This window comes from Hyaena hyaena, unplaced genomic scaffold, assembly GCF_003009895.1.
Source record: "Hyaena hyaena isolate Hyena2069 unplaced genomic scaffold, ASM300989v1 scaffold_836, whole genome shotgun sequence".
NCBI lineage: Eukaryota > Metazoa > Chordata > Mammalia > Carnivora > Hyaenidae > Hyaena > Hyaena hyaena.
The window spans coordinates 373,209-434,156 of record NW_024081464.1 but is presented as its reverse complement, the minus strand read 5'-3'; the positions used below and the strand labels follow the sequence as shown (position 1 = coordinate 434,156).

At 46.6% G+C, this 60,948-nt stretch overlaps 1 protein-coding gene across 2 annotated transcripts; it reads right to left on the bottom strand.

Moving 5' to 3' along the window:
• Window positions 1-558: 558 nt before the first annotated feature.
• Window positions 559-51,896, bottom strand: GATA4 (GATA binding protein 4). Of its 2 annotated transcripts, none has more exons than XM_039219718.1 (7): window positions 51,828-51,896; window positions 47,050-48,157; window positions 8,936-9,105; window positions 7,117-7,242; window positions 3,963-4,050; window positions 2,028-2,176; window positions 559-831 (listed from the first exon to the last, which is right to left on the bottom strand). In XM_039219718.1, the coding sequence occupies exons 2-7, from the start codon at window positions 47,663-47,665 to the stop codon at window positions 649-651; spliced, it is 1,332 nt and encodes a 443-aa protein (XP_039075649.1). In that variant the 5' UTR covers window positions 47,666-48,157; window positions 51,828-51,896; the 3' UTR covers window positions 559-648. The 2 variants fall into 2 exon arrangements, with proteins under 2 accessions (XP_039075649.1, XP_039075650.1); XM_039219719.1 differs by having other exon boundaries at window positions 8,936-9,102.
• Window positions 51,897-60,948: the final 9,052 nt, after the last annotated feature.

Below are 60,948 nucleotides of genomic sequence, written 5' to 3'. Positions count from 1 at the left end.
TTGCCAAGTTGCAATTTGGCCAAAGCCACACCTTGCAGTGGGTGAGGTGGCCCTCTCCTCCATCTCCCTGCAAAGCATTCAGTAACACGGGCATTACACCCAACGTTTCAGGAGCCATGATTTGGTATTGAGGAATGCAGGGGCATGCCAAACCTGAAGGGGGAGGGGTGGGCAAGGGCAGCAGCTGCCCAGAGGGCTTGTCGCATCCAAATCCCAGCACCTTGTCCCCTCCACCCACCCTCAGAGCCCCAGTGCTAGGAACACCATGGAAAAGCAGCCATCTTAGGCCACAGTGGTGGAAAGGCAGAGGAGAAAGATATCTCATCTCTTGTAGGGGAGGGGTGGGTGGAAAACAAGAAAGAAATCTCTTACTCCACAGAAGGGACTTAAATGTGCTCGTAGTGAAGGGTGGGCTCTTCCAGATCAGAGTCTGGGCTCTTTCCAGTCGCCTACCCTTGAAAAGGCATCTGATAAAATCCAATACCCACTTCCCCTAAACCAAATTGTCAGCTTCAAGTTTCTTCCCAGTTGTTCTTCTGGAGTTATTCCCCGACAGAGCAGGCCGGGCCCTGGGAGCCCAGAGCCTCATCTCTGCTGTCCTCCAAATCCCAAGTCCGTGCCGAAATCTGAGGAGGGAAGGAGGTGACATTATGCAGTGATTATGTCCCCATGACTGTCAGCCAAGGCCAGGCTGTTCCAAGGGTCCTGCTTGGAGCTGGCCTGCGGTGACTGGCTGACAGAAGACGCGTAGCCTGGTGGGGAAAGCTTCAGGGCCGAGAGGACCGGGTGGATGGAGGGCCCGTGGCCAGACATCGCACTGACTGAGAACGTCTGAAAGCAAAAAGTGCAAGATGAGCTCAATAGAATCACTCCTGAGGGCTCAGGAGAGGAGGTGTGGGCTGGAGAGGGGAGCCCCGGTGCACAGGTGTCCCCCAGCTGGCTCCCACCCCTAGGAAAAGGAGGAGGGGAGAGGGCCCCAGGACAAGGGCAGGTCAAGACAGCAAGCAGCATTTCCCTGTTTTTCCTAACCCCCATGCTGTGGGACCCAAGGGGTCTGGGTGATGCATTAGCTTGTGAGCACTGTGGCCCGGTAGAGGCTTGTGGATATTCTGGTTTCTCAGATGGCTTGTGTAGTTACATGAGCCATCTTCCATGATCTTATCCCCATCAGATCTCCACACCCGAAAGAGGCTCCTGGCTCCCCCGGTTCGATGGGACCTGCTTCTTTACCCTGACAGTGAAAAGCTCTTTAGGATACAGCCTCCCTCAAGCGTGTGCAGAGGATAGGTCAGAGTTCACGGTAACCAAGCTGTAACCAAGCTTGGGAAGCAGTCGCCAAGCTTAGGACTCTCCTAGTCCCAAATAGGGGAACCAAAGAGGGAAGGGGTTGGGGAGGAGGAATGCCATCATATTTGGTTGCAGGAAAGGACAGGACTGCTGACTCATCTTCTAGACACACGCGTGAAGCTGGACCTGTAGCCAACCCTCATTAAACAGCAGCCTGCCTGTGACCTCCTCACCAACCTCCTGCCTGCCCACCCTACACCCCACAGTTTCCACACCTCTGCCCACGCCAGGAGGGTCCTCCTCCATCCCCTCCTCCTGCTAAAACCTACAAAACCTTCAAGGCGAAGGTCACACCACCTCTCACTTAGAAGAGAGACTTGCTGAGAAAGCCCATGCACCACCTTCTAGAACCTTCTACAGTTGTAGAAGCATGCAGTCTGATTCAGGTTGTGGCTGTGCCCTAATGAGTCCTTCCCCTGGTCTCTGAAGGCCCTGGCACATTGGTGTGTTGTAGCTGTGTGTCCAAATCAATGTAATGTGATCAGATGTGCTGAAATAGATTCTTGTGCAGATAGCCCCTAGCCCCAGCCTTTCAGGTGGGACCCCAAGGGCACCCGGCGGCTCCTGCTGCCACCTGCTGGGGCCCTGCTAAAGTGCGTGTTCTGGTGCTAACCTGGCCACCTGGGGCTCTGAGGTGTACTACCCCACGGGCAGCCCCGTCTCCCCACCCAGGGATGTACCTGGGCCATGGAGCTGCTGTGGCCATGGTAGGCCGACAGCCCGGGCTCTGTCTTGATGGGGCGCATCTCTTCACTGCTGCTGGTAGCTGCGTTGCTGGAGTTGCTAGAGGCACTGGTGGCGGGAGGAAGGCTCTCACTACCTGAGGGACCTAAAATAAGGCAGAGTCAGGATACCCAGGCCAGGAACACAGCGAATGGATGGCAGTTCTTTGAGACAGCCAGGGGAAGTCTATGCCAACAGCTGTATTCCTATGTCCTGGGGAATGAAGCAGGGTCCTTCATCAGGGCAGGGTGACAATTCTCAAAATGGGACAAATGAAAATATCAGAATTCCAAGGGAAAGTTTTCAAGTGACAGGCTCACCACCCCTTATTCCAAATTCTTGAGACCACCTGTTTCAGGATTCAGAAGTGTTTGGATTTTAATACGGTATATTACAGAATACTCGCAGTGGAGTCTGAGATGACACCTTATAACTAAAGATATTAATTGTTCTACAGCAAAATGTGAATATTCACACATGGGGTAAATAAAGACTATGACAGCCTGAATCTGTTCAGTTTTTGCTGCCCAATCTAGCTCCCTGCATTGGGAATTTCGGATAGGGGCTGCTCACCAGAACCAAATGCTTGCTCTCTCTACCACTGCAACATGTAAGGAGGTGAGGTTACCAAGGGGAACGTGCTGTGCTTCTAAAACAGTGTGGACATAGGGAGAAAGGCTGAAGACCACTGGTGTGAGACACAGAAAATTAGATGTAATAATAAATAAGATCTAAGATAAAATACCTAATCAGATATACTGCCAGAAGGGGTAAGCCATTGTTGAATTTGGGAAAGGAAGACTTGGGTCATGTTCTCAGTAGTGGAAAAGGAAAATTTATCTGTTTTTGTTTTTGTTTTATGTTTATTTTTGAGAGAGACAGAGTATGAGCAGGGGAGGGGCAGAGAGAGGGAGACACAGAATCCAAAGCAGGCTCCAGGCTCTGAGCTGTCAGCACAGAGCCCGATGCGGGGCTCTAACCCACGAACTGTGAGATCATGACCTGAGCCAAAGTCAGATGCTTAACTAACTGAGCCACGCAGGCACCCCAGGAAATGTATCTGTTTGTTGTGCCTTAGATTAGAAGATAAACTTTCCACTGGATTAGCTGATTTATTTTCTCTGCAACTGCAGCATTTCCCAGTGAAATCTTTGATTTGGTAGCAGTACTGAGGAGGGAGTGCTCTTGATAGGAACATAAGTAGTCCTCATTCTTCATCTAGAAACTGAGAAGACAAAGTGGCATATTGGACAGACCATGGACCTTGAAGTGTAAAAACTTGGGTTTTAATTCCAAGTCTACCCACTCACAGCTGTGTGACTGGTTAAGTCACTGCCCTCTCTGAGCCTCAGTTTGCTCGTTAGTAAAATGTAGATAATGGGTCTCAAGGGGGTCTTTAAGGACCAATGAGATACTAATTGTAGAGCAGCTTTCTAGAATGCTAAGTACTACATGATGTTAACTATACATTGGCTTACAAATCAATCTGTGGTGAGCATGACTAATGGAATCCTGTCATCCTAGATACCCCATTATCTCAAAGGGAACAGAATTGAGCTGAGTTCTTGAGAGACTGCAGTCCCAAAGATAAGAGGGACTGGTAATGTTCTTTTTTCTCTCTGGCCCTCAACCAGTCCAGCTGGCCCACTGCAGCCTTTGGTGCTGGCAAGAATCATGCAGCTTGACTTGAGCCTGCTTCAAAAGCTCCCAATATCTTGCATGGTAATGTTACTTTTCACTGTGTTATCATTCTCTCCTGAATGGCTGCAGATGGACAGGCTATCATTACGCCTGGTAGCCTGGACTGACCCACTAACTAAGAGTACATGAGTTTCACATATTCCAAGGGCCATTGAGTTCTTCATATAATTACACACAATTCTTTTCCTTACCTGCTGGTGTCTTAGATTTATTAAGGTTCTTGGGCTTCCGTTTTCTGGTTTGAATCCCCTCTTTCCGCATTGCAAGAGGCCTGGGGACCTAGAGAGAGTTACAAATCAATATATATGGTTTTCTACTTGTATGTGATCTGCTACCATATTTAAACATGCATTCACACTATGAGAAGGCAACATCTAAGTAGTTCCTCTACAAACCTGGGGGCTGGGACTAAGTGAATCAGCCCCTGGAGTTCCTGCTGAGAAAGAAACCAATGCTATTCAAGTATGTATTAAGCACCTACACTATATGCTGTGTATTACACCAGCGCAGGAGAAACGGAAGCTTAAAGACACTATTCCTTTCTTCCAGAGCTCCATAGTTTACTGGAAAGACAGACAAGTAGGAACCAACCAGACTCATAGGTGATGTGGGGAAACAGAGAGGAAACACTAAGCTCTGTCCTCGGTCAAGGAGGAGGGGAAGAGGCACATGACCTCATAAAGGAAGCCTTCACTGGGGAAGTGATGCCTAAGTTGTGGGAGGCTGTCAACTATACAAGGGGCAGGCATTTCAGGCAGCAGGAGCAGTGTGTGCAAAAGCCTTTAGTTTATCAGCAGCATCAGGATGCTGCAAAAGTGAAAAGGGTGCTGTTAATAATTATGCTAAGAAATAGGCAGAAACTGGTGCAGCCCAGTGAACTGAGATGTGAAGTCATTCTACACAGAGTGGCTCTGCACTGCATTAAGTCTGGTTGGAGCAAATCATGGTGTTCCATGGGTGGTGGGGAGAAACCAGAGATTATGTTGGGGAGACTGCCCTGGGGCCAGGTCCTGAGATAAACTATCCATGTGCAACACTTTCATGGCACTAACTTCTCATACACAAGCAGTGACTGTCAGGCATCATGCTCTTGAAATTCACAGATGCCTAAACAAGTGTCTGGGGACCAGGCTTGCTGGCTCATCTTTCGAGTACTTTTAAACATGTGCCCTCCTCACAGCTGGTTTCTCTCAGTCCAGGCCAACCAAATCTTCTAGTTACTGGTCTGTGCTTTTCTCCTGTATGGAACTAATAAAGGCCATATTTGAAATACTGAAAGAAAAGAAATTGCCACTTGAGAGACTAAACATGGAATGCTTAAGAGAGAAGGGTATCATTGTGTCAAGTTGAACCTGCCTTCTAGTCAACTGAGAAGTCAAACAGTGTTCCCATCTTTGGAGGGAAATAGCCTCTCTTCCCTCCAGCCTCCAACCCCACACTTTGATCCACTTGAAGCCCATTCTGGTCTCAGAAAAATAGAGCCCTTGTGTTTACCCCCACCGACCTCAGTACTTTTTAAAAAAATTATGGTAAAATACACATACCATAAAATTTACCATCTCAACCATTTCCAGCTGTGCTAATTACATTCACATTGTTGTGCGCATCACCACCTTCCACCTCCAGAACACTTCTCATCTGGCAAAACTAAAACTCTGTACCCAATAAACACTAACTCCCTATTATCCCCTCCCTTTGGCTCCTGGCAAACACCATTCTACTTCCTGTCTCTGTGAGTTTGATTGCTTTCAGCACCTCATGTAAGTAGAATCATACAAGATTTGTCCTTTTGTGACTGGCTTCTTTCACTTAGCAAAATGACTTCAAGGTTCATTCATCTGGTACTATGTGTCGGAATTTACTTCCTTTTAAAGGATGAATCATAGTCCCTTTTATGGACAGACCACATTTTACTTATCCATCCATGGACCCTTGGGTTGCTTTCACATTTGGCTCTTGTGACTACTGCCACTGTGGACATGAGGGTACAGATATCTGTTCAAGACTCTGCTCTCACTTCTTTTGGGATATACACCTAGAAGTGGGATTGCCGGGTCATACGGTAATTCTGTTTTTAATTTTTTGAGGACACAATCATTTTAACACCTGCATAGTATTCCTTTATCAGTTTCTTTTACAATTCCCCTATTGAAGAACAAGAATTTCTTTAACCATTTTCCTCCAGAAGGTTTTTTCCCTTCATTTGCACTATTACAGTGATTCAACAAACATCTTTGATATGTTTCTTTGCAGAAGGAAGTGTATTTTCTTATGAATGTTCTTGACTATATTTTCTACTATTTTTTCTCACTGTAATAAGAAAACATGGTAGACTTCTCATGATGATGAGCAGTAAATAATAGAAAGAATTGCTTAATCATTATATCGTACACCTAAGCTGAATATAACACTGTATCTTACCTATACAGGAATTCAAACAAAAAACCTAGTTTAAAAAAAGAAATAAAACATGAGACTAAGTTAGTAACAACCCCTCCCACTCCATTACCATCAATGCTGTCCCCCTGGGGCAACTGGAATACCAGTCTGTTAGTTTCTTTCATTTTAAAGCATTCTCAAACATGTGTGCACATGTACATATCTGTACACGTATTTACGTGTGTATTCATCCATCTTTATCTGTGTGTGTGTTTAACATACCCTTACCCCCATAGTACGGGGTCATACTATGTATATTACTTTGCAAATGTGTCTTTGTTACTCCAGGTCAAGATACATGGCTCTGACTTGACTAGTTTTAAGCTTCTGCACATTTCACACTATAGTTTGTGCCATAGATTAATCAACCATTCCTTTATGAGGGTTTATGACTGTTTCTTGTTTTGGCCACTACAAATACTGCAGCAATAAACAGTTCAAACATCATTCTGTACTGATTCTTTTATTGTTTTATAGGCTAGTTTCCCCAAAGCAGAGCTGGTAAATCAAAAGATTTGTATGTTTCTTATCCTTAGTAAGAACTACTAAGTTAATTTCCTAATGAATACTTGCAGTAATTCACAAGCAGATCAATGACATAGAAGAGTATTTCCCCAAATCCATACCAGCCTTTGACTATGCTGGCACCTGATCTTGGACTTCCGGCCTCTAGGAATGTAGAAATAAATTTCCGTTGTGTATAAGCCACCAGTCTGGTGTTTTCTAACAGCAGGCCACACGGACTAATGCCGCCTGTAAGGGCCCTTCTAAATCTAGGTACCTTTGCTAAGAAGGGAAAAATGAATTACGGCCTGAAGTTGGAAGACAAGAGAGAAGTGAATAACGGGAACGAACGTGTGGCCGCTGGTCGGGGCGCGCACCCTGCCTGGCAGTGGGGTCACTTACGCCATGGAGCTTCATGTAGAGGCCGCAGGCATTGCACACGGGCTCACCCTCGGCATTGCGGCGCCACAGTGTGGTGGTGGTGGTCTGGCAGTTGGCACAGGAGAGGCCCACTCGGCGGGAGGCGGACTGCAACAGAGAAGGCAAACCCTTCAAGTCCAAGTAAAAGGCTTGTGGTTGCTGCTTCTACTTCGCAGGGAGCGCTAAGGGGCTGGCACTAAGTGGGTAGCAGGGTCAGCCACAGTGGCACAGGGCGCCTGGGTGGCTCAGTTGGTTAAGCATCCAACTTCAGATCAGGTCATGCTCTTGTGGTTTGTGGGTTCAAGCCCTGCATCGGGCTCTGTGCTGACAGCTCAGAGCCTGGAGCCTGCTTTGGATTCTGTGTGTGTATATATGTATATATGTATGTATGTATGTGCATGTGTGTCTGCCTCTCCCCTGCTCACACTCTAATTCTCTATCTCTCTAGAAAAAAAAAAAATAAACATTAAAAAAAGTCTCAGAGCAGCCACAGAGCCAGATTCTCCCTTCACCTAAGCCACTCCTGGGGGTGCATGAGAACAAGGACTTCAGCTGCAGGAGAAGTAGAGTGAATTCTTTTCCTAACTGTAGCATTAGTGGCATTATCAGTCATTCATCAAAGAGCCCAGCAAACACTGGGCACTGGAGGCAGAAAAGCTTTTCTCAAAAGTAGAAAAAATGAGGGCTTCCAGTACCAGGCATGGGTGGTGGGTAAAGAATTACTATATTCAAGCATCATCGAAGACTGGATGGGCCTTGGGACTTCAAGAAAGGGAAACATCAGGACTCAACCCCTCCATTCCTCCCTTCCTAATATACATGAAAGCTAGTTTGTGTGGGTCAAAATCAAATTATACTAGAAAAGACCACGGACCCATGAGTCAAAAACCCTGTTACAAACTCTTTCCCAGCCATAGGCCCCAATACACCCTGTTTAATCTCCCTGGGCTCTGGGTTTTATAAGGTGAGGCTGGACTGAGAACCAGGAAGCCTGCGCTCAGGTTCCAGATAGGAGACTCAGTAGCCATGTGACTGTAAGGCTGAGGCTGTTAGCTTTTCTGAGCCTCCCTTTTCACTTCTGCAGAATCAGGTGTTAAAGCAGACGGTCTGGAACATCCTTGTAGCTCAAGCTCACTCTAAAGGTATAAGAAATTATGATGTTGCCAACCACCCACCCAACTCCTCAACCCACACTTTCTTTTAAAGATGACTTGAGGGGGTGCCTGGGTGGCTCAGTCAGTTAAGTGTCCAACTTCAGCTCAGGTCATGATCTCATGGTTCGTAGGTTCGAGCCCTGCGTTGGGCTCTGTGCTGACAGCTAGCTTAGAGCCTGGAGCCTGCTTCAGATTCTGTATCTCCCTTTCTCTCCCTGACCCTCCCCTACTCACAGTCTCTCTCTCTCTCTCTCTCTCTCTCTCAGAAATAAATAAAACATTTAAAAAAAAAGATGACTTGAAGAGGGTGACTGGGGGACTCAGTTGGTTGAGCGCCTGACTCCTGGTTTCAGCTCAGGTCACGGCCTCTCCATTACGTGAGTTCGAACCCTGCATCGGCTCTGTGCTGACAGTGCAGAGCCTGCTTGGTATTCTCTTTCTCCCATTTTCTCTCTCTCTGCCCCTCTCCCACTCACGCTGTCTCTGTCTCTCTCAAAAATAAATAAATAAACTTAAACAAACAAACAAATATGACATGAAGTCCAAAATTCAAAACCTAGGAATTTCCCACCAAAGTGTGAGCCCTACAGCCAGGTGCCGAGAGGAGGAGAGGAGGGCAGACTTTAGCAATCCGGGCACTTGCTTACCAGCCGGCGCTGAGGCTTGATGAGGGGCCGGTTGATACCATTCATCTTGTGGTAGAGGCCGCAGGCGTTGCACAGGTAATGCCCTGTCCCGTCGCGCCTCCAGAGCGGGGTGGACATGGCCCCACAGTTGACACACTCTCTGCCTTCTGAGAAGTCATCAAACATATCTACTGGGTGGAAAATAATACAGAGGATTAATTCTTTGTTTGGGCCCAGAAATCTTACACTGGAAAATCTAGAAGCCAAAGGAATAATGTCTTTTCCTTGCAAGGTGTAAAAAACGATGGATCACCTCAGGCTGCCTCCCTGTTCCAGACTCTGGCCTCAACCTCTGGAACAGACAGTTTTACTCCTGGGCCTCCCAGACACCGCAAGGCTCTCCCCAGTCATGAGAAAAAGAAAGTCTGGCAGCAACCACCAGCGGCCTGGATTTTAGTCCCTATCTCTGCTTCAGAGCCTACATCCCCGAGGATCTCACCTAACACTGAATTCTGCCCAGACCTTCTTCCTCTTTCCCTTTCAAAATGGAGATCCTTTTCCATTTCAATTAAAAAAAAAAAAATAAATAAGATTTACTCTGGGAAATCAGACAATAAAATGTGTAAAGAAAATACAAATCAAATGTAATCCTATGACTGCAAGATCACCAGTGTTATTAACATTTTGTTCTATTATATCTTTTGCAGTACTTTATATATTGACATACATTTGTGCCTAGTCAAGGTCAAACTACTTAATTTTGAGCCAACTTTTTTCACTTAATACCAAGGCATTTCCCCACATTAGACATTCTTCATAAACTCAGGGTGCCTGGGGTGGCTCAGTCAGTTGAGCGTCCAACTCTTGATTTCAGCTCAGGTCATGATCCCAGGGTCATGGAATTGAGACCCTTGATGGGCTCTGTGCAAGGCATAAGCCTGCTTGGGATTCTCTCTCTCTCTCTCTCTCTCCTCCCCCACCCCATTCCTCTCCCCTGCTCTTGTTCTCTCAAATAAAATAAAATACATGAAAAATTAAAAGAAATTCTTCATAAATGCATTTTAGCATAGTATATATCATCCCATCATATATATGTGCCATCCTTTATTATTATTATTAAACTTTTACTCAATCACTATCTAGCTTCTGATTTTTGTTTGGTAAACACAGCTCATTTGGTGCACAAATCTTAGCATTTCTGCGTATTCCTTATGGTACTCTCCTAGAAGTAGAATTACTGCTCCAAAGGGACTACATATTTTTTAAAGATTTTAAAACTTTCAAACTGCCCTGCAAAAAGGGCTATAATTCACTTTTGTCATTTCAATATATCTGTTTGATATGCTGTATCTTAATTTGACATTTTTCCTGCCTTCTGTATAAAATGAAGGCCCACATTGCAAGCAACTGTGACTCAGCGTCACTCGCACTTCCAGGGGCATGTTGCCATGATGGTCAGTCTCATACACTCATTGACAAACCCCCTCCATCAGCACCTTTACCATCCAGGTCTACAGAATTTTATAACTGATAAATTTCACTCCCGCCCATTTCAGTTGCCCTGGTGAGACAGGCTGGGACCCCTTTCTAATTCCCAATGATCTGTATAAAGCCTGGCTCAGAACTTCCAGAAACCTCTCTGACTCCATGTACCCTGCTTCCTATTTTGAAAAATATTTTACATCCCATCCAGATTTTCCATCCCTAAGTACAGCTACCCTGCTGTTCAGGTGGTCCTTGTCCTACCACCAGAGGCAAGACTGGGTTCTTCTCTACTAAGGCAGGATATTTAGAAGGGAGGGTTTTAAAGAGCTCTCCCTCCACCAGGACCTAGCAATGGGGTTCAGCTAGTTCTCTGGCCCAGCTATTTGCTCCAAGGGAACGTGGGCTGAATAAGAGCATGGTGGGGGGCCCTCCCCTCAAGTCTGGGTACACAAACAGTCATTTGCACCTGCAAACAAGTAGCTGTGTGTCCACATTGAGTCAACAATGTGCAGGTGTGAGGGGCTATTTGCTCAGGCCAGGGAGCTGAGCACACACGGTCACAAGAGAGGCTATTTTTGCACCTGGGTCACACTGAGAACTCTCCAGCAAGGTCACCGGCTTTCAGAGCCACATACCAAATGGCAACGCCTGCCCACAGTTTGCTTCCCCACGACGGGCTGGCAAGGAACAAACCCGCACGCCACCCTCACCACCCTCACCACCATCACAGCCACCTGCAAACTGGCATGTGCTGTCCTTGCCCCGAGCCAGTAAACCCTGTTTCCTTGGCCCAGGCCTTCCCATGAGGGAACTGGAAAGGCCAAGGGAGTTCAAAGAAGGACCTTCGAACCAGGAGGGGCCCTGGCAATGTCATCCTTTTGGGGAGTGTCTGCTGTAAACACTAGATGGCACTACAGCCTCACAATTGAACCAAGACACATGAGCCTAAATCATGCTTGGGAATGGAGGACTTTTCTTGATCAATCATTTTTCCAGTCCAGACCTAAGGCAACCCTCTTATTCTATTTGTTTGTTTGTTTGTTTGTTTTATCATGGAAAGCTCTAAACACACTCAAAAGTGGACAGAATGAACTCTTATTTAATCATCATCCAGTTACTGACAAGTTGGGGCCAGTAGCTCTCTACTGACTTTCCTCTGTCCTGTATAATTGAAGAAAATCCCAGACATTCTACCATTTCATTCATAAATATTCCAGCATGCAGCTCTCACACATAAAGATGCATACTCTCCTCCTTTTAAAGACAGGCAAACTGGCTTCTTTCCTATGTTCTAGCTTATCTAAAAAAGCCTCTACAGACAAAAATCTCATAATCTGTTCTGTTTTGGAGGGGAGATGCCCTCTTCTCTTCACACTTATGGTTTTATATGCAGCGGTAGAATCTCATCGAAGGTGCCATCCTGGCAATTACAGCTCTCTTGGCTGGGTACTGGGCCTTAGTGGCACTGAGACCCCAAAACAAAGGTTTGCCTTAGAAACTCCTTCACATTTGTCTCACAGAATTGGTTACACACTCCAGCAACTATTTTACTGGCCAGGGAAAGGCACTGGAGGTTGGCAAATACGTATTTATCACCAACAAATGTTTACTGAGCATTGGCTCTTTAAGCCCTCTGATAGATGTCACAGATGCTAAAAGGGAACCTTATTCTCAGAATGCTAATAACTGAGTTGGGCAAATTGAGCCAAAATATCAATAATGAGTAACAATATTACTCAACTTGTATTCAGAACATACCTTAACCTAATTGGGGATTTGGATGGCAAATACTTTTGGTCTAGGGTAGGAAATGCAGAAGTCAGACCCAGATTAAAGGGTCAGGTGTTAACAACAGTAGCCAAAGGAAGAGAATGGGTAGGAGGTAAAGCCCATGCTTCCTAAAGGCATATGTCTATATGTCTCTCTACAATCTACTACACCTCCAAATCTACAGAGATTTCCATATTTTCTACCAGAAAGACTTGCACCATCCAACCTACTCAATAAAATGTTACACAATTTTACATGATTATTACAAAGACAATTTAACAATAAAGGAAAAGGCTTACGCTGCATGTTAAATGAAAAATGCAGTACACAAAATGCCATAGCCACTGTGGTAGCAGCTAAGGCCACCAGCAAGGAAGGAGTTTTTGTTAGGCTAGTTATTACGATGTGGGCTTTTCTTTCTTGAAAATGCCATTCTGGGGACGCCTGGAGGGCTCATTTGGTTAAGTGTCCAACTCTTGGATTCAGTTCAGGTCCTGATCTCATGGTTTCGTGAGTTCGAACCCTGCACTGGGCTCTGCGTTGACAGCATGGAGCCTGCTTGGGATTCTCTCTCTCCCTCTCTCTCTGCCCCTCCCCTACTCATACTTTTTGTCTCTAAGTGAATAAACTTAAAAAGTAAAAAAATCATCACTCTGTAATGTCATATTTGCCTATTTTTAAAAATCTAATAAAACAACAACAAAAACTGGGGCACCTGGGTGGCTCAGTTGGTTAAGTCTCTGAATCTGGCTTAGGTCATGACCTCATAGTTCGTGAGTTTGAGCCCCGTGTGGGGCTCTGTGCTGACAGCTCAGAGCCTGGAGCCTGCTTCAGATTTTGTGTCCCCAATTACATTCTGTCTGTCTCTCTCTCTAAAAAAATAAACATTAAAAACAAAAAACAAAAACAGAAAAACTTTTGATCATGTTAAGCAGCTCCAGTCCACTACGGGGGGGAGGGGGGGTTACTATTCTACTCTCTTGCATCACACACACATACCCTACCTGAGACTGCAGAAAGGAGAGAATGAAGTTCAAACCCTGCTGCTTAGCAGCCACTCTGCCAGAAGTAGGAGGTACTAGGCAGTGAGTGAGCCCCACATCAGCATGAACATCTGGCAGTATGAACCCTGGTAACAACCAGCTCTTACTCCTTCATTAGAAGTACCCTGAGGGCTGGGGTGCCTGGCTGGCTCAGGCAGCAGAGCCTGCAACTCTTGATCTCAGGGTTGTGAGTTCAAGCCCTGTGTTGAGTGGAGAGATCACTTAAAGATAAAAAATCTTAAAAAAAATTTTAAGAAATGCACTGGGTGGAACTTCCCAAAGGGCCAGCAGGCGGTGGTCTAAAGCCAGTTTATAAGCCAGATTTCTAAGGGCACAGCCAATACCTTTACTTATGAAAGCCCCACCTACTCAGGGCTGAGCATCACGGGAATGGGTCCAATCACTTAGAGGTCAACAGGAATTCAACTCTCTCGGAAGTGGGTCAGCATTACCTCACATTGGAGAAAAGACTTGTAATAATAGTTGTAAAGTACTTTGCAAATAAGAGGGAAAAATCACAACAATGGCTGTAAAGTGCTTTGTAAACACCAAATGAGATAACATTGATGGATGATTGTTAGGTTTGGAGGGGTGGAGAAGGAGGGGGAAGGCCTGGGACAAATCTTTGAGAGGGATTTTTGCAGAAGGGAGAGGATAGATAAAAGAGCTAGGAGATTTGGGAATCTGACCTTTTCTCAAACCACTGGGGCACGTTGGGAATTGTAAATTGTGTATCAGTATCACTCTCAGACTTGGCCAAGCTGGGGACTTTTGGGCAGGGAAGGAACTGGAAGCATGGTTGACAGTGTATACTTATGAGGTCACCAGGCTGCTGCTCACAGGGCCATAGTAATTCATGACTATTTTAGCAATCAGAAACACAAAACGGGTGCGCCTAGGTGGCTTAGTCGGTTAAGCGTCCGACTTTCGCTTTGGTCATGATCTCGCGGTTCTTGGGTTCGAGCCCCTCGTTGGGCTCTGTGCTGACTGCCAGCTCAGAGCCTGGACCCTGTTTCAGAGTCTGTGACTCCCTCTCTCTCTGACCCTCCCCTGCTCACGCTGTTTCTCTCTCTCTCTCCTAGGAATAAATAAAAACATTAAAAAATTAAAAAAAAAAAAAGAAACACAAAACGAATTGGGTCTTGACCCCAAGAATGGGGATCCATCTCCTCGCCTCCATCCATGACCCACTTCGGAAAACGTTATCTTTAAAGAAGGAAACCAACTCAGCCTGATTTCGTAGGCATCCAATTTAGTATGGGTATTCCTAGGAATTACTTCTCCTCAAGTGCCTGAAAGAAAAATGTGGGCCAGGAGGTTGAAGGATCCCACCCCTGACTTCCCCACAGAGAACTGACACAATCAAAGGCAAAGGCTTCGACCTCTCCCCTGACCTGCTCCATCCATCTTGGGGAACCCACCCACAGGCAGTGCTAAGCAAGTCAGGGCTGGCGAGAGAGGGCTTTGGCTCCTCTATTTTGACCTCAGACTTTTTTGTTGGGTTCTTCTTTCTAGCTTGTCCCTGGACTCAGGCAGAAGACCCTGAGGGTAAAGCATCCCCTGCAGGGAACCCAAAAGGCCCCCTCATCATGGTCTACCCTCAGCCAGCAGGACTCTGCCCAGGACTGACTCCAAGACAGTGATCTGACTTTCACTGCCCACCTGCACAGACCCGCGGACCTTTGCCCCACATGTTCCTTAAATAGACCTGGAAGTATTTTCAGCACTCTGGAGACCGCCTTTGAGCCATGGGCTGCTGTCTTCCCGGGGTTGGCCTCACTGACAGAAATTCCTTTCTGGTTTTGCCACCATTGGTCTCTCTGCCTCTGGATTTTGTCAGCGGGGAGTGGCCAAACCTGGTCTGTTTGGGGACCCCAGAGTCGGGTGAACTGTGCCCCAGCTGCGCTGGGAGAAGGAAAGGAGGAAGAGGGAGAGGAGCAGAGTAGGAGGAACAAGGGAAAGATATCAGAGGTCGGGGACATGGTTGGCAGCACCTGTTGGGCACTGCCCAAAAGCTGGATTTGCCCCCCAACTGCCAGAGGGCAAGCTCAGGCAGGTGGGCGCTGCTGCGTGAACTGGCCAGCCTACCAAATTGGTGCCACAGAGCCTGGTTCTGCTCTGCTAGAGAGATGTCCCTTAGGCTTCCATTTTTTGGGGGGAGTTTCCTTGCTAGAGAAAGCTGGGCCAGACCCCATGTAGAGCCCCTCCTTCATCCTCAGATGCTGAGACTATCTGACCGCAGTCCCTCTACTCTTTCTGTGGGGGGCACTGAAGCCCCAAACATTTGCCATGTGTCTACTCTACTGGCCCCTGCAGCAAGTGCTGGCCATAGAGATCTAGCAGAAAAAACTGGGGCAAGATGGCCGCCTAAAGTTGTTCTGGTCTGGCTGGGGATACACAACTCAAAACAAGGAATTCTATTAAATGTGACAAACTGCAATGGCGCCTGGGCTTTTTTGCTCACCCCCATCCCTCCGCCCTCCAATTACACATCTTCAGCTGTCCCTGATCACTCAGCAATCTGTTTGGGGACAGAAGACACATGGACACAATGGAAACTGCCAGTGCTCAGGGCGGCTATTCAATGCTACAAAACTGTGACCAGAGGGGATCCAAGGCCTGGGTGATATCCGAGGAGGTACCTGCCCAGTGACTTCCCCCAGAGCCAAAGGGGCTTCAGGAACAAAGTCCCTAGCCCCACCCATATGTCCCTTGTTGAACCCCAGCCCTGCTATCCCATCCAAAGTTCACCAGAGATTGTGCATGGATTTCCTGACAGGCCTGGGTCTGTCCCCGGGGCTGGCGCCTAGGTCTGGGGCACAAGGAGCAAATAAATCCTGAGGTTTTTCTGGCAGCCTCGGCCTTTGGTCTTCTGGGCTTCGTCAGGCTTGGCCTGTGACAGGAGGCTGCCAAGGGGAAGGCGGACATGGCTCCAGCAGCGTCCAGGCTGGCAGGGATTAGGGCACCCATTCTGAAAGCGGAACAGAAGCAGATCCTGCCAGGCCCAGCCAGAGCGGCCCAGGGGCGTCTGCGGCCTCTGCTTCAGAGTACTGAAGGACGAGGACCCTGCGATTCACAGCTTCTCCAACCTCGGCGATTCTGACCTCGGTTTCAGGAGATGTGTGACATTTTTGGAATTTTCCAAACAAGGAAATGGAGACTAATCTATAGGAAACATTGAGCATGCTACATTTCTTCACAGTTGCTGAATAACAGGAGAGACCTTTAAACTTTTCTCCAGGTGAATATTGCGATTGTGTTGGAAATAAACTTTCACCTTTACACGCACACACACAAACCAAAAACACTTGTGTTCATCTAGGAGCCTGGCTTCAGGTTGAGAAGGAAAGTTAAAGAATGTGACTCAGGTTAGAAAAAAAAAAAAAAGGAGAAAGAACATTCTGAGAGGAAGGAAAAAGTATCAAAAGCAAGACAGGAGGAAGAGAGAGAGAAAGAGAAAGGAAAAGGAAGGGGCTGAAGAACAAATGAGCCTGGAGAAAAGTAGTTATAGCATGTTGCCAAGAGTTAATACCTCCCTCATACGCTAAGAGAAATTGCAAATTACAAACAGAAAGATGAGATGAAGTCTCCATTAGGTAACTGGTCATCACTGAAGGGACTGTATGGAAAGAGTCAACCATTTGTGTTCCTTTGTGTGACCAATTAGCCCCACCCCACCCCCAGGGATCTACAAGCCCCCAAATACCCACCTCCAGGTCTACCTGGTGTGTGTTCCTAGTAGAGGCAGAGTGGGAGGTTGGCCTAGGCAGTCAGGCAATAGAATGTTAATGTGGTTCACGTGGTTCAGAAAAGATCTTGCCGAATAAATAGCAGAGCTAATTGGAAACGCACGCGGATTGACCAATCTCTTATTGACCAGCCTAGAATCCCATGAGCTCCTTCTCCTGACTCACCCTCCTGCTGGGGACCCAATCCTTCCCCCAGTAGCAGACAGCGTCAACGTAAACAGTTCAAAAATCAGTATATGAAAGATCGTTTAGGGTCACAATATAACATGTCAGCAGCAAGGGCTGTAAGAGGTCCAGGACCCACACATGCTCTGTTTTCCGGACTTATCTGAACACAGAAGCATCTGAAGACACGTCTGTTCAATGCTCTTTGGCTACCAGCTGAGAAATGCTCCCTAGCCTTCATCTCTGTGAAGATGAGATTTTAGACCTTCACGAATGCCCACATGGGAGAATATAATTACAGTATTAAAGATATCACCATGAAATGCAGGGTCACTCACTAGCTCCAGGAGAAATTTCTTAGTACATTACAATTCTAACTTAATCCTCAGTGATGACTAACTAGGTCCTGGGCCTTCAGCATGGTACAAAGTTAAGTCCATTAATGATGTAGATCGCCGTACTGCTAGGAAAAGTTCTACAGTGTTAGGTACTGAGAATATGACTTCCTTTGCCACATCTGGAAATTAAACACATGTAGACTCCCAAGAGAGGGTCCTCACAGCCCCTTCCGACCTGTGATCCAGGAGCTGGGTGGGACACCATCTTTAAAGTAGGCAAATGGGGCACCTGGGGGTCTCAGTCAGTCAAGCATCCAACTCTTGATTTCAGCTCCGATCATGATCTCACTCATGGTTTGTGCACTGACACCACAGAGCCTGCTTGGGATTTTGTCTCCCTTTCTCTTCCTGCCCCTTCCCGCTGGTGCTTTCTCTTTCTCTCAAAAATAAATAAACATTAGAAAAAAGAAAAAAGCAGGCAAATGGACAGAGCAAAGAAGGGAATGCTCCAAAGGCTGTGTTGTGTTATCATTTCTATTTATAAAACTTAACCAAATGTTGATATTTTGTCCTACTAACAGTAAATGTTTTTACAAACACTGTTTTGCCTAGTTGTCTCCTCATGCGGTCTGGGCTTCCCTCTCCCTGCCTCCTGTCTGTTAACCACTCAGTGAAGAAGTCTAGGCTCTTCCTGTGGGTCCTCAGAAAGAAGCCCGCGGAGAATGAGCTAACGCTACTTAGCGTGCAGAAGCCTCAGTCTACAGACTGCCGTGTCCCATGGACACCCTGGCCTGAAGCCCACCCCCCACACCGACCCTCTTAAACCTGGAACTACTGGTCCTCCTCTCTTCTGCCAGGTCTGACCAGGATGCCACATAATTCATCCTCTAGGACGGGACACTTCTAAGGGAAAAGAGCTTATCACTAATTACTCTGGAACAGCAGAGTTGAAATCAGGATATGTGGCCACTCTGGGCAGAACTCTGGCTGTGAGACCTGCATTCCTGACACTTACTCCCTCTGCAGTCCCCTACGGTCATCTCTCTCCAGTGTCTCCAGTGTCCAGGGCTGCATGAAGATTGCAAAGGGAGGAGCATGTAAAATCACTCTAAGACTGGGCTCTCCAGCTGACCACTGCTACTTCACAGCTCCCTGGATTCAGCCTTAAGCTCAGAGACGGCCACAGGAGCCCTGAGCGGGCACCAACAATTGAAAATGTTTGCCACTTTCTGGACTCTGGGTACTGAGCCCAAACTGTACCCTTGCTGCTCTGGACCCTGCTTTGTATAGTGACTGTGGCCACTGCTTAGCTCTGGACATTCCCCAATCACGGGTCCCCCCTGTGCCAACTTGTGTGCTGACTTGTCTCTATTAAGACTCTAAGTCTCCTGGAGGGTGGGGGGCACACAGTCTTAAAAACTAGAAGCGATGTTTGGGTGATTGCATGAACATTCAGGAGAAGAAATCAAGGTCCAGGGAAGATGAGTGACTCACGTAAGATTCCAGAACATTCTGTGACTTGATCCTTGCCCTCCCCAGCACCGCACTGCTCCGAGGCTGAATCACTCTATCCGCAGTGCTCGACATACAACAGAACTCAATGCACATTCACGATCGGATTTCAACAAAATCCAGAGCCCTAAAGTGTCTAACAAGGCAGCAATAGTGCCCGTAGAATGGTGTAAATCTGAGGGCTCTGCCTGACAGCCTGGCCACGGAGGTGCCCATGTTTCTGGACACACATAATAATAAACCGAGAGAGTTAACTATGCAGGGCCAGAGGCTTCTCATATTTATGGATATTCTGTGTGTGCGTATGGAATTAGAGAGCTAAGGAAAACTACTCCATGATGCAGTGACAAAACTGCTCTAATAATACCCTGGAACACAGCAAAAGGCTCTCCCTGCCTCCCCCCCGCCCCCAAAAAAAAGAGAAAGAAAGAAATGTTCATTGTTAAGCTGTTCATGGCAAAATACTGGAAACCATCCAAATGACCATAGATAGGGAAATGAGTAAGAAAACTGAGCTACAGTAAAGAAATAGGAGAATTTGTGTGGATTTTTAAAATGACAATTATATGGACTATGTTAACACTTCCCCCCTCCTTTAACACAGCTTAAATTCATTAATTGAGCATTTAATTAAATAAGCATCTCTGTATCTGGGGGAAGGCCGTAGGAGGCACTGGGAATAGCAGTGCAAAGGCACTAAACTTGGGGGGATATGGATGGTTAAATATAATGCCGGAGTAAAAAAAAAAAACTAAAAACAAAACAAAACATATAAACAAAAACACCAGGGTGCCTGGGTAGCTCAGTCAGTTGAGGGACCAACTCTTGATTTCGGCTCAGGTCATGATTCCAGGGTTGTGGGATTGAGCCCTGTATCAGGCTCCAAGCTGAGTGTGGGGCCTGCTTAAGATTCCCTCTCTGCCCTTCCTACCCTCACTCATGAGTGTGTACCCTCTCTCTCCCTCTAAAAAAAAGTGAACGTTATAAAAATAACACCATGTGCCCTGAAAGGCGGCAGTCCAAGAAATCACTGAGTGTGTGGTTCCATTTCTATGAAACATCCAGGATGGGCCAATCCATAGACAGAAGGGACATAGACGGTGGCTGCCAGGGCAGGGAGACAGGGAAAGGGGAAACTCTATTACTAGGCAGAGCTTCTCTTTGGGATGATGAAAATGCTCTCAAATGGTTCAGGAGATGAATGTACAACTCCGTGAATATACTAAAATCTACTGCATGGTACACTTTTTATTTTTTAAGTAGGCTCCACGCCCAACCGTGGGGCTTGAACCCACAACCCCCAGATCCAGTCACATGCTCTACGGACTCAGCCAGCCAGGTGCCCCTGAAGAAGTTCACTTTGAATGAGTGAACTTTACAGAATATATACATTTAAAAAGGTGTTAAAAAATAACTAATGAAAATTAAGTTACATTTTGAAAAGCCATCTCTGCCCAAGAGTCAGAGGATTAGAGATGTCTACATAACGTCTTCAATTTCCTGGGATCCTCTCATTCCAAAATTAAACAAAGTGCCTTCTCTGTCTTGGGCCTACCTGCCTCCCCTCCCCTAGGGGATGCCTCCTCTAGGTGCAAGTATCCATCATGGCCCCAATCATTCTTCACAACCCACAGAAGGAGAGAGACAGGCTCCTTCCAGGGTGGAGGACCAGAGAGTGCGGGGATGGACGTGATGAGCTAATCAAAAACTGTCTGTCAATCACACTGCGGACAAAGTCCAGGACTGGTCCTGCATCCTCCCTTCGAGTCACGAGTCACGAGTCCTGGAGGTGGTGAGTCAATGTTGCTCTCTCAGGCCTCCTGCCAACCTGCCTCAGTCATTTCAGTGTGCCCCGGATGGGGGCGTGGGGAATCTAGCAGTCCCCACATTGCCGGTGAGTGGGACACAGTAGAGCCTGGGGCTGGGGTGGGGGCCATCTGACCATATCTTAGCAAAAGCAGAGAGCAAGCGTTTGATCTAGAAATTCTGCTTCTGGGAATTTATTCTACAGGTTCACTGGCACTTGTATAAAATGGCTCACATATAATAATATTCATTGTGGTATTTTTTTTTTTTAACAATACCAGAGGATTGAAAAACAACTTATATGTTCATCGATATGAAACTGGTTAATTCAATTTAAGTACACTACGAGGGCACCTGGGTGGCTCAGTCAGTTAAGCTTCCGACTTTGGCTCAGGTCGTGATCTCACGGTTTGTAAGTTCGAGTCCCACGTTGGGCTCTGTGCTGACAGTTCAGAGCCTGGAGCCTGCTTCAGACTCTGTGTCTCCCTCTCCTTCTGCCCCTACCTTGCTTATGCTCTGTCTCTCTCTCTCTCTCAAAAATAAATAAACATTAAAAAAATCTCTTAAAAAAATATATAAAGTATACTACGTAGCCATGAAGAAAAAAGATCTTTCATATACTAATTTGAAATTTTTCCCAAAATATGCTGTGAAATATTAAAAGCAAGGTACAGAACAGTACATATGATACTCTCTTATAAAAAGAAGGGGAGAAGAGTCTGTAAGCACATTTATTTGTATATAGAATAAATATCTCTAGAAGGACAGTAAAAAAAAATCAGATAACATTCATTGCTTCCAGGGAAACATCCGGGTGGCTCAAAGATGCATTTGACCATATGTTCTTATGAGTCTTTTGAAGACTGAACTATGTTAATTTATTTCCTATTTGCAATAATTAATTCTTTTGTATGTAAAATAGGTAAATAAATATTCCCTAACATCACCACTGTTTCATGTAGTATTATTTTTGTTATTTTATTTTTTTATTTGGGTGGGGGTACAGCAGGGGAGATGAGCAGAGGGAGAGAGAGAATCTTAATCCACGCTCAGTGTGCAGCACGACCTGGGGCTCGATCCCACAACCCATGACCTGAGCCGAAATCAAGAGTCAGGAGCTCTATCGACTAAGCTACACAGATGGCCCTGTACATTTAATTTAGAGAAGGTTCCATTTAGGCCAGGTTCCATTTTCTGATTTCCCACAAAAGCATCTTATTGCCTTCCGTTTTCCAAGTGGCTTCTCAGTCTCACTGAGCATGGTCTTCTCTCACAGCACCCTAGCTCCTGTCTCGAGGGGTCCCCAGACAGGCTTCCGCAGGCAGGCTCAGGCTCCAGCCTCCCCTGGATCTGGCTTGGTTTCTAATGCTCAGTTATATGCACACGCGCGCTGCCTGTTTAGACTTTGTTCTTTTTATTATAATTAGGAAGACTGAGCGGGAGCTTTGGCCAGACCCTCTATCCAGGGCCATTTGAGAAGACTGAAACCAGGTCGATCTGGGCCTGTTGGACTCTGAAACCCCTCTCCGGCTTGTTATAAGCTGGCAGGATAGAAAGGAAACACTGAACAAATTGCCAGACCAGCTCCCTCAGGGACCGAGACAATGGGTCTGGAGGGAAAAGGCTTTTTCCTTCCAGCCCAGCGGCTGTCAAGAGGAAACAACTTCCCTTTTGCCTCCTGGAATGGCAGCAGCCAGCCAGCCAGCCAGCCAGGGAGATTTATGGACTTATAATGTGACCTCTTTATTGCTCTGAATGCTAGGGAGGCATTTCAGGGGAGATTTACGCCTTTTAGAAGGGGAGGGGAGCAAAGGTGTAGAAACATATACACGGGGACTATTTTCCCCTCTGGGGGTTTCTTGAGGATTACTTAATCAAACCAAGGTTAATTCAATCACCACCACTTGACGTCTTCTGCTAATCCACCTCGTTTTCCTGCAAGCTTTTTGCATGAAGTGTGAAGTCCAAGGAGAGTCAGAAGGGCTCTGATGTGAATTCAGTTAAGGGAAAACACAGAAAACCAGGATGAAGACCATATACAGCAGGGTCAGGAGGCTGTCCCTCCCTAGCAATGGACCCTGGGCTATACCCATTTTACCTGCTCATGCCTACTATCTTCTTTGTAAATGAGGGTGTTACACCAGATAATCTAGGGCCTTCCTAGTTTGAAAATTATCCAAATTACTTTCAGATCAAGTATATGAATTACTCTACACCAGTGATTTTTCTGTCATTTGCTTTTTTGAGATGCAGAACCCATTCTTCAAAGAAAATTTTATTTGAGGAAGCCAGACATAGAAAGACAGAAAAGTGCAGCTAATTAGGTGAAAAGATATCCCAGACTCTTTCCAAATCCCCCTCTACATGCTGACATCCACACCCTGTGGTCTTGGGGAAAGTCCTCCAACCGCTAGAGGGCGCTGGAGCATAACTGTAGGAGCGTTGAGGGTCCATCCACTGCTTCAATATCACAAACTACATTTACCAAACTTAAAGGCTGGGAGTAATAAGAAACAAATCCACAAGCTATCAGGAATGAAAATGTTCACCAAAGTAATGCTACTTCCCTTACTCTGGTCTCCACAACTCAAAAATGGAGTGGTTGGAAAAGATGAATTCTAGCTCCCTACTTTCAAAATCATCCAATTTGGCACTACATTGTAATTCTTCTCATTTTTGTATTTTTAAAAATTTCACCCCTAATTTAAGTTGTATAATTCGTAACTGCTATAAAAATTCAAACACTACCAGAGAATGTCACATGAAGAATAGAGTCTCCCCCATTACCAATATCATGCTCTCTGCAGGCAACAGTGGATAACAATTTTTCTACATTTTTAGACATTTTGTACCTTATTATAATTTTTAGAAATTCAGAAATTACATAAAAGTACCAAGAATAATATAATAATCCCTTGTATGCCCTGTCACCATCTCTTAACCAATCACTATTTTGAATTTAGAATATATCCTTCCAATTCATTTTTGTATTTCTACACACACGTATATGCATCTCCAAACATCATTAAGTCTGGTTTTGTGTTTTTTAAATTTACTTAAATGACTGTACACTGTACATCACATGTACAGATTTACTTTTTTACAAATATGAATTATTTCAGTAACTGAGGAAAACAAAGAATATAACAATACTCTTAAACTCACCACGTAGCTTTGTCAAATCTTAATATCTTACCATATTTGCTTTAGATATTTTTTAAAGAAAAAAACATTGCAAGTACAGTTGATTCCTCTGTGGGATTCTCTCTCTGCCCCTTCCCCTGCACAAAATAAATAAGTGAACAATTTTTTAAAAAAAACTTCACAAATAGAGAGTAAACCATAAAAATTCTCTCTCCTCAAGACCACATTCGATAGCATTCTCTGGACTTAATATAATAACCAGTAAGCTTCATACTTTTCCTAAGATGTCTGCCAAGTAAGCGAAAGCTGTAAACAGATGCATTAAACTGCTAGAGCTCTGTCATCAGATACGCTCAAGGAGCGCTGGGACTCAGCCGTGGTATTGTGGATGGGAGGAAGAAAGGCTGAGAGGCGGGCTCTGTAGAGTCTCAGGGAATCTCCACTCCTTGACTAGAGTGAAGAGGGATAGAGAGAATAAAACTAACTGAATAAATAAGGTGTGAAATGTACCCTGATCTCTATGTGCTTATAAATTGGCTTAGGAGCAAAACAGAGTTTGGTAGAAAAGAATAAAATAACACTGAATGATCTAAATGATGCTCCATGACAAGGATAAAATAGGTAAAATTCGGTATCGATGTGATTAATTGCCAAATAAACCCATGGAAACGCTGGGTTAGACTAGAAAGGCTAATGCAAGGCAGAGGGACAGGCAAAGGATCTGAGAAGGGTGTGTGTGGTGAAGCAGAGGCAGGCACTATGTGAAAGCAAGGGAAGCTATGCTTTCTCCTGGACCTCCCTGAACACCAGTCAACCAAATTAAGGAAAAATAAACAAAAACAAATACCAAACTCCCAAAAGTAAAAATTTCATCTCTAGTGAAACGATGAAACAACTCATACCCTCATGTACAGAAATACTGTCCCGTACAGTGGAAATCCAGACCACACTGAAGAGCCAATCCCCTGAGACCTCCAGCAGGTTGTAAATTTCCCAGGTAAGAAAATAAATAGGATTGGACAGAAAGAGGCAATAGTTTCATTATTTGCAGATGAAAGAATGGTCAATGCTGGCAAACAAAGTTGTAAGATCACTATAGAGAAGGTTATCAAAATATTGCTAAAAGATGTGAAAGAAGACATGATTAAATGAGAAAAGATGCTCTGTTCTTGGATTGGAAGATAGAGCAGAGTTCTTTCTTCCAAATACCCCAAGCAAATCTATCATTTGAATGTGGTCCCAGCAAACTTCCCAACAGGATTTCTTAAACGCAGCTGGTCAGGCTGAGTGGCAAATTTATATGGAAGAGTTACTGTATAAGAACAGCCCAGATAATTTTTATAAAAAAATTTTTATAAAAAAAAGGGAGAAGTTGCCCTATCAGAAACCAGAACAAATGAAAAGAAGCAGGTAATGGCACAGAAATTAATGCAGTGATGTTCATTACAGCCCTCTTGCGTGCAGTCGTCAAAAACTACCTGCAGAAATACAGCCAAGGCATAATAAATGGGGAAGCTGTGGTATAAAAAGACGGGCATTAAGCATTAAATCCTTTCAAATATCAAAGGAGAGCTAAACAACTGTGGGAATTATGGAATAGAATGTAAGTGTCCTGTACTTTTTTTTTTTTAAAGTAAACTCTACACCCAGCATGGGACTGTAACTCAAAAGAGTGCCATGCTCTACCAACTGAGCCAGCCAGGTGCCCCATAAGTGTCATGTACCTTTAAAATGTAGAACTAATAAATCTTCTTAAAGGAGTGAGGTAGATCTGTACTGATCTGGGAGAACATCCAAACAGATGTACCTCCATGAAGACACTAAGTGCAGAGTAGTTTTTATGGTATGATCCCATTTGTGTGCAAATGGTACTGTTCTTCCCTGGGGCCCTTCCTGGGGGGTGGGGGGGATTAGATCATAAGCTTAGACATAAGCTTGCCCATGATACTTGCTTTGATTAATGACATGTGACTAGAAGTGTATAAGCTACTTCCACAGCTTCCAAGCATGGGCTTCAAAGACCACTATGTGGTTCTGACATAGCTTTTTGGCCCCTGCCGTGAGGCAAGTATGACCCTGGTAGAGATTGTGCATTTAGCCTGTTTCCCAGAGTGAAACACAAACGTATGACAGAACTTCAGCCAACATATAATGGGGAGAAGCAAAAAATACATCTTTAAGAGAGAAAGCCACTGAGATGTGGTGATAGTTTGCTATAGCATAATGGAGCAAAAGCTGCCTGTGACATTGTTTAACAGAACCAAAAGCAAACATAAGTGTTTTATAAATGTATTTTTGAACATGTCAATCACATGTCTAATACATCCTAGAGAAACATTTTTATGTCTATAAACAGATATGGACAAGGATGCCTACTGCAGCATTTATTATAGAAAAAACTGAAAACAATCTAAACATGCATCAATAAGGAAATTAAAAGTTGAATATAATACATTAGTAAAATTGGAAAATTAGAAAGTAACTCTCAGTACTGCCATATTTATCAACATAAATAAAACTCAGAAACATACTAATAGGCAAAAAATAAAACTTGCAGAAAATTACACAGAATATAACGCATGTTATTTTTTTTAAATTTTTTAAAGTTTATTTATTTATTTGGAGAGAGAGCAAGTGAGTGAGCATGTGAGCTTGAGTAGAGAACGGGAAGAGAGTCCCAAGAGGCTCCGTGTTGTCAGCATGAGCCTATTACGCAGCTCGAACTCATGAACCGTGAGATCATGACCTGAGCCAAAATCAAGAGTCAGACGCTCAACTGAGTGAGCCACCCAGGGGACCCTGGCAAAGCTTTTGTATTGTCTCTTTCTCTATTTTTTATTTTCATCTGCAGTAAAAAATACGTGACATAAAATTACCATTTAATCATTTTTAAATGTACAATTCGATAGGGTTAAGCATATTCATTCTGCTGTGTAACCATCTCCAGAACCCTCTAATCTTGCTAAACTGAAACTCTGTACCCATTAAACAACCCCCTTCTCCCTGGAGCCTCTGGCTACCCCCATTCTACTTCCTGTCTCTATGGATTTGACTACTCTAGGTACCTCATACAAGTGGAATCATACAGAATTTATCTTTTTGTGATGGGTTTATGTCACTTAGCATAATGTTCTCAAGATTCATCCATGTTGTAGACTAGACTGTCAGCATTTCCTTTCTTTCTGAACAAGTATTCCATTCTATATATGTATATACCTCATTCCATTCATCCATGCATCCATCTATGGACACCTGAGTTGCTTCCACTTTTTGGCTACTATGTATCTCTCTCTCTTTTTAATCAATAATGTATTCATCTTTACAAAAAATAAGAAATCAGGAACAAACACAGAGCTCTTCATTAAACAGCAAAACCAAACAATCAGATCTTGACCACAATGGCTACTATGTCTTGACCAAGCTGGCGGGACTCCCCATGGCAGAGTCTTCCCAAGACTCAGTCTTCTAGGGAGAAGCTCAGAGGCAGCAGTAGCTGCAGAAAGGCCAGGCTGAAAGTCCAGTGGCAGCAAAATCCTGAGGGAAAGAAGACTGCCTAAGCAGCCCAGACCTGACAGAGCTGCTCAAGCGTATGTCTGGTGGCCTCCGTGCAGGCAGTCCCTTGAAACGGGAGGGCGTGCACCATCAGTGACACAGGGAATGGGGGCCGCTAGCTGGTATTGCGGGCTGGAGTCAAGATCTAGGTTTCCTTATGCCTCTGTCTCTCCCAGACGGATAACATGCACTTGGTGTCCATCTTCGCAGAAGTGACCACTCCTCCAGAAAAGACAGAGACATAAAGAAACCTAGATCCTGACTCCAGCCCATAATACCAGCCAGAGAGGAACACTCTGGAAGGTATATATGTTGGGTTATTACAACAATAAAACAAACTAATAAGCAGCTCCTCCTTTTCGTCTTAGCTTTCTCCAAACACTCTCACCTTGTGGCAGCCACCAAAGATTAGATGCACTTCCTGGCTGAAACCCACAATGCATTCAACTTGCCTCCTGCTTCTCAGCAAACACGATATGGCACCATGACATTCGGACCCTAGGAAAGACTCTAGGAAGCAATTCATGGTGAAAGGAGGCTCACTTACTCTCAGAGGTTCCCAGGCACAGACCCTGTCAGGGCTTTCTCAGAACACGAACGCCCTCCCTGACAGAGGCCACACAGCCCTTTCTTTCTGAGCACACACCAGTGGGGGTTTTTCCCCCTTTTGTTTAGATCTCACTAGATGCAGACAGCTCTTTCCAACTCCCTTCGAATGATTTTTAAAATGTTCTAAAGCTATGACAAGTCACTCTTTAGGTATCTACAACCCTCATCAGCCTCTGCTGATGTAAAGGGCCCCCTATGTAGAAGGGATTATAGACACTAAGTTGGATGTGGGATTTATGTTCCTGAAGGTAGATTAATACTGAGAATGAGAGCAAATTCTAATACAAAAAAAACCCTCATTTAATTCAACTTGGTAGCAACCTAACCCTTTTATTAATGGAACTGACAAGATCCTATTTGAATGATCCCCTTAATGATAACAGCAAACATTTACTAATGGATGACTAATGGCTAACATTTAAAGATACTCCCTGAATGTCAAATACGATGGTTTATGAACATCATTTCCTATTACTCACAATAATACTATGAAGTAGCTTCTATTCAATTGTATGGACATGAAAACTGGGTAACACTGCAAAAAGAACTAGAAGTTTAAATCAGGTGCTGACTCCAGACCTTAAATACAAGAGTCTTTTCTCCCCCTCCTACTGTCAGCTGCCAAAGGGTAAATAAAGAGTTGAAGGTCCCAACAAGGAATATAAGCAATAGTTCTGGACACCTGGGTGGCTCAGTTGGTTGGGCGTCCAACTTTGGCTTGGGTCATGATCTCACGGTTTGTGAGTTCAAGCCCCGCATTGGACTCTGTGCTGACAGCTCAGAGCCTGGAGCCTGTTTGGATTCTGTGTCTCCCCTTTCTCTACCCCTCCTCCGCTCATGCTGTCTCTGTCTCTCAGAAATGAATATAAATTTTTTTTAAAAATAGTATTATTAGCAATAGTTCTGAAAATGATGCAAGTAAACCTGGCTAACAGGCTCTGCCTTCACCACAAACAGCTGGTTAGATGGTCATCTCTCCCCTCCACAGCAGATCCGTCTTCTTTGTCCTTTTCCCCCTCACTGCCCCTTCTGTTTTGTCCTGGGGAAAGGGTCCCCTTTATTAATGCCATTCCTGGAGATGTGTTTACACAGGGCAGGAAACTTAATATCAACATTCCCCGAAGGAGAGTGTCTTGTCACTTCTGTGAAGCACTTCAGGCAGGGAGAGACCAACCTCCTACTCAAATCAAAAGGCACTTACACCCTTTAAACAGAGTCTGACGGGAGAGTTTGTTTCTACAGAGACTCTTTGAGTTCCTGAGCCTGTGTGTTAGGGTGAAGTTGAGAGGCAGTTACTCATATACACAAAACTCCCTGGTGCCTCAAGAGGCTCTCTAAGCAGGATCTTGGGAATCTATGTAAAGTGGAGAGGAAGGAAAATACTGGATTCTGGACAAACTCAATGATCAAAATTCTACAACTCTCTGTAAACTGGCAGGGAAAGGTTATAATTGATCTGGCTCTGGGACAGAACACTGATAGAGTATAAAGACTTTAGGGGGCCTTAGGAAGGCCAAGGGGGTGCCATCAGGGTCCAGCGAGCACCACAGGATCAAGGAGATGAGCACAGGTGGTTTTTACAAGGTAAAACATGGAGGGCACCTAGCCATTTTTTCAGCTTCCTTTCTTGGCTTCTCTTACCCAGCATCCATTACCCCGGGACTGCCCCACACTCCCCTCCTGCCTTCAGTATAGAGATTCTCTGCCTCTATCACTCTCCCTAATGCCCCAGGGGCTCTCTCCTGTTCCCAAGGCTTTGATAAGAGTGATGACCCCCCCAGGCATACAACCAGCCTCCTGAAATCTCACCTGCATGTCCCTCACCCATGCTTCAGACCCACTATATCCACAACATTGGTCGCACCCCTACGTGCTCTGTTTCCTTGCTGTTACCTCTGAGAAAACCACTGGGTTCTTCTGTGCTCTTCTCTCTCCTGGCCTTCTAGGTTTGGGCTGACTTTGCAAGATGCTTACAACCCCTCAACCTCCTCATTTCCCCTCCACTCCATCCCGGGTCCCTCTCTCTATAAAATTGGACATGCTCATCCCTAGACTTCTGTCTCTCAGATTCCTTTTACAGGGATGCATCCTCTGCTCCCACTCAAAGTCTCAGTAGGGCCAGGCTGCAGGTATGAGTATATGAGCTAGAGGGCCCATACATATAATTTTTGATGAATTCCAGACTTTGTCTTTTCAGATAATGAACATTTATTTGGTATTTGCCATGCCATTGTAACTTGGGCCCCAAAATGAATGACGTATACCCTGAAAACACTTCCAGGCTGCTGGAACTATAATCCAAATAAAAAGATAGTACCATAAGATACAGTGAGAACACTGGCCCTGTTTGATTCTTGGCAGTTCTGCCCAGAGACATGTCAAAGGCTGCCTGCAAAGATAAGCCCACTGCAGAGATCACAAAGAGAGATCCCACTACAGATTTCACACATGTATAAGATCCACCTTCTGCTCCCTCTTTGCTTCCAACGGGCAGTATGAACCTGCCTTCTTTGATTCTTCCTTGCTTGTTTCCAGTTCTTCCATGGGCGAGGGAGTGAGAACAAGAGAAAAAAAGTCATCTGCATAAAAAGCCATTATGGAATTATTAGGGTAGGAAGAAAAAATGAGACCACCAGATTCCAGATGGTTGCCAAGATGCTGAGTAAGAATTGCTAATGTCGTGACATACTCCGAGTGCCAGGGCTCTGGTGTCCATGCTCTACAGCACCGTAACAGATAACAGCAAGTCTGCCCCTCCAGAGTCAAGAGCTAGGTTCAGAAGCTCCAATTATCCTGGCCTTCCCGTCAAAGACCAAGACCTACTGAGCCTAAGCGGTAAAACCCAAGGGACTTTCCAGAAAGACAGAATTTGCTCTTCTCTCCATAGGAAAGCATTCAAATAAGAGACTCCCAGTTCCTGCCCAGTGCCCTTCCTAGAAGTGCCTTTTATTTTCCAGGCTGACCCAGCAGTCAGAGGCTGCCAGGCAGAAGGGAAAAGTGATTAATCAGGTTTCCTGGTCCCTGGGCCATGGAGGAGGCTTACATGGGACTATGGGGGTGAGAAACTGTACTCGACAATTTACTGAACTCTCCAGTCAAGTTAGTTCAGACTTTTTCAATCCAACAAACCAGGGTACCGGGCAAACAACAACAACAACAAAGTGGTATGAGTTTCTGATGGGGAAGTAGAACCCCAAAGAAATGAAGGAATGACTAGACTTGGTCCGCATGCCTGGTCAGTGATGTGAGGCCTCAAATCTAGGACTTCTGCCTTGCTCTAGTGTCCCATATGCTACTATGTGTCTCCTCCTTCCCACCCTCACACACACTCCCCCACCCCCCCGCCAAGCAGAAGATTATCAGCTAGGCAGAAGGGCTATACAGCAGGAGTGACTCTCCATGACAAAATGGAAGAACAGCTCAAAATCCGAAAGAAATGAAGCAAACTGGAATTCAATTTCCAGGTGAGCAACTTCAAGATGACCACCCCTAGCCCATGTAAATTGGGGGGATGAGAGGTGCATGGATGTAGTCTTCCACATGCCTCCCACACCTCTTTCTCCTCCAACTCTGGCTGTAGAGACTCAAAAGAAAAGTAAGGACCACTGTTTTCACACATACCCTTCTTTTGGCCAAGTCGGCCTTGGTGATTTTCTCTTGCCTTTCCTTTCATGTCTTTTGCCTTTACTCGCTCATTCTCCAGGCTAGAGAACACTTCTGACAGCCTCTCACTGAGCCACCTGCTTTCTGTCTCCATACCAGCCGGCCAGCCCACACACATACACACGCACGCACACGCACGCATGCACACACACACGAACACACTCCTCTGTGTGTACATATTCTCAATTTACTGATTCAATATGTTTGCCCTCTATTCATAAAGCCCCAGACTCCTCTGCCTGATTTCAAGCCCCGGCATATCTGGCCCCAACTGTGTCAACCTTATCAGTCCCTAAAATGGGAGCAGCCTTGCTGGAGCGCTGAAAGTTTTGAGAGATGGGTGATAATGTCCAAAATGTTTAACACGGCCATCTAGGGTGGAGCCCTGCATCAAGAGGCAAGAGGCAGGGGGAGTCTGCCAGGAGTAACCCAGCTCATGTAGCTGAGGAGGAGCACAAAGCCAAAAGCTGGCAACACTGGAGGTAGCCCTGAAGTCAAGAGGCAAGGAATGACTCAACAAACAGACAAAACTGCTTTCGGTAACAGATTGTCATAGTTCTTTTTCTGAGACTCTGTGGATGTCATGGCATGAAGCAAATGTGAAGTGATGTTGGGTTGTTGAGAATGTAATTTTTGGTGTGGATGAAAAGATGTACAGCTGTAAAGATGCATGAAAGACGTAAAAAGGTACCACTTCCAGGGAAAACAGTATGGCGGTTCCCCAAACCACATGGAATTACCATATGATCCAGCAATTCCACTGTTGTGTATTTGCCCAAAAGAACTAAAGGCCTGGACTTGAACAGATATTTGTACGCCATGTTCACGGCAGCATTGGTTCACAATGGCCAAAAGGCAGAAGCAACCCACGTGTCCATCACAGAGGAATGGATAAACAAAATGTGGTATATACATACAATAGGATATGATTCAGCCTTTAAAGGAAGGAAATTCTGACACAGGCTACAGCATGGATGAACCTGGAGAACATTACTCCAAGTGAAATAAGCCAGACACAAAAGGACAAATATTGGATGAGTCCACTTATATGAGGTAACTAGTATCAAATTCATAGGGAAAGGAGAATGGTGGCTGACAGGGGCTGGGGAGAGGGGATGGAAACACAGTTTCAGATCGGGAAAACGTTCTGGAGAGGGTTGGTGGTGATGGCTGCACAACAATGTGGATGCACTTAATGCCGCTGAACTGTACACTTGAAAATGGTTAAAATGGTCAATTTTATGGTGTGTAGATTTTCGCACAGGTAAATACAAAGAAAGATGCATAAAGGGAAGTAAAAACATTTTAGTCCTTAATTTCAATCGGAAGTATGGTATCGACACATGATATATTTTATCTTATCTTCGGGTGGGATGGGGGAAGTTTTTCCAAACTCTCTACTGAATGACTAACCCAATAACAAAGAACATAACCAGCAGAGCTAGCTCTAGGAGTGGTGTCCAAATTAAAGGAGTCAGGGCTTCCTAGAGAAATGGCTAAATCCAGCTCTGGGGAGGGGGAGGGAGGAATGCTGAGAAGAGCTTGGAATATTTTGTGGTATAGAATGCAGGAAAGGATCAAGCTACAATTTTATCAGAACTCAGGAGCCCAATTTAGACAGGTTCCCACTGGCAAAGATGGAACAATCAATTAGGACACCAACTACATGGATTATAACACACCATATACATTTAAATCTCTGAGTTCTTAACGATACTAAAAAAAAAAAAAGTCATTGGTCATCTGTTCTTTGAAAGATGTCAGGGAACTAATTCATTATTTTGAACACCAAAAAGTGAAAGAAACGAGCATTTATCCTGCTTTTCTAATACAAACTGTACCTCAGGGTAACCAAATATTTGGGAAACAGAAATGTATTTCTTTTATTGTTACAGCTATAGTCCCGCTGGTAAGTGAAGAAGGAATGAGAGTATTAGAATGTTACCATTTGCAAGCACTAATGGAATAATGGACCTAGGCAATGTCGATTGATAAAGCTGCTGAATGTGATCGAGCCTATTTTTCCAATTACAGATTTACGTGAAAAAGAGGACAGAGGACGCCTGGGTGGCTCAGTTGGTTAAGCATCCAACTTTAGCTCAGGTCATGGTCTCGAGGTTCATGAGTTCGAGTCCCTCTTCGTGCTCTGCACTGTCAGCGGGATTCTCTCTCTGCCCCTCTGCAACTTGAGCGTATGAGCGCATGTGCGTGCACACACACGTGCTCTCTCGCGCTCACTCTCTCTCTCTCTCAATATAAATAAATAAACTTAAAAAAAAAAGGACAGATGATCATGTTAAATGTCGTGGAGGAAATGCGATGAACAAAATCTAGATTGTAGAGTGGGAAAACTCTACAGGAAGAGCCTAGTTTCTTTAGCAAATATAACACCAGAAAAAGGAAAGGGTAAAAGGAGAACCTGTAGATTAAAAGACACTTGACAGACACATCGATGGAGGCGACATATGGACCTGATTTGAACAAACACTCTAAGAAAATCAGACAAGCAGGAAATCTGAACACTGGTTGGCAAGTTAATGATATTAAGGAGTGATGGTTAATTCAAGTCAGAGTGATGCTGGCATTGGAGCTATGTATATTTTTAAGTTTCCTTATATCTTTTAGAGACACATACATAAGTATTTATAGGTGAAGTGATATATTATCTGGAATTTCCTTCAAAATAACATAGTATGGTGGGAAGGGGGGCATACAGATGAAATACAACTTGTCACGAGGTGATATTGTTGAAACCCAGGGCTGAACAGTTACTCTCTACTTCTGTATACATTTGAAACTTAACATTACAAAAGCTGCCTAAAATGCAAGAAATGAACTTCAAATCCTCATCTTCACCTCTAAACTTCCTAGGAGGTAGGTGCTCTGGCTAATCCATCCTACGGGGTCTAGCGATGTATATCTGCATAAGCTGTACTGCTCCCTGTAATTATCCATATTCGTATTGGAGGCCACTCCTCGCACCCACTTCTCGGGCTAGAGACAATACCAGAAGCGGGTAGGATTGCAAAAGAGAGTGGGACCCCGTCTCCAGGGGCAGATTAGTCACATTCCTCTTCTTCCCAGGGCAGGGAGGCATCTGGCTCAGGAAATAGAGCTGGCCTGGCATTTTGCCCCTTCTTTCCACCTCAGCCCAGACACAAACCACACAACCACACTGTGCCCTGCTGCTAACGCACATACACATAACGCCTCCAAAATATCCTGCTAGCACGCACCTCCTTCCCTTCAGAGTTCCTTCTCTAACTGGGAATGGGAGGGAAGACGGCCATCACCGCACCACAGTGAGGCAAAAACAAAACTAAGAGCCACTATTTTCAGCCTTTCTACACCCTAAACGAAGCAATACATCCAAAATGCCACTCGGTTCCTGCCACTGTGCTGCTTTCCTTTCACTCAGGCCAAGTTTGAACATTCTACATGCCTCAGCTATTTCCCGGCCTCCTGTCCTCCACCTACATGGCCGAATAGCCAGACTCCAGACACCTCCTCAGCTTGTAGGATCCTTCCCCGCTACACAGCACTCCCCTAATCATTGTTCAGGACTCGCCATAGGAGTCCCCTCCACCAGGAAGCCTGGTCTGAGGTGGCAGGGCCGGTTTCAGTAACCTAAGGGTACCCAAGGAACCCAGATTTACTCTGCCAGAGCTCTCCCTACACTGAGAGGGGCACATTCACTTCTAATCTCCCCACCACACCATAAGCTGCTGGGATGCAGAGACCATCTTGTTCAGTTTTGAGCGTCAATGCCTAATGCGTGCCCCGCTCGCAGGAGGCAGGTAATAATATTTGCTGGCTGGTTGACTGGTGTTTGAAATGGAGCTCTAGCCTCTGTGGATCTCCACGGGCTCCTAGAAACTCAGACACGGCATGGGTTTAGTAATAACAGAAAAGCAAAACCAAAGGAACAATAAACTAAGACCAACTCTGAGGTTCCTTAACCCATGGCTTCCAAAAGTTGTTTTTACTTCTTAGTAGTAAGTATTTTATTATGTATAATAAAAAATAAAACTGCCCATCAAACCTCAAGTGTCACAGATACTGTTGCTTAGAATGAGGCAGGTAGCCATGGAAACCTATGTTACAGAGACTGCACGCAAGTTGTGATGCCCAGCCAAGCACGGGAAGGTTACTAGTTACTAGGATAGCTGTGGTATGAGGACAGACAAAGTCAACATGAACTATTATCCTGGGGGCTGCTGTAATACCCTGGATTCTAAATTCCCCTGAAGGGCGCCAGAGGGGCCCTTCTCACCACTTCTTCTCCTGGCCTGAGATCTTAGCCTTCCAAATGCAGGTACTCAAGCTAAGAGAGGCACAGTAAGCTGTCCAAACTTGTACAGCAGGAAAAAGAGAGCACGGGACAGAGTCCGATGGGCCCTTGGTGCCAGACTCACATGCTTTCACTTCATTGACTATTTCTTGGCTATTATATACAATAAACCAGAAGATTGAAAAACTAAGTTTTTACACATAGCTCTCCCATCTGATTGGCTGCTACTAGCAGTTCTTTCTGCCAATTTCCCATTGTTGGTCTAGTTCGGGGGTCTGACTTTAGGGAGTCAGTCTGGACCACCGATCTTTAGCAACTTTTTTCAGTGTTGGAATAACTAAACAGTAACTTTTATGACTGTTTAAATATATACGTATACACATGCCTGCATATGTATGGTAACTAAGAAGTCAAGGATTAATGCTAACAGTGGTTATCTTTGGGTGCTAAGATTACCAACTATCTGTGTACTGGTTTTTAGGAGTTTTTCATTTTTCCATATTAAACATACATAGAGTTTAACAAAAGAAGGATAATTAAGTTTTACTGATACTATTTGAAAAAAAAACAAACCACTATTTGCTTTTCTGAAGCCAACTTTGACCTGGAAAACAATTTTCTTTTTTCAAGTGAGCCGTATTTTCCTATTAAGCGTGTACTCCGTGTGAACCACATTCTTTATTTAGGGTCAAGTTAAGTTCTTTCTATATGCTAGGGAAAGGTTTTATTTGTTGTTTGTTTTCTCCCCACCTAGTCAATTTCGAGGGGTAACTTGTATTATTGCCTCTCTTTACCAGGTTTGATTTATGATCTTGGAAGTCAGGTCATTCTTTGCTAGGTCGAAGAGAGAAAGAAAGAAAAAAAAAAAGGTTCCCCCACCTAATACCTGATAAAATATCTGAAAAGGTCATTGCAGACCTTGACAGAAACATACAATTTCAACCCGATCTGATAAAACAACAACCAGAAAACTTTTATCAGAAGAAAACATAACTTGCCATTTCCCAGCTCAATTGACTGAACTTTTTTTATCTGCAATGACAGACATCGTAAGATAGGAAAAGCTGCAGATAAGAAACCAAATTGAGTTGTCTTGAATCAGATCCTATTGTCTGCCCCTGGTTCAAACTCCCCACACCTGCTCTGAATGGGTCAATGAGAGTCTCTTGGCATGGTCCCCGAGGGGTTTGGAAACATTGCAAAAGTGGTGAACTTTGAGACTTCAGCGTTTATTCTGCGATTATAATTAACCTGCTCACCAGTTGCTATTGATCAATTCTGAATGGAGGTGATAAAGTTTGACTGGATTTCTAGAAGTGAAAATGGAGCTTTAAACTGGGAGGAAAAAGGGAAAGAGTCAAAACATAAGGATCAAATTCAATTTTTAAGATCTGCAGTTAGGGAATCCCAAAGCCTATGGTTTAATAATCCACCAAATTCTGGTGGTTATCTCCTTGATTTCTCATCCTCCAAAATAGAGTGTATGTGGGACAATTCAACACAGAGTGAAAAATTCACATTCCACTTGCAGTGGCTTTTCAATAACTTTAAATGTATGGAACGGCTTACCTCTCTGGATTATATTCCTCCTTAGGTGGAAAAAAAGATACTTAGAGCCATGAAGTCAATTTTGGGACTCCTGCAAAATACTGAAGGCCAGAGAACCAAATTCCCTTCATTCAGATAAGAGGCTTGAATATCCTGGTTCAATTCTGATTACAGAGCAGTAATAGATAAAACCATAGGCCCCCTGCCAGAACCAAGAAACCTTCCACTGGTGGCTTCTGTGTTCAGCTCAGCCCAACTCCATGGGGCTCTTCCAGCCTGAGGTTTTATTCACTGACCTCATCCATCCCCCTACCCTCTATTCTCATCATCACTAAAAACACAGCTACTACGGTGCTTTTCTCCCGTCCCTTCTCTGCTCCTCCAACAAACACATGTGAATCTTCAGAGGAAAGGGAATATGGAGATGCTTCTACATTTCCTTCAGGAAGGGATTTTTGAGAGAGCCATATGGTTTTGCTCTACTTTTGCAGCCAGTAATCCCCCCTCCCGCCCCAAAATAGGAGAATCCTCTAGTTTGGAGGGTCTGAATTCTGGGAAACGCCTCTTTAATTCTTTGCGTGAAAGAATCAGGAGGCTGAAAAGGAAGTTGATGCAAGGCAGGGATTCCTAACAAGGCACTCCCCAAGTGCAAGGTGGGCAGTATCAGAATGAGACGGAAAGCCACTAGAGAAGATACTGCACCTGGGAAGCATCGGTGGGAAGCAGGAACACAGAAGAAAAAGTATATGGGGGAGAGAGAGCAGGGGGAGACCAAGCAACTGAAAACACTAACATGGAGCCCTTCAACCACCACACACCTTCTTGTCCTGAAGCGATAAGTGCCATCACCTTGGCAAATGCAAAAGAAGGTAAATGAAAGGAAAACATGGAAGTCCTGGAAATGGGACTTACCTGAATTCTAAGCCAGAGCTGTTGCTTACTACCACTGGGAGCTTGAGCAGATTATTTCATTTTTCTAAAGATCAGTTACCTCTTCTGCAAAATGGAGATTATATCTGCCTTTCAAGGACTTAAAAGGCCCTATCAACTGACAACTTCCCCATTTACCCTTGATAAGGATCCCACTTACTATCTATAAACTGCATACATACAGTGCAAGATACAGGCATATATATAGCTTAAGATATAAGCTACTATCCCTAAAAAGTTAACTAGTTTCCAAACATTAATGTATCCAAACCTGTAAATTGTTTTTGTACAAATTAAAACAGATCAGAGGCCATTCCTATTATGATCCCACTCATATTATCTTCCTTACTTTCTTTAGAAGGAGACAAAGAAATAGCTCTACATATGGCCAATAAAATGTTTAAATAATCCTTCATGGAATATATTACATGAGACCAGGTCATGGTGCATAAAAGGTCAATAGAACAGAGTGATACCTATTCTCAAACCATGAAAGGGCTTTATCACCTGCACCTTATTTGGGATGAGCAGACCAAAAATGTCACCAGCAGACAAATACTTTCAGGTGTCAGAAAGGCCCCTTCAAGTTGTTTAAGCAGCAGCATCCAGAGGCCTGCAAGAATTGCCCTCTTCTAAGAGCAAGGCAGTGGAAAAACCAGCACACCTTCCTTTCCCTATGCAAACAAAAGCAGCAATATTTGCAACAGGCTTCAGCTCTAAATTCAGATCAACTCAATTGCCTTAAAAGGACAGGCAGAGAAGAACTGGTTAAAAGACTTACCTTGCCTTGGGGAAGGCAATTTGTTTTTTTAAAGTAATCCCTATCACTGCCATAGAGGTTTCTGTTTCTATGCCTTATATAACCTGAGGGAGAACGACCATACCAGGCAAAGGTTACTATGTTTGTGTCCCCAACGCCAGCAACCGGACAATTGCGGACATTTGCTACCAAGAGACATTATTGAGAGTAGAAGAAGGGTGTTTTGTCCCCTCAGTAAAGCAATCTCCTGTTGGATAACCAAAAACTAAATTCAATAAACGACAATTTATATTATACAATACTCTTCCTGTGCATCCATAACTCTAAATATAGAAACCTGTTTTAAACAAAAAGAGGGAAAGGGACTTCAAGGAAGTTAATTCATGAATGCTGTATGTCTCCTTAATAACTGGTTTAATACGTTTTTTTTTTTTTTAATTTATTTCTGAGGTGGGGTGGAGGGGGAGATACAGAATCTGAAGCAGGCTCCAGGCTCTGAGCTAGCTGTCAGCACAGAGCCCGATGCTGGGCCCGAACCCATGAACTGTGAGATTATGACCTGAGCCAAAGTTGGACGCTTAACCGACTGAGCCACCGGTTTTAATATGTTTTTAAATTGGTAATATATTCACAAGGCTCAAAATTCAAAAGGTTCCATTTGCACACCAATATTCACAGCAACATTATTCACAAGAGGGGGCACAACTCAAGTGTCCATGATAGATGAATGGATTGAAAAATGGGATATATACATCATTCAGTGTTAGAAAGGAAGGAAACCACAGGACACGTTACAACATGGATGAACCTTGAGGATATTATGCCAAGTGCAATCAGTCATGAAAAGATGAATACTGTATGATTTCACTTACATGAAATACCTAAAGTAGTCAAATTCACAGAGACAAAAACTAAAACGGCAGTTACCAGGAGAGGAGGAAATAGCTGTTGTTTCACTGGTATAGTATTTCAGTTCTGCAAAATGAAAAGTTCTGAAAACCTGTTTCACAATGATGTAAATATACTTTTTTGTAAAATCATGTTTTTTTAATTTTTAAATTTAATTTAATTTTTTATTTTAAATATTTTTATTTATTTCTAGGAGAGAGAGAGAGAGACAGTGTGCAGGGGAGGGTCAGAGAGAGAGGGAGATACAGACTCTGAAATAGGCTCCAGGCTCTGAGCTGGCAGTCAGCACAGAGCCCGACACGGGGCTTGAACCCACCAACCGTGAGATCATGACCTAAGCGAAAGTCAGACGCTTAACCTACTAAGCCACCCAGGCGCCCCGATGTAAATATACTTAATGCTACTGAACTGTATACTTAAAAATGGCTAAGATGGTAAAGAATAAAATAAAATAAAACTAAGGGTGCCTGGGTGGCTCAGTCGGTTAAGCCTCTGACTTTGGCTCAGGTTATGATCTCACAGTTCTCGGGCTCAAGCTCCGTATTAGGCTGTGTGCTGGCAGCTCAGAGCCTGGAGCCTGCTTCAGATTCTGTGACTCCCTCTCTGTCTGCCCCTCCCCCACTCATGATCTGTCTCTCTCCAAAAAGAAATAAACATTTAAAAAAAATGTAATAATAAAAAAATAACTTCAACCTCCCTATATATTTAACTTCCCTATATTTTGAATGTATTTTCTTATTATTTAAATGGCTAATAAAGAACCATACAAGTGACTAATAAAAACTGGTTAAGTTGGTTAAAAATTCAAAAGCCTCTGAGGCATAGGTGGTAAAAGTGCTTTCCCCACCCTCATCTATCAACTACCCAGCTATCCTCTCCATGGGCAACTGACATTATAAATTCCTTGCAAATATTTCCAAAGATAAATTAAATATTTCCAAATGCATATACTCCTTTCATCTCTTTTTTAAATGTTTATTTATTTATTTTTTAGAGTGAAAGAGAGCGGGGGAGGGGTACAGTGAGAGGGAGACAGAATCTGAACAGGCTCCAGGCACAGAGCTGTCAGTGCAGAGACCACTGCAGGCTCAGACCCACAAGCATGAGATCATGACCTGAGCCCAAGTCAGAAGCTTAACCGACTAAGCCCCCCAGGCGCCTCTTCTTCCTCCTCCTCCTCCTCCTCCCCCTCTTCTTCTTCTTCTTCTTCTTCTTCTTCTTCTTCTTCTCTCTCTCTCTCTCTTTTTAACACAAGTAACATGCAATATACATATCCTGTACTTATAAGTACCTTGGAGATGACTCTATACCATTACATAACGAATTTACTAATTTTTAAAGCCTGCATGACAGCCTACTGTATATAGACTGATAATGCACATTTAGGTTATTTCCAATTTTTATTATGACAAATAGGGCTACAACTGTGTCAGTATGTTTGCAGAATAAATTCCTAGAAGTTAAATTTCTGGGTCAAGGGTATCTACTTTGTAATTTGTTGAATATCATCAAGGGCTCTCCAGAAAGGTTGCACCAATTTACACTCTCACCCACAGGTATCAGAGTTCCTGTTTCCCCACACCTCCGAGTAGGTTTGTTTTCTTAGCTCATTAAAGTTTAAAAAAAAAAAAAAGGAAAGGATACAGAAGAAAGTGTTATCTAAAACTGTCTCCTGTGCATCATTCCACCTGAGTGCTTAGAAAGAAAGTGCCTGGCAAATGTGGCCTGACCTTTTGATGGGACACAATTGGGCAGGTGACAGATCTCACTAGAAGCGGTGACACACCCCGGTCACCCTGCACACACCTTCCCCATTTAATTGGTTCTCAATCTAGCACCACAGACCAGCCCCAACTCTGACTGACCTGCTCAGGGTGGTAACCGGAAAGTTAAACAACCTTGGTTTTCTCAAAGACTGACAAATCATTCTCTAGCCAAACAAGCTACTTAAGAGTTGATCTCACAAAGTTCCCTCTATAAATGAACTGGATCTGAAAGAAACTGGCTTAAGTGATAAGCAGTCCCCAGAAGATCCAGAAAATTCAGAGTTTCCTACCGCCCTATACCGTAAACCAACTCTCACAACACCACGAATGAGGCAAAGCTTTTAAAGAAACCATTTGGGTCACACTGGTTGATATACATGTATTTCACTGTGTTATTTTTTTAATCCTTAAAACGATTTAAAAATGCTGAGATCCTTTGACAATATTATAATTGCTTGTTTCTCTATTACTGAAAAGAATAATTTCATGATAAAACATACTTTCACAGCATTCCAGTAACATCTACCACAATGCGATTTCCTTCATGGCATATTTACACACAATTCCCATTGTCTCCTTTCTGCCTTAAGTATTTGCAAGCATTAATTAATATAAAAATCAACTTTATTGTGGTACAATGTACACACAATAAAACACTCCTGCTTTTTTATTTTTCATTTTAAAGATTTTATTTTTAAGCAACCTCTGCACCCAACATGGGGCACAAATGCACAACCCCGAGATCAAGAGTCATCCACTCTTCTGACTGAGCCAGCCGGGTGCCCCGTACTCCTGTTTTAATAGTACACTTCCATCATGAATTTTGAAAAATTGATACATCTGTCTAACCACCCTGATTGGGTGTTAAAAAGAGACAGCCATCTTACTCTGCTCTGGCCATTTCATGTGCACACAAACATGGACCCTAGCCCTTGAAATGCAAGAAATTCCCTGCCCAGCTCCACTGGCAGACAGCAATACAGAATCTCCTTTGCCCAGGGGGTTGGTATTAAGAGAAGCCATATTCCAGCTTCCATATTCCATTGCAACAACTACAATCACGTGTGAAAAGGTGTTCTTGCCAAACCTAATGTCCACTCGCTGTAAGGAACACAACGTTAAAAGGCCTTTGAATGTTAAAATACCTTTTTACCTTTTAGGTATTTTTACATGGTCCTTCTCTCTCTCTCAACCATCCTGTGACTTCTCCCACCTAAACAGCTCTGGGGATGGAGAGGGTTACAAGGGTTGCAGAACCCTCTCCCACCCTGCTCACCGTACCGGGAGGCTCTCCAATGGGCCACTGAAGCAGCCACTGTGTGTGTGTTGACCTGGGCAGAGTACTGTGGCAGGTACCTCCTAGATCTCTACTCAAATATTTGCTAAGTGCCCAGCATGTGCCTGGCACTTAAATATGAGTAAGCCTCTGTACCTGCCCTCAATAAGGTCACATAATTCCATTAAAGGCAGCCTCATTAATGATTTCAACAGTTGTTTCAGGGTCAGGTTCATATTGAACCTGGAATGAATTGAAGTTCATATACATTGCGGTCAAGGCAGAATAATTCCTTCCAACCCATGTGCAGGTCTTTACAGAGGCCCCTGTTAGCTTTCATCACTTTGATTTTTGCCTTTTCCAGTAACCAAATAAGAACTCTGTCAAGATACTAACTCTTGTTAAAACTGAGGCAATTAATACTTCATGAAAAAAATAAAGCTGTTTTCTTAGTTCTCATTGAAATTGAAAACAGTTTCTGAGGTCTGTGTGGTTTTACGTCTGGTTGTATATATATTATTTTCACAAAAACCAACCTGTTGTTGGGTCATTTCATGGTACCACAAGATGTGATGGCAAATGAGGATGTCACTTTTCTTTTCCTTTTTTTCAAATTGAAGGTGCCTGGCTTTTCCTGGCAAACTCCAAACTCCTACTCACCCTTCCAGACCAAATGCAGATGACACCGCTTGGGTGAAGACTTCCAGATTCCTAGACAGAGGAAGAACCACTTCTGTCTTCTCTCTGCTCTCAGCTCATTCCTGCAGCATGCTACTGGGTCACTCATCTTCATGTCTGTTTAGGGTGACCAACCATCAGTGACCAATAAATGGGGACTCTCCTAGGTTTAGCACTAAAAATTCCAAGTCCTGGGGAATGCCTCAGTCCTAGGGAAATCAGAAAAATAAGTCCCTCAACATGACAGTGAGTAGCTATTTAATAAAATAGGGGCCAAGACCAACTACTTCACAAACACTGCCTTATTTTTCGAATTTAAGACAACACTGAACGCAGTTAGGATTATCCCATTTTACAGGACAAGAGAGGAAACTGAGAGGTAAGTAACTTGCCCAAGATCACAAGGGCACCTGGAATGGAATCCACGCTGGGGCTCCGGGTGCCATACCACCACACTGTATCGCCATCTGACAATCCAGTGGCAGCTCCGCACAGCAAGCTCTCGATACCTATCATGGAGTCCGGAATCACTTATCACCATGCTCCTAGCACTCAGTATCAGCTAATGTGCCAGTGTTGGTCCTTGACAGAGCTACCAGGCATTTACAGGCGGGTCCATGTGACAGGAGGAATGTATGTAAAAAGCACATTTATTTGCATGCCCTGCTTTTAACTTAGCTTGCTTTTCTGTAAGTGCCACCTGCACAAGACGCTGAAGACGTGAATGCCAACACACTCCACATTCCTCATGTTCCCTCACAAAGATAACATGGAAGCTTTCCTGGCTTGACCATTTAACACATGTGGCTCTGTCCAGGCGAGACAATCCAGCTGTTGGCCAAACCCCAGGGCTGTCTTCAGGTGGGTTCTCCTGAACTAACGGCACAGAGCAGAGTGCTGGGAAGACAGGCCTCGCTTCTCCAGGGTGCTCCGTGCAGGTCAGCTTGCCATTTGCTGACCCTTAAATTTGGGAAACACTACTGACTTCAGCACCCTCCTAGGCTTTATGGGTTTCTAGAATTTAAATGCTGTGTGCACTGGCACAGAGTGTGTATATGTGTGTGTGTATTTTTTTTTTTAACATTGTTTCAGTTGTAACTCTCCTGACCAGAAAGGCATCCTCCATCTTTGGCTTTTGATTCCAGGTGACAGGGGTTAGGAAGCAACCTCTCTACTCCCTCCCACAAGTTAAAGAAGCAGAGCTACAGGGACCACTTCTCCCTACTAAAACGAAACAAAACAAAAAAACCCCACTTTTAAAAATGTTTATTTATTTTTGAGACAGAGAGAGACATAGCGTGAGCAGGGGAGGGGCAGAGACAGAGGGAGACACAGGCTCCCGGCTCTGAGCTGTCAGCACAGAGCCAGACTCAGGGTTGGAACCCACTTACCGGGAGATCACGACCAGAGCCGGTCTGATGCTTAGCGGACTGAGCTACCCAGGCACCCCTCTCCTTATTTTAAAACATAAGTTCTAGAGAGAGTTTTATTTATTTATTTTAATATGATTTATCGTCAAATTGGCTAGCACACAGTGTGTACAGTGTGCTCTTAGAATTTGAGAGAGACCGCAGGAGTTCCGAGAATGCGGGCCACAGCGCCCCACCCCCTCCCCAACACGCCCACTTCGGACTGCCATTGTATGGAGATGCTTCAAGCCAGCTATCTCACTCAGGGCCTCCCAAAGGCTCCGGAGCCTGCGGCCCCTCCTCCCCCAGGGGGTGCCGTCTAGCTCCCCGAGAGGGGGAGGGGGAAACTAGGAGCCAAAGACCCAGCCCGGCGCCACTTCCACGGTTAATCAGTTTACCTGGGATGTGTATTTGGCTGCACCCTCCTGGCGACCTTCCCTGGCCACCCAGGGTCAGAGGATAATTTAAAAAACTCTTCAAAGCCAGGACCCTTCCCGGAGCCAGCTTAAGACTGGAAACCTGGGAGGGACAGGCTTTACTCTTCAAAGTGAGAACAAATGTGAAAAGATTTAGCACTTAGTAGGTAGTCAATAAACGTTAACTTTGTTTCTCACGTCTGGGCTTCACCTCCCCCGCAAAAGCCATCTCCAGCCGAACCCGATCCTGTCCCTTCCTGAAATTCGACAAGACCAGAGGTTTGGGGGGTTTTTTGTTTTTGTTGTTTTGTTTTGTTTTTGCCTTTTGAACTAGCGGTTGCCACTTCCCTTTCTCTCCCAGAGCGAAGCACCCGGACCCTTTCTCAGACTTCATTTTGTTCAACTGTAAATCGGAGCTGGGGAGCACAAGTTTGCCGTCGGTCCCAGGTCTGACATTCACAGGAAATATGCAATCGTGCCTCTTACGATTATTTCTAACCCCAGCCCCCCGAACACGAGGAAGCTGCCGCGAAGTCTCCATGTGAGTCACGTCTCACAAAGAAGCCCCTCTGGGCTTCCGGACGGGAGTTCTGGACGCTGACCAATGCACCCGTGCACAGGTGCTGCGTGCGGCATGCACACCAGCGCAGGGCGGAACAGTGCACCGTACACCGTGGCCCCGAGGCACCCACAAGGTGCCAGCCTCCGTCCAACTCCTCTCTGCGGCTCCAGTGCCTCCTTTCTTCCAGGTGTGAAATCCCCACAGGAAAATCATCTGCCACTCCGAAGGATCTTCCAACTGGGCCACCAAATGGCCCAGAAGATCTTGGGCCCTAGCCAATGTAATCAGTTCCCTGCTGCGGACTCTAAGGGAGGGCCAGAGGAAATGCGAGCACAAGCCCGGCGACCGCTCGTGCTGCATCGAGGGCTCCGGCGCGGCTCCTCCCAGCGCCCCCTGCGCCCGTCGGCCGCGCGCGCTCACCTACTGGGCAGACGTACCCGCCGTCCGTCCGGGGCTGCTTGGGGACACACTCGGGCCCTGCCACCCCGCTGTTCTCTCTCTTTCAGAAAGGCATTTAGAAAGCAGGCCTGCCCTCACTTCACAGAATACGGGCTGTGACCCTCACCACCACCAACGTGCCGCCGCCGCCAGTTTCTGTCTTCCAGTTTGCTTTCCTTGGAAACTCATGCATCCTGCCCCCTCCCCACCGCCCCGCACTATGCACACACTGGTGAAAAGTTAAATGCCCCAAACAGTGCCCAGGACAGTCTGTTCCGGTAGCCCACCGGCCTGGGCACTTGCGCTCAGTACTCACCGAGATTGGGGTGTCGGGCGGTGGGGTTGGCCCTGCCGGGCAGGCTGTGCAGAACCGGGCTGTCGAAGGGGCCGGCGGAGGCGGCGGCCGCGGCCGCCCAGGACGCGCCCACGTCGGCCATGTAGGCTGGGTAGGGGCTGGAGTAGGAGCCCGCGAAGCCCGCGCGCCCGTACTGCTCGCGGCCGGCGAGGCCCGCGCCCGCCGCCGCGCCGCCGCCGCTGTAGGCCGCGGCTTCCCGGGCGGCTGCGGCGGCCGCGGCGGCCGCCAGGGACCCGGTGGTCCCCGGGAAGGAGAAGCGCGGAGACACGGGCGGCGGGGTGTAGGCAGCGCCCTCGGCCCCCGCCTGGCTCCAGCCCGGGCTGCTCTGCTGCGTTCCGGGCCCGGCACCCGACGGGGCCCCGCCGGAGCTGCCGCCAGAGGTGGCTCCGGACGCAGCGCTCCCGCCTCCGCCCTGCAGATAAGACAGGCCCAGCACCGAGGAGGGCACCCGCGGCGTGGGCACGTAGACCGGGGAGGACGCGGCTCCCGCGCCGTGCATGAAGGCGCCCGGGCCACCCGCCTCGTAGGCCCCGGGCGGGGGGCCGTGGTTGGCGGCCATGGCCAGGCTCTGGTACATGGCCTCCGCGAGTCCTCTCCTTTACTCTCGAGTCAAGGCGCAAGGCAGGGAGAGAAAGTAATAAAAATAATAAAAATAATAAAAATAACGTACAGGTGAGGGCTGTCACATAAATGAAGATCCAAAATCAAAAGTAAAAAATGCAAATCGCTCAAAAATGTATACGTATTAAATCCAGCATCGAGCAAAAGACTCTAAACTCTTGTTTACAGGAAAATCCCAAATTGAATGTTTGGTTCTTCCTGGAGGTGCTGGAGAAGGGGCCGGATCTACCCCAGGGCCTAGAGGTCCCGAGCGCCTACACGAGTGGCGGAAGACACGGGGTAGTTAGTGCCTGGGCGCCGGTATGGGGCACGGGCCTTCGGGTCACGCCGGTGGCCGTCGCTGCGCACCGTCTCTGGGTCACCCGCAGATTCCGGCTCTGCGTGCGGCAGGCTGGCTCCGATGCGGAGGGTTGGACTGGCTCCTGTCCTCCTTGCAGCAGCCACGGTCCTGAAGGAGGAACGACAAAAAACGGACACAAGTTCACCCGGAGCGTTCTGAGCCTACTTTCCCTGAGTTTGGTTGCTTCTCCGCACTGCAAACCAAAGAAATCTCCGCTTTTGGCGCCCAGCTTTGGAGCCCACGCGGTTGCGAAGAAAGCTGCGGTCTTTGTTTTTCGGTGGCCGTGGGGTCTGATTGCCCCCAGGGAAGCCTAGGGAGGGCAGCCTTAGAGAAGTGGGGCTTCACGGTTATTAGATATGTAATTACTGTTGTACTGCTGGTCAGGAAAGACTTTAATTTCACTTTATTTTTCAAGCATATTCTTGTCGCAGAATTTTTAAGTTCAAGGGTTTCAGTTTCCAGCGGAGTGCCTGGGACCCAAGAAATATCGCTCATCTTTGTTCCCCCGCCAACCCTAAGTGTCCCTGGCCATGAAAAAACTTTAGATTGCCTGTGAAACACAATGACAAACTTTATAAAAACCAGCAACCTAAGAAATTTTTATTTGTAATCTTTTTATTAAAGCTAGAGGTAGAGTTTAAATGTTTATACACGAGCACAGTGTCTGCTAAATCTCTGTGAAAAGGACTGTGAAATCTCTTATCCCACCACACACTATACCATGTGAAAGTCAAATCAGACAAGGTATTTGTTTCTGGCAAATAGTTATATTTTAGCGATTTTGCAGATTGCACATTAAAACCGGAATAGTGAGAGAAATGTACAAGTTCACTTTGTGGAACTACTCACTGGACCATTCAGATTCACTGAATGGGGTTTTCCAGATAAAATCACTGATCCACCCTTGAGGAAATCAGAACACCAATGACAAGCTGAAAAGGAAGAATCAGTTCAGAGGACTTGGTTATGCCCTTGTATCCTGTGTTTTTATTTTCTCCGGCAATTTTTCTGATAAAATAAGAGCTCAGTGTTCTGAAGCACCTGCTCTATCCCAGGTCCTTTTCTCTACAGCTTCCCAAATAAACGTGTGTGTCTCTTCATTTTACAAAAGAGGGAACTGAAGCATGGGAAACTTTTGAAATTTGTCAGAGAGCAAAGTACAATTGGAGGGGCTAGAGGACAGAATCTGCGGGGCTCCAGGGATTTGAGGCTGACCACTACATTCCCACTCTTCTCCTTAAGAAGAGGCAACCACTTTTTAACAGTGGTTTCTTTTTCATTGCAACGGAATTACAAAAAGATTAATTGACCTTTATTATACTAAACCCAGGCTCTGACACTTACTGAATAAATGACTTTAGACACATTACCTAACTTCTGTGCCTCAGTTTCCTCATTTGCAAAAATGCAAATGTTAAAGGTATCTATCTTGTGGAGTCATGGTGAGGATTGTAAATTAATATATGTAAAGCTAGTATAGTAGGGTTTTATAAAACTTGTAACAGATACAAAGTTCTATGTAATTGTTGGTTATTATTACAGATTTCTAATGTGCCATAAGACAATGCCTCAGATATAATCATACTATAATGAATGGTTATCTTAATTATTATAAAAAATTCTGAAAATGGAATCTGTAATATGTACTATATAATACTTTTAACCATCTTTGCAACATCACTAATGATAATGGAATAGCACTGTATCCTATAGTCACATGTTAACTCCTAGATGGTGTATCATTTGCTTTCAAAACTATACAATAAATTATTGGTTTGTTGGACATTTCCTTCCAGTCAGAAGTCTGGCTAGAGGGTGGATGCAAAAAATTTGATCTGAGGGGCACCTGGCTGGCTCTGTCCATGGGGCATGAAACTCATGATCTCAGGGTTGTGAGTTCGTGCCCCATGGTTGGGTATAGAGATTACTTAAAACTAAAATGTTAAAAAAATTTTTATCTGAAATCACCAACTTCACTCTTTGAAAATCAAGGCAAAAAAATTAGTACTTCATAGGAATCTGTGGGCTTCAGTAAGTAAATACATAGGCTTACCTTGATAAAATATTCAGTATTCTATTTTTAAATCAAATAGTTGAACTATTTCATTGTATTTTCTGTAATACTCAACTTCTGTAGTTCTAATACATAACATCATACTTTTTTCTCACATAACTGCAGGAAGGGAAGATTTATAATTTTGTAAGCTAACTTACACACAGATGCTAATTTATCAGCTGTAAAATGTAAATGATAAAAATGCCATAAATCTAACATTTGTCTTTATTAAATTCTCTGCTTTTTAAAATGGCTGGTGCATTACCTGGCCTTTGGATTACTGAACAATAGAAGGTGGAGAAAATACCCCTCTACACCTTTCTGGAAAGACAAAGAATCATTCTGCTTGCTTCTGTTATTAAGCCTCGGTTCAGGCGTCCGCGGAAGAAGCAGAGCGAGCTACTGAGAATGGCAGAAGAGATCTGGCCTCATCATGGGGACTCAGGCCTGCTCCCCAGTTTTTCCCTTTCCTCCAGATCACTCATTTCAGTTCACCTCCAATTCACAGACCAAACAGGAGAAGCTTTCTTCGTGATTTAGCCCACAGCCCTTTTCCGATCGAAAACTTGTGCTACTGTCTGCGTTTATTAACAGGTCACTCCTGCTCTTTGGGCTCAGCCTCTCAACCTTCACTCTTGGCCTGCTGCGCAGAAAACTGTCACACACAAACGCACTCACTAGCCAGCAATAATAAAGCTGGCCGCTGCTGGGGAATGTGGAGACTCAGAACTTTGGGGAGACATCACTCTGTTATCCCAAGAGAAACCTTACTTTAAAAGCCTGAAACCTACTCTTGGCTGTCCATTTCATTTCTGAGAAACACAGGAAATATTTTCCTGCGGCGCTTCCCCAACCTTCCCCCGGAAAGCCGTCCCTGCAGCCCCAAATCCAACCAGCTTGGAGTCCTTCACCCTGCTTCCCAACCGAAAGGCCTCCGCACTCCCTCAATCTGGTGGCAGTTCACCACCCAGGCATCCTCCTCTTACCTGAAGGACCCCTCAGCCCAAAACCAAGCGACATAATACTGTAGATCGGGGCAGCTAACCGTGGCCAGCGAAGGGACGTCACTGCTTTCCTCCCGGGTTCCGGCCCTCAGCCACTTTCACCCAGAAGCAGTGTGGGTGGCGATCTGACTCTCTGGACCCCCGTGAGAGAGGCTAGAAGGCTGGCCAGAAGGGCATAAAACGTCCGGGCGCTCAGTAGCCTTTGCCGACTTCGAAGCGCCTCCCCGGGGCCCAAGGCCCAGTTGCACAGCCTCCCACCGCCACTCTGAGTCCCCGGAGTCACCGACCGGCGACACTCTTCGCCTGAGCCCCTCCGTGAGACCTGCCCCGGGTCAGTTGGTCAGTGTGATTTCGCACGGCCATCATCACCATCCAGGCCCTGGCCTGGGAGGTGCAAGCAAGGGCTGGAGAATATATACGCAGGGGCTGGGATTAAAAACGTTCAAGTTCACACACACACACACACACACACACACACCCAAGAGTACTTCGAATATCCTTCTCCGCTTTCCCCCCAAGTCTTAACTCTGCTTTAAAGAAGCTGTTAAGCCAAAACGAAAAGCTAAGCAGGCTTTGGCTACTTTGGGGGAGGAGAGAGTGATCAGCCTCTCCTTTCCACCCACTAGTTACCTCTCCACTCCCAGGCAAACAAGCGCGGAGGAGCTCTGAATTTCGCAAACGGTGGGACAGAGCAAGGAGAAGACAGAAAAGGCAGTACCTGCCGGGACTTGAGCTTCTAGGAGGGCCGGCGCACGCTCCCCGGGCGCCCTGGGAGCTTAGGCAGCGGCGGTGCCTCTCGCGGCCACTGTGCCGGCCGCCTCCGAGTCCCCCAGCTCCTGGCGCCGACTCCCCTCGCCCCTGCGCTCCAGCGCCAGGCGCTGACTGGCCCGTGGGAGTCACGTGCCAGGGCCGGGGGCGGGGGCGCGCCGCCGAGGCTGCACCTCCGCTCTGCGCCGGGCTTCGGGGCTGTTCAAAAAACTCCCCCAGCAGGCAAAGTCCAGGCGCTCGGATCTCGGAAAATGCTAAAGTGCCACCAGTCGGGGAGCAGGGCTTCACCCACCGCCTTGCCAGAGGTCAATTCGGTTTTCAGTTTTGCCCAGGGTCAGCTTTATTCAGGAGGCCCCTCTCCTACCGCCTCCTTCCACCCCACCCCCCACCCGCGCCTCCTGGTGGTCCCGGTCCAGCCCCGGACTAGCGGGGCAAGGGGCGGGGCTGATAGAGGGGAAGGTGACCTTTTGGGCCAGACCCCGGATCGGCTGTGGAGCACAGGGGTACCAGGGGTACCCGGCTAGCTTCGAGTCTCCAGGAGGTGGTGGATCGTGGGGTTCCTGCCTGACTTTTCCACCGAACTGCGGGTGGAAAAGACAACCAAACCTGGGTTTGGCCCACTCAGGTCAGAGCGCAGGGACCGCAGCTTCCCTTCCGCCTTCCCAGCAGGCTGGGGAGTCCGCGAGGCGGCCTCTCCAGCCCTCAGTTTTATGTATTTATGCAAAACGTGCACCCCTTCCTGACGACGCTTCCCATCTCCCGCGGCCTCCTCCCTTCAGATCTTTCCGTTTTCCCAGCAGCTTTCGGCGCCGCTGCACCAATTCTAGGGACTTGGCGGGGGCTTGGGAAGGTTGGCGGTCCAGCCGGCTTCCTCGGCGGAGAGGGCTCTTCCAAGCCCCCTCAGCCCCCTCCCTGGAGCGGGGGGCGGGGACGGTGGCCGGCCCGGGTCTGCAGTCGGCGTCAGTGCCTAGAGGCCCCAGCACAGCGGGGCTGCGAGCCGGAGAGTCCCTCAGACAGGTCTAAAGGTTAATAGAGCAATCACAGGGCCCTATTACCGCGTAAAAATAACCCATCGATTACCGCAGCCTTCAGCCCCAGATAACAGCCGGCCGGTGGCTCTCACGCTCTCGGTTAAACCTTTTCCCCCCACTAAGGCCTAGTTTCCCTCCCTAGAGCAGGTTTTTCATACCAGATTAGAGGGGTCGGGAGGGGGCCGGGGTAGCACCCTACACGAAACCCGTGCGGCTGCGAAGGAGGGATAAGGGGCTACGCCAGCTTCCGCTGTTGGTAATCGGTGTGGATTCCTGGCCTGCGCGAGGGTAACCCGAGCGCTGAGGACGAGACTAGGACGCAGGGCTGATTGGGAGGAAACCCCCAAAGGGATCGTGGCCAACTCGTGGGGATTCTCAGGAAAATCCCGGAGGAAGGGCTGAGCGCGGCTGCGCAGGGAGTTCTCTTTCCTGAGCTCAACGTGCGGAGGTCCAGCGGGGCCAGAGCCCAAGGGAGAAAACTGAGACGTCAGGTCTGCGCGGCGGCCGGACTCACCCGCGCTGCCCCATCCCCACCCCCCAGGCAGCTGATCGCCTAGGACCCTTCGAGCCCCGGAAGCTTAGGCACCCTTCTCCAGCTTGCCTCAACTCCTCGCCAGCGCCTCTGCAGAATTTGGCGCAGCGGATCCCAGGTGTCTAGGAACTTAAGAGGGAGGGTGCTCTGGACCCCGGAGGCCGGAGCTGGGGAGAGGCGGGTTGGCGGAGGACACTCGGCGGGCGCCCGCAGAGTCAGCCGAATGGTGGAGAAGGGCACTCGATCTCTGCGCAGTCGGAAAACAACATCCCCATTGGCCTACGAGGGCTTTCTGGAGAGTTGAAAGTCTGGGCTTGGACGAGCGGCAAGTTGTTCTGGCATTTCTGTTCTCAGTGGGGATTTGTGGCTCCAGAGATGCCCTGGGTTTCAGAGCTGCCTTCCGGCACGCGACCCTCAGCACCGAGCCTGCAGCCTGGGCAGTGAATTTTCTTAGCCACAAGCCTAGAAAGCTGGGGCTAAGCGTCTGGTGGAGCGGCCATCCGAGCGTCCTCACCGAAGCCAAGGACGCGGGCCACTCCTAGGCAGACTTCTTCCAGTAGTGCAGGATGTGTGTGCTGAGGTTCACATTAGCTGGGTGCCCAGGGGCGAGCCTCTCACCCCACTGCCCACACATCAGACCTCTCGGACCTTCAGTCTCCTCCTCTGTGGGGGCGGGAAGGGTGCATAACAGGCCCTGCCTACTCTATGTGGCTGTTATGAGACCCTAGATAGAAGAGCCTGCATTTCCTAAGCGCTCGCTTGTTAGGAATCCTGGATTCACGGGGGTGGGCGGTGGGGGTCTCTTCTGGCAAGGGACACGATAGAGCTCTTTTACCCACGCCCCCGGCTGGCGCTCTTCAGGTGGGCTGAGGTCTGGGAACCTTGAAAGATTCCTTGCTTCTAGGAATGTGCCTGAGATAGAGAAAATTGTGTCTGTTTCCTGTGGCTCTTTTCTCTGGGCCCAGCGCCCCAAATTTCTCCTCAAAGGGCTCAGCTCAAGGACGGTCCAGAAGGTGGTTGGCTAGCGGTCTGTTCCTTTGGGGGTGTTTTCTTTTCCCTCGCTCTCTCCCTCCATTTTTCTCTCGCCCCCCTCCCTCTCCCCTCTCTAGGATAAGGCGGGAGCCCCCGCGGCCGCTGCGCGTTGCCAGGAGCGGGGAGCATTTCAAGGCCTCGCTGGCCCGCCGGCTGGAGGAGGTTTATCGGCTGCCGTTAAGTTCCCAGGCTTCTTTCTCGCTCAGGAGGCCGCTGGGAAGGGGAGGGGGTGCTCTGAGGTTCGGATTCTTGGCTATTTTTAAGGACATGTCCCTGGGCTGGCCTGGGATGGTGGCCCAACAGCTCTCACGTCCTCTTTCCTTTTTTCTTTCCCATAGTCAACAGGGAAATTTTAATACTGCATAAATCTTTTTACTAAGGGCCTGGGTCTAATGAAGACTCAAATCATGAGATTTTAGACAAGTAAGAATTACTTAGATGTACTGTGCTCTTTTAAAAAAAAATTTCCCCGGGTCACAAGAATAGATCACATTTTCTTGCTTCATTAAGATCTCCCGGACTTGCGCTGGTCCATACCCTGGTAAAGATACAGTTGTGTCTGGACGTAGTGTACAGAGTAAGCTGAACTCTAGTTCCCTGAAAAAAAGAGTTAATAAAGTGTGGACGGTGGAATTCACGGTGACACCAGTGAGGGTCTATCCTCACGGGGTAACCGGATTTCCTTGTCGGAGCCGAGCCAGCTTATTTTAAACGGAGCGCCAGCTCAGGTGCCACAATCTCAGATCTGGGTTAGTAACGCCGTTTGGCTCCCTACGAGAATCGGCCTCTGCGGCCAGCCACCCGAAAGCCTACTGTGTCTGAAAAACACGCCCCCCCCCCAAGTCTTCTAATCGGAACAAGAGACCCCCAGAGAGAGAGAGAGAGAACAAGAGAGCGGACGTGGAGTCTCCCCTCCCCTTTGGAACGAATCCCTCCCCTCTGTAGACACTTCTCTGTGGACTAGTGCGCCAGGGCTCATGACAGACATACAAAGTGACCCGCGCTCAACGTAGGCTGGCTCCGGTCCCCAAAGGGCCCTCGAATTCCCCCATTGTCTCCACACGTTTCCTCCTCCCTCTGCGACTCCCGGTCCTCGCCTGTGTGGCCCACTCTGCTCCCAGGGCAACCCCCCCGCCCCCCCAGAAGCGGGCGGAGCTGGGGGAACCAAATTGGGAGCAGGGCCGTCCCCGCTGATGCAAAAATGGAGAACGAATTAAGCTACGAAGCCACGGAGAACGTCCTTTCCCTCCTAGAACCCGGGTTCCACAACCAGAATTCTTTGTGAGGGGTGGGGAGGGAAGGGCGTCGGGGACCTAGAGAGCCTCGCCCCCTCCCACCGGGAACCGAGCTCTGCACCCCAGGAAATGATCATCGCCCGCTGGCAGAGGTAACGCAGCAAAGGCAGCAACGCTTTCTGATTCTGTCTTATTTTAAAAAATACTATTCGGTGTTGCAAAGTGAAGCCATGATCTCGCTCACAGACCTTGGCAAACGCTTCGTTGGTGCTTCAAGCCATGACGATCAGAGTTTTTGGCACACCTCCTAATATTTTATAGTCATTTCAAGATTACAGAACGCTCTCAGATTCCATTTTTTTTTTTTCTCAAGGAAACAACATCCTGAGCTAGAGGGAGGAAGAGAAGGTGTTACCGTCTCATACAAACAGGAACTCAGAGACCCCGAGGGGTTAAGGCACTTGTCCGAGGTGGCAAAGAAGGTACGCTCCACAATAGGTCTTGAATCTAGATTCCCGAGTCATAGTTCTTTTTCCCAGTCTATTTAATATTGAGTTTATATCTATAATGACACTTTTTTAAACCCGCATTTTGTTGTTCAAATATTTCTAAATTTCCCTTCATGAGTATGCCTGACACTTAAAAAATTAAAATCGGCTTAAAACAAAGCAGGTTGTGTCTCATAACCTAAGAGCCCATGGGAAGGGAAAGACGAACAAAAAGGAGGCTCCACATTTTCATTACATTTGGGAAGGATGCCAGTGGCTTTTTAAATGGGGAGGGCGCTCCTGAGGGCCCAGGGCAGCAGAGGGCAGAACTGAAACCCGGTCTCTCAGGCGCCCGAAAGTCCGGGCACTTGGGCCAGTAGGCTGCCCATCAGGGAGCATTCAACTCACTTTGGCCACCCTGACGCCGTGGCACACCCCCCTTTCCCCCTTCCCAGCTTGGCTCCTTCTCTCCCTCCTCACGCAAGAACCTCATGAAAACAGCAGCAAACGGGAGCTTCCTGCACCCACTCTCCAAGCTCCATGGAGACTCTTTGAGCTGAGGGGAGGGCCTCTACCCTTTGGGGACCAGAACTGTCACCTGTGGGATCTCTCTTGGTGATGATGTGGGCCTCAATATTTTCACTTGTGGGTCTTCCCTCCCTACCCTGGCAAGGACTTTTAGAAACTAGAGTGCTGGCAGCGCCTAGTCCAGAGCAAGAATGCCACAAATGTCCTTGGAATGCATAAAATATTAATTTGCTTTATTCATAGGCCTTATGTTCCCTGGAGTTATAAACTCATTTATCTGTGGCTGGTTATGAAGTCCCTCCCCACACACACCCCCAGAAGGTAAGCTCCATGAGGGCAGCGAATGTGACTGTGGCTGGCACATAGTAGTTGCTCAATAAATGTTGAATGATTAAAATTACAAAAGGGATTGCTAATGGCGTCTCCCAGGGCTGCTGGGAGTTTTAGAACAGAACACTCCCCTCAAAGGGGAATGTGTCCCCTTGGCACATAGTAGGTGCCCAGGGTCACCACCAGTTCTCAAAGTAGGACCCTGAGGTCCAGGCTGGACATCAGGACAGTAGCCCAGTCTGGGTTACTGGAGAGCATTTATCTGCGTCGCTCAGCCCCACCCTGGCCAACTACAAATCTGCCCAAATCTAGGCTGCCCCTAAGAAACCCCGGAGTCCCAGGACTTTGGAGTCTGCAGGAAGAAGGGATTTCTGGGCGTGGAATGCAGTCAGGGGTTTTGGAAGTCAAGTTAAGCTAGAGAACCCAGTTAAGTGCCGAGGCCATGGTTACTGGCACAGAAAGCCTGGGGACTCCCCGGAACAAAGAGCAAGGACGAACAAAGATGCAGGTGCACCGTCTCTGGAGGCATGGAGGGCCCAGACCCACAAGGCCTGAAAAGATGGAGAGAGCAAGGCAGGCACTAGGACCAAGAAAAAATGAAGGGGGGCTATGGAGAGAGGCAGAAACAGGAGAAAGGAGAGAAGGTGGGGGGAGAGGAAGGCAGGCAGAGAGGAGCACAGAGAAAAAACTAGGGAAGCAACTGAGAGTGAGACGGGCCTTAGAAAAAGCCAGAGAGACATGGGATCGTTTGAGCTTTCCTTACTTCCTTCTTTCTATATTTATTGAGCACCTACTCTGTGCCAGGAACTTTCCAGGCTCTCTAATTCGGCATGAAACAAAACAGAGAAAACTCTGTCTCCAGGAGATTACATTCTATAAGAGGAAGAACGACAATAAAGAAGTGAAGTATATAGAGTGTTAAATGGTGGAGTGTTATGGGGAAAACAGGGCAGGGAATGAACATGCAGAGAGAGCAGAGAGGAATTAATGACAGAGGCCAAAGAAAAGAGGAAGGGGAAGATAGGAGAGAAAAGCACAAATCTAGAGAAAGAAGACAAGATAGGAGTCGAGAGACTTGGCCACATAAATAGAGATCTCTCAAGGAGAGGAGAAAGCCAGCAAGAAAAATGGGAAGGAAAGCGCTACGGCTGGATCAGAGGAGGGGGATGATCCCTATCTGTAGGGACGAGGTCAATCCAGAGTCGAGGGCTTACCCCACTCTCCCCCACCCCCCCACCCCCGCCCAGCTGCCGGGGAGGGCAGTGGTGGTGACCGGGACGCCAGCGGCTGGAGCGCTGCCGATATGCCAGACCCCGACGCATATCGGGGGACTTGTGAGGCCACCAGAGACATGATGTTCCGATAGCCAGCTCCGGCGCGTTTCCGCACAGGCTGCCCCCTCCTCGGTCAGCCCCGCACCCTTCCCCTGGCCACGGAGCCCGAGGTGACCCGGAGTTGGAGAAGACGCCCAGGCAGGCGCCGCGACCTGGCGCGGCAGAGCGAGAGACAGGAAAGTGTCAAGGAAGCGCGAAGCCCAAGTGCGAAAACAGCGGCGCGGCTGGGAGGCGGGGCGGGGGCGGCTGGAGGCCTGGAGGCCCTTCACGCCTGTGAGGACCCACTCCAGGCAGGCCTGGGCTTCCCTGGAAAGCACAGTAGCGTGGCTTCACATGCCACCAGCCCACAGTTGTAGCAGGTGCCCAGAGAGTGATTTGTTCATTCTTCTAACACCCAGCCAGGCTTGGAGGTATTCATTGTTTGGAAGTAATTGGTTTCCTGAAACAGCACGAGGAAAGGGGAGGCAGGCAGCTTGCAAAAACTACACCGACCTCTCTCCAAGGATATGAACCATACTCTGTCCTGAGAGAATATGAAGACTGGAAGATCCCTGGCATTCCATTTCTTTTCAGCCAGTTTCAATTTCCCTTCCCTAAGCGCCCCCCACCCCCGCAATTCAGCTGGGTATCTGTGAGTTTGGGGAGTTTGGTTGAAAGACATGGGTACTCTCTACCTTTTTTTTTTTTTTTAATGTTTTATTCCTGAGAGAGAGAGAGAGAGAGAGAGAGAGAGAGAGAGCAGGGGAGGGTCAGAGAAAGAGGGAGACACAGAATCTGAAGACGGGCTCCAGGCTCTGAGCTGTCAGCACAGAGCCCGATGAGAGGCTCGAACCCACAAACCTTGGCCTGAGACTAAGTTGGACGCTCAAGCGACTGAGCCACCCAGGTGCCCCTCTCTACCTTTAAAGTTTGCTTTCTTCCACAGCTCCAGGCCCTCTTCAGCAGAGGTGCTAATAAACAGCAAATTGCAACAGGGCAAGGAACTACAGGGAGACAAAGCAAGAAGCAAAGGTCTGAGTGAAATGGAATAATCAGCACCTAGAAAAGGAGGAGCTTTTCACGCTTGGAGGTGCAGAGCTAACCCCAGGAGTCTCCACCAACCTTCTCCCATCCTCCCTCTGCCATCTCATAGCACCTCACCTCCAGAGCTGGAGTCTTTTCCTGGTGAGGGAAACGAATCTCCCACCCACCTCCTCACAAAATCTCTGGAAAAGTCCACACTCTGCTTGGGGGAGGTTAGAGGGGGTGGTTAAGGCAGAAGACTGAGAGCCGATAGTAGAAGACACAGCCTCATCAATCAAAAGTGTTCAATTTCTCAATCACTAAGTGAGAAATGTCTTTACTCCACTTCAAAGCCCTAAATTCTCATCTCCACCTCTCTCCCTCCCCAACCCCTCCCTGCTTCAGTAGCTAGCACACACTCTTTCCTCCCCAGGTTCATTCATTTGTTTCTTTATTTTCCATTCTCTTCCTCCCCCACCCCACATCTCCATACACCACTATTGTTAGGGGCTCAGACATCCTCACCCCAAACTCGTTGAACGAGGCTGTTGAGCAGATGCATTATTTGCAGTATGCTTCAGGATAAGAAATGCTAAATGTAAATTAGGCTTTAATCTGTAAAAGAAGATTGCTGGAATCTTCAAACCCTACAGTTGTATCCATGACTGATCCAAACTTGAAATCACACAAATGATCCTCAACTGGAGAACAGATACAAGGATGTACATCCTTTCAACAGAATACTACTCAGGAAAAGAGAATGAAATGCAAACACAAGCAAAAGCAGGAGTGAATCTCAGGCACTGGGTCTGCATGAAAGAGGCCAGACTCAAAAGACTAAATGAGGGGCGCCTGGGTGGCTCAGTCAGTTAAGCCTCCGACTCTGGCTAACAGTTGTGGGTTTGAGCCCCGCGTCGGGCTCTGTGCTGACAGCTAGCTCAGAGCCTGGAGCCTGTCTTCTGATTCTGTATCTCCCTCTCTCTCTGACCGTCCCCTGCTCATGCTGTCTCTCTCAAAAATAAATAAAACATTAAAAAAAAAAAGACTAAATGAATCCATTCATATGACACAGTCACAAAGGCAAAAACCATAGGGACAGAAAACAGATCAGTGGTTGTTGCCGGGAGCCCCCGGGGTGGGGGGGGTGGGGGGGTGAAGAGGTGGCTACAAACTGGAAGAGAGAATTTTAGGGAATGCTGGAACTGTTCTATATTTTAATTGTGGGGGTAGTTACACCATTTGTGTGTTTGTCAAAACTCAAAGAACGGCACACTAAAAAGGATAAATCTAATGTAAGTAAATTTCATCTCAGTAAATTAGATTTCTCAAAAAGTGGGGGACGGGAACAGAGTATGGGAAGTATGGGAACAGATTCTCCAGCCTTTATTTTATCTCTCTCCCTGCCCCTCCCACTCCTGTGCGTGCACCCATCCCCAGTCCTTAGCGAGCCACCACATCCCTGGTACATGTTCAACTCCCACCTAAAACGCTTTAGAAGAGTGATTTATATACAAAAGAAAGCCCTGCATCTCTTTCAAAAGGATCTAGTTTCCAAGGCT

What these genes read in the sequence shown, in the direction of transcription:
- GATA4 (XM_039219718.1), bottom strand. Translation starts at nt 47,665, where the DNA reads ATGTACCAGAGCCTGGCCATGGCCGCCAACCACGGCCCCCCGCCCGGG. An exon ending in TCTACATGAAGCTCCATGGC is followed by an intron (nt 4,051 to 7,116) that starts GTAAGTGACCCC and finishes AACTCTCTCTAG; the next exon opens with GTCCCCAGGCCTCTTGCAAT. An exon ending in ACAGCAGCTCCATGGCCCAG is followed by an intron (nt 832 to 2,027) that starts GTACATCCCTGG and finishes TTTTGCTTTCAG; the next exon opens with ACGTTCTCAGTCAGTGCGAT.